General features: G+C 41.0%; 3 protein-coding genes across 3 annotated transcripts; 2 read left to right on the top strand and 1 right to left on the bottom strand.

The window, feature by feature from the left end:
* The first annotated feature begins 1692 nt into the window (after positions 1-1692).
* LOC104116865 (PHD finger protein Alfin1-like) lies at positions 1693-6874 on the top strand. Its single transcript, XM_009627814.4, has 5 exons — positions 1693-2243; positions 2378-2410; positions 4008-4236; positions 6198-6318; positions 6404-6874. Exons 1-5 carry the CDS (start codon positions 2156-2158, stop codon positions 6674-6676), a joined length of 744 nt encoding a protein of 247 aa, XP_009626109.1. The 5' UTR covers positions 1693-2155; the 3' UTR covers positions 6677-6874.
* Positions 6875-7203: 329 nt separating this feature from the next.
* LOC104116866 (pentatricopeptide repeat-containing protein At1g14470) lies at positions 7204-9796 on the bottom strand. Its single transcript, XM_009627816.4, has one exon. It carries the CDS (start codon positions 9651-9653, stop codon positions 7377-7379), a length of 2277 nt encoding a protein of 758 aa, XP_009626111.1. The 5' UTR covers positions 9654-9796; the 3' UTR covers positions 7204-7376.
* A 12657-nt stretch (positions 9797-22453) lies between these two features.
* LOC104116867 (uncharacterized) lies at positions 22454-24081 on the top strand. Its single transcript, XM_070192987.1, has 4 exons — positions 22454-22600; positions 22669-22995; positions 23068-23244; positions 23362-24081. Exons 1-4 carry the CDS (start codon positions 22454-22456, stop codon positions 24079-24081), a joined length of 1371 nt encoding a protein of 456 aa, XP_070049088.1.
* The last annotated feature ends 37400 nt before the right edge of the window (positions 24082-61481 follow it).

The raw sequence follows: 61481 nt of genomic DNA, 5'->3' as shown, positions 1-61481 counted from the left end.
TCATTGTCACTCTTTTATTCTTGTTAATTACCTTATCTCAGTGTTATATTATTATTCTGCTTTTATTGCTGTGAATATTATTTCTGTAGGGGATTTATTCCCAACATTAATTTCTATTGTGGAGAGGTAGCTATGATGTAAAAAGATTCAAGAGTTTATAAATTATGAAAAAATCTCTTACCACGTTCTCTCCCTAGTTTAATAAATTTCTTTATATAGTCTTTATTGAATTTTTTGCTTTTGCCTAAATTATTGTTGGGGGTATTTCAATCCTTTTAGATGAACATCTTCAGCAGCATGTTTTAACCCTTGAACCAAGGTCACAAATTGGCCAGGAAGTTAGGGATTGAGGGGAAGAACAATCCATGAAGGAATTCGGTCGAAGTGGATAGAGGGTAAAGAAGAGGATAAATTAGAGATACAAAGAGAAGGAAGCCTTCCATTCCCAATGCCTTCTCATTACATATGTAGTGAAGCTATTAAGTGGCAACCCAAGTTAAATTCTTACTCTAAAGCCTCTTTCTTCTTTCTCTTAGACTCATCTTTTCATCGATCAATCAATTAACATCAACTACAAGCCAACAATTTTTTTTTTTTTTTACTATATAGTATGACAAAAGTAAAAGGATACAAGACTCACCTTGCCTACTTTGCCAATCACAAGCCCACTTTGCCAATCACAATCACCTTGTCTATTTTTTTTTCTCGTAAGTATATAAATAGAAGACCCTTTTAAGGACTGTCTTGTTTTCAGGCCTTCGCGGGATCATTTTTCGCAAACATATTAAACTGAATCGAGCCGCCCAGGCCTTAAGCGACAAACAAGCAGATTCTCAGATTGAAGAAGCAGTGACTATCATTGATGAAGTCCAGCATTAGGAGCCTAACACATTTAATCTCAAATTAGTTGGAATCATAAGTTAAATGAATATTCCGAAACCACTCAAAGGATTTTATCATAATTATAAAAAAAACTAGTACGTACTTTTCTGTTAGCCATCAACTACAATAACCGACCACCTTGGAATTTACTATACTTGACAAAAAAAAAAAGAAGCTTTCTCTTCCTTTAACTGAAAATGAATATTTTAGAAAAAGAAAAAGACGATCCTACATATGGAATAATGGTGCAATTGCAACCGGGACACAACCCAAAGAATTTCATCCTCCTTACTTTTCACTTTAAAAAAGGTGAAAAATATAAAGTACTTTTGATAACAAAACAAGGACATCCAAATTGGATAACGAAGACAAAAAAGTATAAGCCAAGAAGCCATTTGTGCTATTTCTATCCCAGTTCAACTTTTATTGAAAACAACAACTTCAAAATCAATAACAATATAACATAGAATTTTCACCCGTGACAGTAACAGTAACAAATCAAGTGAATTTTCACAAATAATCTTAGTATATATATATATATATATATATATATATATATATATATATATATATATATAGAGAGAAAGAGACTTACTCTGGAATATTAAAAGACTCTCGGATGAACAATGTCAAAATCAAAACCCACAAATCACAACTATCATTCTCTTTTAACACCTCTTCAGAAAAAGAAGATAGAGAAACCCTTTTCGTTCTCCAAGGCAAAAAGTTCAGCCTAACCAATAAAAAAATTCTCAAGTAGGCTATAATTTTTAACAAGAAAGAAAAGGACATTTCGCATCAGATTTCTGAATTCTGATCTCTCCCAACAAGAAAAGAAACCCCTGTAGATCTAATAAGGTTTTACCCTTAATCAAAGTTCGATTTTGAAAACCCAAAAAAATACTGTATATATTTATTTTACTAAAAACAACGCTGACCCTCATAAAAAAAAACAGCTACTAAAACCCTCTTCCCCCCCCCCCCCCACCCTACACTTTCCCTTTTCTTCCCGCTGTTTCCTCCATCCCTCTCTATCTCTCTCTCAATTTTTCTTATTACTTCTTACAATTTCTCATAAAAATTTAAAATTTTATTTGTCTTCTCCATTTTCACAGCACATAGCAAGCCAATTTTAAATTTTGGGCGAACATGAAGAGGAAACCCTAGCTCTTGGCACAAAACCCTAACTCCCTTCTACCCATTTCTTGGTTTTTCCAAAGACTAGATTTTTCGCTTGTGGGTTTGTTAAAAATTGCGTGAAGAAAAGAATAATATGGAAAATCCGATACCTAGGACTGTAGAAGAAGTATTCAACGATTTCAAAGGTCGTAGAGCTGGTTTAATTAAAGCACTTACCGCAGGTTTGTAAAATTGTTTCCTTTTTCTTCTCATGCACTTTTATGTGTTTTTTAGCCTAAGCACTTTCTCGGTGTTGCTGAATTTTGTTGGTTTTGCTAATTATGATTTTTTGATTTTTTTTAATTAATTATTGCAGATGTTGAGAAGTTTTATCAGCAGTGTGATCCTGGTGAGTTTTCGTTTCTCAGTTTTTGATTGGATTATTGTGGTCCATCTATATGTGTACATTTGGTTCTTTTTGGATAATTGAGCTTGAGTTGTATTTCTGAATGCAGTATATTTCCTGTTGCTTTTAATTTCTGGTTCTTCGTCCATAGAGTGATTAAGCCACTTGATTAGGACTTTGTGACTGTTAATACATCAGATTTTCATAAGTTTGCTTCTTGTCGTGTTACTGTATCAGTTTTGTAATTTTTAATGTTGTTGCCTCGTAGTGTGGACTAAAACACGTGGTTAGAGCTTTCTGTCTGTTTGCGTCATTTTGGCATTTGATGTGTTCTTTGGCTGTTATGCAGGAATGGAAAGATCAAATCTTTAACGAGTAGTTAATTGTCGTCTTCATTTGAAAGAGTAATTCTTCTGCATTTATGACAAAATTGTCATGATCTTAAACTGTATTCTAAAATAAGTTGTAACAATGAGATCATTACTTAGAATTTTATTAGCGAGAGTGTCAATGTCAGAAGTGTTTTCATTGTAATCTTGATGACTGTTATCAACTCTCAAGGAAGAAGAGCTGTAAAACTTCTTTTATGTGGCAGTGATCATCATTTCTCTATCACATTGATTTAAAAGTCTAACAACCGTTAATCTTGTTTACTATGGGTGAATAGGCCTGTTTCGATGTCTGTTGCATTAAAAAAATGTCAGATTTTTCCTGATTGTATCAACTGGTATACTTAAGAGGATAGAAAAATATGATTGCAGTGATGAAAGCACTTTGATGTAGATGCATTTGGTGTATAGTTACTTAAGGTGTCTTGAGGCAGTTTAATTAAAATGGTTGAAGTTTGTGGTTAGTGTGTGATGATAGTATATTCTCGCCCTGTGATTAATAAATGTTCTCGTCTTCTTTTTTTCCATCTCTGGCCAAGTTCTTTTTCCCCCTTTTTTTAGTTTTTTTTTTTGGGGGTTGGGGGGGGGGGGGGGGTTGGGGTTGGGGTTGAGGAGGCGAGAGTTCTGTTATTTGGAAAACCTTATTTTGCATGTTGCCAGGATTAGAGGTGCTCTTTTGTGCCATAATTCATGAATTGATTTTGAAATATTTGATATAATAGTGAAACATAACGTAGCTTTATCCCGAATGTTTGACTTCTTTCTTTGATGCAGTGTCTAACTTGTTTATATCTATTATAGTGTCTGTAAATAACTCTATTTGAAGAACTCATTCAAATTCTTTATTTCGTTGCTGTTATTTTTTTTTTCCCATTAACAGAAATTCTGATTATGACCTTCATGACGAAGTATATCAATTGGCTATTATATCAAACAATTGTGTCAGTCTTTCTGACAGTGTATTTATTTAAGGACTTCGTGGAATTGCGACTTGGGTCAGGAAAATAGATTTTTCTTGTGTTGTCGCATCATTCCTCTCCCCCTCACTTCACAGTGTACCCTCTCTTTTCCCTTGTTTTGAGCTTGTTGGGTGTTTCCCTCATTGGGTGTTGTTCAATTGTTGGTTTATTTAGACTACTCATGCAGATCATTTATGTCTTTATGAAGTGTTTATAACCTTTTCTGAACTTAACACATGTTTTTACTTTCAGAAAAGGAGAACTTGTGTCTCTATGGGCTTCCTAGCGAGACATGGGAAGTAAACCTACCTGTGGAGGAGGTCCCTCCAGAACTTCCGGAGCCAGCATTAGGCATAAATTTTGCACGTGATGGAATGCAAGAGAAAGACTGGTTATCACTTGTTGCTGTTCACAGTGATTCATGGTTGCTTTCTGTTGCGTTCTACTTTGGTGCACGGTTTGGGTTCGGCAAGAGTGAAAGGTATTATAACGTTTGTTACCTTAAGATTTCACCATCTTCTTTTACTGTTTTGCCACCTTGCTCCTATATGTTGTATTTCATTTGCATATTTATGTTTATCCTGTTTGATGAAGACATTGGGGGCTGGGGCTATCTTTTGGCAAATGTAAATAAGTGTTGTGTCATGTGCTGGCGTCCTATTAAATTGTGTGGATTTTCTGCGCTCCCTTCTAAACTGTCATTGCAGTGTCCATCGGGTAGTCTTTGCTTGTCTACCACTCTTTTTATCTTTTCGGGGGTGGCTGTGGTGGAATAAGTTGAGCTACTTCTTTCACATGCTAATTTCCGTCATGCTGCTTAAAACTCACCTCCGTAAGCAATTGGTGCATCCAGAACTTGTGTGCTCCGCTGATTGATTTTAGGGAGAAAAGCTTAAGTGCTTGCTGTCCGTTTTGTTTTTTGTTTCATAGGTGAGACATCATTGTTCCATGAAAAATCACAGAAGAAATTTAATCAAGAATCATGTTATGGAAGTCTCTTTTTTCCCTTTTCTAACCCAGACAGTTGGAGCTCCCTTTTCTACCCTTCAATCGCTGATGAAGAAATTGGTATATGTATTCCTTTTTGTTGTCCTCTCGCTTACCACATAGTGTTTGACCTGTTTGCTGTATATCACTGAGGTTGACCCAACAGTCAACTGATCAATGAACTAGGCCTTATCCCAAATGAATTATGTCTGCTTCATTTTATCCGCTTTGCACTCTCCAAGATTCAGTATTTGGAATTCATCATAGTTAGACGATCTTACGCTTGCCATTTATCTACCACAACCCTTCTCCTTTATTGGCATAGGGCCAGCTATGCTTTGCAAGTCTCACATAGACAGAGTTGTGGTCAATTGATGGTATTGAGTTTAAAAACATTTTTTCATTTTAAATATATTTTCACAAAAGCACCAAGAAGGTGCAAATATATTGAGTTTAAAACAGTAACCCTCTAAAGTATAAGTCTTAGCTGTAATTACTAACCAAGTTAGAAACTCTTGGATGAAGAATTACAATCAGTTAGATTATTTGGCCAATATAGGAGTCCACCTTTAACCAAAGTTGATGGTGTTTTATATTCTCTTTATCATGAAAAGAATTGTTTTTTCTTTGTCTTGGTGGGCACATTGATGACTTGTTGCAATGATATTCTTGGTGTGATGAGATTTCAAACATCTTCCTTTTTTAGGTTATGGTTATAGAATTTCTTTACAATTTCCTTATTTAAAAAAGGGAACGATTATAGGTTTGCAATGCCCTTGGTCCTTTCTCTATTCTGGGGAAGGTTATTAGGTGCTAATTTTTAGATAAAAGCAAATTCATTCACTTAGTTGCATTGGTTTGTGGCATCATTGGATAAGATAGTGTTTGGTTACTGAAACTAAGGATGCCTGACATGTTGAGATGTTTACCTTCTGCTGGTGTTTTTGGATGTTCATCGAATAAAATAGTGCTCAGTGGGGTTAACCGAAGGAGGTCTGACATCTTGAGAGGTTCACCATCAGCTATTAATACTGGCTGTAGCATCATTGGATAAGTTAGTGATTACTTGAATAAGCGAAGGATGTCTAACATGTCAGGATGGCACAAGTGCTGTATAACACTTGGAGCAACTTTTTGTGTTGCATCCCCCTCCCCCCTTCTTCTTTTCTTTTCTACTCTTTATTCGTGTAGGTTAGAGAATCTCTTGGAACACAAAACTATGACAGAAATCCTTATAAGCTGGATTTTATACTGGGAAACTGGTTGCATCGCATGGGGTTCCATAATCATGTGTTCTATGTCCATAAATGTTAACTTGAATTTGGTTTATATTTGTCAAGTGTCATAGTTTGCCTAGCTAGTCCAATCTCATAGATGTGGCTTTCATTGGTTAAATGGTTATCTGATATTAATTTAGAGAGGATAATTGTTTTATTCTGGAAATTATGTATACAGGAAGAGGCTTTTCCAAATGATAAATGATCTGCCAACAGTATTTGAGGTTGTAACCGGAGCTGCTAAGCAGGCACATGATGCTGCTCACAATAATAGCAGCAAAAGCAAATCAAGTGGAAAGGTTCTCATATACATGACCTAACATATATAATTATATTTTTCTTCCCCCTCATAATATGATTTTTGCTATCATCTTTGGTTTACAGTCTCGACAGCCAGACCCCCAGCCCAAGGCAGTAAAGATATCTCCACCTAAAATGGAGGACGAAAGCGGGGAGGAGGAAGAAGAAGAAGATGAACAAGGGGCAACTCTCTGTGGAGCTTGTGGTGATAATTATGCCACTGATGAATTCTGGATTTGCTGTGATATTTGCGAGAGATGGTTCCATGGCAAATGTGTGAAGATTACTCCAGCAAAAGCTGAGCATATCAAGCAGTATAAGTGTCCTAGTTGCAGTAGCAAGAGAGCTAGAGTTTAAATTGTGGTAACTTTAAGAGCAGCATCAATCAAGTGGCGATGTTCGAAGGCTAGAATTTTTAGCTCAGTTATTAAAGTGTCATCTGTATCAAAGTTGAATGTTTGCAGATCGGATGTCCATTTCATAAATGTTTGCTGTCTGTTTATCTTGCTTTTGGATTGCGTTTTAGATAATTAAAATTTGTGCCTGTTACCCTCTTCTGTGCGTCCATTTTCATCTTTTTCTTTTACTTTAATGGCTTATTTTAATACTACGCTGCGGTAGTATGAGAAATTTAGAAACTTTTGCGCATCTTAATTTAAATAGGGGAACAACAACCTGCTTAAACTTGTTATTATGTGAAATTGAAATGAATTCAATTGCTGGTGGAACAAAAACAATCTAACAATCACCGTCCTTTAACTATTCCAACTCATAATAGAATAAGAGCAAGCAATAACCTTTGGCTGAACCATTTCTCTATGGTCGACTGTGATGTCCAAGTGTATTTCTATCCACACTACATAAATATTACTGGTAGAACAAAGTTACCAGCCAAACAGAGCTGTCATCAGCAGTCTTAAAGCCTTAATTCCGACAAGCTGTAAAGATCCAGCAAATGGCATGAAGCCAAAATGGCCTAACTATTTTTCTGTAACTAGTAAATATGCTTATCTGCCCGAACATCAGGTATTGTAGTTTGGTACACAGAATGGCATGACTACCAATAGTCATTACAAGAACACCGCCCTTTATTGAAGCAGTGGAATCGATTATTATCCCTTACAATAATCTCCCTCCCCTCCAACTTTGAAATGATTTTGATTGCTGCGTGGCAATCCCTACATATCCTGAGGTTCTTCACCACCCTTATGACCGAACATGGTTCAGTAACAAGAAGTGCAAAAGCCACAGCCAACTTCTCGCTATGGGTCCCTACCATCTCTTCCATCTCTTCTTCTTCAACATCTCTTAAAACACAGCTCTTATCAGCCATGTATCCAGCTAGCCTTATCTTTTTTTCTGTTTCAGCCAGCACTCTATAAATATTTGTTGATTGCTCGTGTGACCTATCACCCACTATAAACTTGTGCATCTCACCCTCGTGTTCAATCCAGCTCCATCCAGTTGTCTTCATTACTCCTCCAATTTTCATCAACCCTCTCACCCTGTCTACATCTTCCCATCTTCTTGCTGAGGCATATATGTTCGAAAGCAAAACATAATTACCTGAATTTTCAGGTTCTATTTCAAAGAGCTTTTTAGCAGCAAACTCTCCAAGGTCTATCCTTTTGTGAACTCGACTAGCATGTAAAAGGGACCCATATACTCCTGCATGTGGACGAGTTGGCATACTTTCTATCAAACATTTTGCTTCGTCTAGTTTACCATTTCTACCTAATAAATCAACCATGCACGCATAATGATCAGAGTCTGGATCTTTGATAGAATTAAATATACTTCGACCTTCTTCTAGCAGTCCACCATGACTGCAAGCTGTTAATACCCCAATATATGTTATTCGATCTGGTTCAATATTTTCTTTCTTCATCTTGCACAACAGATCAACAGCTTCAATCCCATTGCCATAAGCTGCAAAACCTGTAATCAATGTGTTATAGGAAACTACATCTCTGGTTTCCATTGATTGAAATACTTTCTTTGCATCTTTCCTACTTCCACACTTGGAGTACATGAAAATTAGAGCATTGTACCCTGAAATGCTCAACTTCATTTGATGCTTTTCCAGGAAATTTACTGCCCAATTGCCAAATTCTAAAGCCCCAAGGTGACCACAGGCAGAGATCACACTAACCATGGTGACTTCATCTGGCAGCACACCTTTTGCTATCATATCTTTGAAAAGGTCAATAGCCACTTTTGATTGTCCATTTTGAGCATAACCAGCTATAATTGAATTCCAAGAGATGACATTCTTCTCGGGCATCTTATCAAAGAGTTCTCTTGCAGAAGCCAAATCACCAACTCTTGCATATGCCGAAATCATTGCATTCCATGTAACTAAGTTCTTATAGGTACCTAATTCATCAAAGATCTTTCTAGCCATGGCAAGGTTCCCACACTTGGCATACATGTCAAGTAGCGCAGTCTTTGCAAAACAATTTAAGTGAACACCCTTCTCATTTATCATCTTGACAAGGGCCTCAGCGAGGCTAGCATCGCCAAGCGAAGAACAAGAAGAGATGATAGTAACCCATGTAGTTTCATCAGGGCGAACCCCAGAACTCACCATCTCATCAAACATCCTTATAACCTCTACAAGTGACCCATTTTGAGCATACCCTGACAGCATTGCATTCCACGACACAACATTTCTCTCCGGCATTTGATCAAAGTACCTTCGAGCATTCTCCATATCTTTCCTATTCGAATACCCAGTAACCATTGCAGTCCAAGTAACCACATTCTTCTCAGGCATCAAATCAAACAAACTCCTCGCTTCAGCTTCATTCCCCCAATTCCAATACCCCGAAATCAAAGCATTCCAATCCGCAACAGCTCTCTCATTCATTTCATCAAACAGCTCTCGAGCAACCTCCAAAGGCCCAAATTTTCCGTACATATCCATAATCGCGTTGCGAATGAACCTATCCCAATCATGACCCATTTTAATACAATGAGCATGGAACACAACGCCGCATTTTCCAGCTGCTTTGATGAGAATGGGATATACAAACGCATCAGGGGTTACATTGTATTTCTGCATTTTGTCAAACAGATAGAATACCTCAGTGTGGGCACCCAATTGGGAGTAGAACTTGAGAATGTTGGTGAAAACGAAGACATTGGGTTGGTCGACCGAGTTGAATATTCGGCGAACGTATGTGGGTGGAGCGTGGAGGCGCGTGCAGAGATTGATGAGCTGCGCCACCCAGTAGTTGTCGGAGTAGACGGAGTTTTGAAAGAGCTGTGCATGAAGCTGTTTCAAGTGGTTTAGTTTGGCCGCTTTTAGTGCTGCCGTGTTCAAGTGTGACATTACATTACATTGTTTCAGTGCTAACGATGGACTTTTTATTGTCAACCAACTTAACTGTTCCCTACAATGATTTCGTCTTAGAAGGCGACTACGTCTTTCCTTTCATTCCGGTAGTAATAACGTTATTTTAGTACTTTTCATATTTTTAGAAGTTTATCACTACCTGACTTTGCTTATATTTTGGTTGCTCTACTCTTTTGCTGTTGTTATTTTTTCCCTTGCTTTTACATTACTGAATTTTTTCTCTATACTGTTATTATTTTGTATATGCTTGTTTGGAGCCAAGGGGCTATCGGTATAATTTAATAGTTTATCTTGTAGGTGTATATATATTATATTGTTAATGTAACCATCATCAAACTGGCAAAACATTTTTTATCTTCAATTTTAGCTATCAAAAAGTGTACTGCAAACGAGTAGGAATTGGAATTGTAACATCTTGAATAACTCGACGCAATCACTTATATTTTTAAATTGTTACACTCCGTACTTTTATGTTGTAATGCGTCTTAAGTGAATCAATATAAGCCGGAGAGTTTAAGGACCTTCACAAAGATAATAATGAGTTAGCACAGGTATTACAGATGTATAGTGAGGGTTAGAGGCTAAACGAATAAAAAAATATTATAACCCGTACTTTGGGAGTAAAATTAGGAGTGCTTAATATGCTACGGAGGCCGTGTTCAAGATCTATGCAGAAGTAAAGAAACCCGAGATGGTTCTGATAGGCAATCATGTGATCGCAGATGTTGCAAGAAAGGGAAGTGTTGAGATAAATTTCACTTCTGGGTAGAATTTAACATTGCTAAATGTATACCATGTTTACAACATGAAGAAGAACTTGATGTCCGCTAGTTTGTTGTTTAAGAGAGGCTTGAAGATAGTAATAGAATCCGATCATGTAATAGTACTTAAGAATGGTATCTTTGTTAGAAAAGGATATAATTGTAATGGCATGTTTAAGGTATTAATGAAATAAATTGTGTTTCTACTTATATTGTTAAGTCTGATTCTATTTTATGGCATGCTAGATTAGGACATTTAAATATTGGTTCTTTAAAATATATGTCTAAAAATGGTTATATATCATTGACACGATCCAAAATCCGACTAGTCGTGATGGCACCTAACCCAATCCGCTAGATAAGCCAATTAACCACTAACTAATTTCAATAACAATTAATAAAGCAATTAAGTAAAGAAATATCTGAATCTAATACATTCCCCAAGAACTGGTAGTACAAATCATGAGCTTCTAAGAATAGAGTTTACAAAACAAAAATAAAATAAATACATCGTCTGTTTGAAAAGTACATAAACAGAGTTTTATAGATCTAAGACTACCACGAACAAGAGGCAGCTACAACCGGGACGCAGATACATCTTCAAATCCAGCTCCCATCAAACACAGCAACATTAGCAGCCAACATCTGCATGCAAGGTGCAGAAGTATAGTATGAGTACAACCGACCCCATGTACTCAATAAATAACAAACCTAACCTTAGGTTAAAAGTAGTGACGAGCTAACACAAGGTCGGGTCCGATACCAATATCCCACAACAGTTCATAACAGCATAATACAAGTAATAAAAGATGTATCTCACAAGTAAAATGTTCAGCTCGTTCACAGTTCCAGAAAATAGTCATGCTTTTCAAGTATCTTAGTGAAAACCCAAACTTTTATCGAAGGCCAATTCGGCCCCATGAAGAAGATCCATCTCCAGGTATATAAATGTTTCGGACAAGATCTATGTCTAGGGAAGATCCATCCCTCAATATAATGAACCGCGCTCACTGGGGGTGTGTACAGACTCCGAAGGGGCTCCTACAGCCCAAACACTATCATAAGCTAGATCCAGACATAAATCAATATATCATGTTGCGGCGTGCAGCCCGATCCCATAACTGTCACTCATAATCAGGCTCTCGGCCTCACTCAGTCATCAATCTCTCCAGTCTCACTCACAGGCTCACAATGTCATGAAACTAGCCCGACAACAATGATATGATGTATCAATAAATAACAACTGAGACTGAGATATGATATGAATGCATAAATATAACTGAGTATGAAATATCAATGAAATCATTGAGATGACAATAAGAAACGACCACTATGGGTCCCAACAGTATCGGCATAAAGCCTAAACATGATATCTAGCATGATTGACAGCTCAATTACTTTATCACATGGTAAAAATACGGATATCAATAAAGTAGGACCACTATACAGTGCCATGGAAGCAAAAGAGTCCCAATTCAAATGGTGCACGCCCACACGCCCGTCACCTAGCATGTGTGTCACCTCAATACTAATCACATAACACGTATTTCGGGGTTTTATACCCTCAGTGCTAAGATTAGAAGAGTTACTTACCGCGAACAAGCAAATACCAATGCCGAGCAAGCCAAGCGATGCTCTAAAGATTCCATCCCGCGCATTCCGACCTCCGAACGGATCGAAACTAACCAAAAATAACTCAAGCATATCAAACAATGCTAAAGGAACCAATCTCAATCGAAAAAGATCAAATCTTGAATCAAAAGCTCAAAATCGGTAAAAGCCCAACTCGGGCCCGCACCTCGGGACCCGACAAAATTTACAAAATCCAACAATCCATTCAATTACGAGTCCAACCATACTAGTTTCACTCAAATCCGACTCCAATTCGATGTTCAAAACTCAAAAATTCATATTATGAAACTTTTAGGCCAAACCCCCCAATTTCCTCTTTAAATTCATCAACCGATTGCTAAATATGAAGATAGATTCGTGGAATAGGATCAAAACTAAGTGTAGAATACTTACCCCAATCCAAAAATTGCCTCAATCCGAGTCCCACATCTCAAAATATGATAAAAGAACAAAAACATCGATTTATATCTTCTGCCAGCATTTTCGCACCTGCAGCACATTAGCCGCTTCTGCGGCGTCGCTTCTGTGACATAACCTCCGCTTCTGCGAAATCAATTGAGGACTCGACCCTCGCACCTGCGGACAACATATCCACTTCTACGACACCGCAGGTGCGAGCCACCATCCGCACCTGCGAAATACCTCGCTCCTGCGCTCTATCACCTCGCACCTGCGCATCCGCATATGCGCCCCAATCTCCGCTTCTGCGGTCTTCCTCATCTATCTCTCATATTGCATCTGTGGCACCTTTGTCGCTTTTGCGGCCATTGCACCTGCACAAAACCAGCCGCAGGTGCGATCACACTAGGACCAGCAGCCTTTAGCAATGCACTATGCAACAAAGGTGATCCGAACCTCGTCCGAAACTCATCCGAGCCACTCGGGACCCCGTCCGATCATGCCAACAAGTTCCATAACACAGTACGGACCTACTCGAGGCCTCAAATCACACCTAACAACATTGAAACGACGAATCACACCTAAATTCAAAATCAATGAACTTTGAAACTTCAACTTTCACAACTGATGCTGAAACCCATCATATTACGTTCGATTGACCTTAAATTTTCCACACAAGTCACATTTGACATTACAGACCTACTCCCACTTCGGGAATCGAAATTCGACCCCGATATCAAAAAGTGCACTCCCGGTCAAACTTTCCAAAATTCCATCTTTCTCCATTTCAAACCAAATTCTACTACGGACCTCCAAATCACAATCCAGACGTGCTCCTAAGTCCAAAATCATCCAACAGACCTACCAGAACCATCAAAACTTCGATTCGGGTTCAAATTCACCAAAAGTCAAACTTGGTCTACCCTTTCAAATTTAAAGCTTCTAGCTGAGAATCATTCTTTCAAATCAATTCCGAATAACCTGAAAACCAAAACCGACGATTCATATAAGTCATAATACATCATACAGAGCTACTCATGCCCTCAAACAACCGAGCGAAGTGTAAATTCTCAAAACGACCGTTCGGGTCGTTACATCCCCCCCTCCACTTAAACATACATTCGTCCTCGAACGTGCCAAGATTTGTTCCAAAAGCCATTAAATCGCCGTGTAACCTTACCATGCACATACCCGAGGATGATCTCACGTCACCCTATCTCATATACGCCCGACAACACAGCATAACTATAGTTTCTTAATTCAACTTAGCCCATAAACCTTAGAATCTAATTTTCAATATTCGGAATTTCTATAAGATCAGAATCTCGCATCTACACACTATATAAGTCTGAACATGCTGTATCAAGCCTTCACCATAACCCAAGATGTAATAACGTGATGTACCACATAACTCAAATACTCATAGCGATAATTTCAAATCACAGTAGCTGTTCAAAACGACCCAATACCGGTAATAAATCTCATATCAAACAAAACCTCGTTCTACAACCTTCGTACACTATCGATGATGAAAGAAACATGCACAACTCATAACCATTCATCATATCAACCTGTCATGGAATTCCCTCTCATTCAACAAGAACTATAGCAAATTCTAAGCCAATTTTCGATATTATACTTCCAAACATGTTGTAATCAATTCCGATGGTATCCATTCTAGGTCCAATGATCTCATCTCATCCAACACGACCACTCTGGTGATATGCCACATCAATACAATCTGACGCCATAACCCGTGCAATCCGTGCACCAATAAGCAACCTTCCAAATATACTCAAATCATGGAAAACTGATTCATACAGGAGAACTGTCCCGCAAGCTCAACAAGTACCACCACCACGCAATGCTAAGAACCTATCACACACCGTAGAACAAAAACACATGAATCTAACATGAGGGATCATATCTCAACATAACTCTGCTGCAATGCGCAACCCTATCCAAATACTGGTCCATATGAAATACCTCAATCCACCCTGCTAAAAATTAATAACCACGCGCAATTCGATATCAAGTACTCAAAGTGCATTACCATAACCGCGGAGAATCAAATGACACAATGTCACAAAAAACCCGAAAGAACATAACTAATACTCCATCAACCAAGCAATACCCAATACTCTTCTCGCTCAAATTCTGCTATAAGGCCCCAATATAACCGCACCATATGTGCATATAACCAACGAATCACAATCCTCGTAGCATAGAAGAGTAACTCACAGATCATCTCAGAACACAAACTCGCTCAACAACAACCGAATGGCACATCCCTCAACAATAGCAGTATGGAGCCAACCAATCCGACTCGGTGTAGAATACACATCCTAATTGGGCCTACCAATGGACCCCCAAATCAGCTCTAGTCACCCACCAATAGATAAATAACCCTCCGAAAGTCCACAATGACTGAATCATATGACATACTATCATCTAGCTAGCTTCGGCCATGACTACACATTCCACAACCATGAAAACAACATGCTCTTAAGAACTCCCAGTCTCCAAATCCATAGAACACACGAATCCCAACTTCACCGCCAGAATGTCTAACACCTATCTCACACACGATGATTCCAAGAGGAATACTCCTAAAATTCTTTTGTGCCACATAGCAAAATTTGAATATCAGCAGTCGATCAACCAGAAGAGTACCGTAATACCAATGAAGTGCCCATAAATCAAAACACATTGCCCCTTCTGAAATGTGTACTCTCATCAGGCCATACCGATTAGTAATATCATTTGCCTAGTCATCTGAAACCATCCATGCTGCCTACGAATTTATGTCCTTCCCTTCAAAACTGAACTGTGATCTTGCACAAGCAAATCTCAATCCCACGCAATACACCACGTCTACCATGCCATCCTATGAAGAGTACAAGAATCTCATAATCAACTCTGAGTCACAAGCAGAATACATACCCGATCAGTCAGAAACCTTCCATTTGATCTCATCCCGGAGAAAATTCCAATACGCAATATATTTCTCACGCCGGTAAGAGATATACCCCTTGAACCATGGTAAAACCATTGAGAACCCTTCGAAGTACATTTGCACATAACCAAGCTATCAGAACTGAATCTCTCTAACTCAACCCAGCCACGCAGGTCGCCGAAACCCAAGAGCATTGCCACGAAACACCTGTGGAGACTAGCCACATCATAAGTATCCAAAGAACCGATTATATCCATTATTGTGTTGATCCAACCTACTACCACAATGTCCTATTTATCCAAGTCCCTTCCAAATTGCCTTCAAATTGATACTTCTCCTTGCTGGAACACCACGATCCTAAACCAAAATTCACCACACAAGAGACCCTAGCATAAAACCACAACGCCCTAAGGCCCATAAGCCGCTGACTTCCCTCTTAAGCACCCCAAAGCACCATAACCGCGACACCCACTCTAAGGAGACCTTATGTGAACCTAAAACTATTTCTTTCACCTTCTTGATGCTGAAATGCATAATCCACAATGGTATAAAAATGCCACAAGTCCCAACACCATCCAATGTAATTCTCAGTTTCTAGCCATATGCAAATCTTGAAAATTCCAAATCGCTACATATAAATCTTGAATCCATCAGAACCATTCTCGTGAGTCATCCACTCTACTCAAATCTCAATTAAACCGACCAAACGGACCGAACGACCTGTGCCCCATTAGCACACCAACACCCAAGGGAGTAACCCACACTCCTAAGCAATTGAGCAGATTCCTACTCCATGTACGCTACACCCTTCACGAATAACCACTCAATTATTTTATGATTCCCATATACCCATAGAGTGTAATACAACCTGTATCCCGAATTTTCTTTACCTGAGTCATCCTCGATCTCGACCTCTGCAAGTCATAACTGATTCACCAGTATACCCCGAACCGAAACCAATACAACACATAATCGTGCAATCAACTCGTCGATAGAAGATTCCCCCACTTAGCTCAAAGCCACAGAACAAAATACTCGATAACATCATGATACCCATACTCTATTACTGCCAGAATCCCGTACTGAAATTCAATTAAATCCTTCGTAAGCTTATGTAACACAAACCATATAATACCTCAAATTATCTACAAATCTTGCATTCATCCTCGTGATAGTCAGGTCAACTGTTACAACCGATCCAAACTCAAATCGCACAATTATCATTCACTGGTAAAGGAGAACTCTCTACAAAACATCATAGGAATCACACAACCTCAAGACACATCGCAGGAGATAACCCGTCGGCTTGCCTCAAACTGACATCTCTCTATACTCTCCTACAGTCACGACTACTACACAATCACTTAATCTTCTCAATTCTGAACTCATCAACAAGACATGAGAATCTACTTCACTCCACAACTAAATAACATGAGAGATCCCTTAACACACCAATAACTCGATACCATACGCCAAATCAAGATAGAAATCAGACACCCCATAGTCTTTGCTACATCTCAAGTAAACTCTTCTCGTCATATTCAAACAATCTGAACATATCTCGCAGTTACATCATACACACCACATAGTCATCCAATCACAAATTTCACTAATAGGGACACCAACGAACCTATAAGTCCCAAAAGCACGTGCTCACACAATCGAAATCTCTATGCTCAAGCTACCGTCCAAAACCAGCCTCAAGTCCTCCAGACTGACCCATCATCAGCACGCTAAAATGACATCTCGCACCTCAACCATGGAATCACAAGCCTCTGGCGCACAGCCAATATCGAGCGCTCACATGCGCATACGAATGTGTGAAAGGAATTTAAAGAGTTACGCTTCAAGCTGAATCAATGCTGCACGATAAGGAATGAAAGATGGAAAGTATATGCTAAATGTATTGTAGCCTCTCGAAGATAGGTATGGACATCATCATACCGATCCGCAAGACTCTACTAGACACTTGCTCATGACTTGTAGAACCTATGAACCTAGAGCTCTGATACCACTTTGACAGGACCTAAAATCCAACTAGTCATGATGGAACCTAACCCAACCCGCTAGGTAAGCCAATTAACCACTAACCAATTCCAATAATAATTAATAAAGCAATTAAGTAAAGAAATATCTGAATCTAATATCCCCAAGAACTGGTAGTACAAATCATGACCTTCTAAGAATAAAGTTTACAAAGCAAAAATTAAATAAATACATCGTTTGTTTGAAAAATACATAAACAGAGTTTTATAGATCTAAGGCTACCACGAACAAGAGGCAGCTACAACCGGGATGCAGGTACATCTTCAAATCCAGCTCCCATCGAACATAGCAACATCAGCAGCTAACATCTGCACGCAAGGTACAGAAGTGTAGTATGAGTACAACCGACCCCATGTACTCAATATGTAAAAAACCTAGCCTTAGGTTGAAAATAGTGACGAACTAACACAAGGTCGGGTCCAATACCAATATCCCACAACAGTTCATAACATCATAATACAAGTAATAAAAGATATATCTCAGAAGTAAAATATCCAGCTCGTTCACAGTTCCTTAAAATAGTCATGCTTTTCAAGTATCTTAGTGAAAACCCAAATCTTTTATCGAAACGCCAAAAATACGAGTAAGTTTGAAAACTGTAATTTTTCAAAATATCCTTTCAACAATAAATAAGATGTTCCATTTTCTTTCCAGATAGCAAGTGTGAAATACCTCTCTATGCCCACATATCAATGTGTGTAAAAAGTCATGAATGATGTGATACCGTACATCAAGAGGAAAAATGCATCTCTATGTCTTTATGTCATGTGTGCATGCCAATGCCATGTATATCAGAGATGAATCATGTACTTACACTCTCAGAGTACTCAATCTCATTGTCTCACACTTTCCACTCATCATGCTCAACCACTTGGTACTGTATATGGCCTATACGGCCCAGGGAAGATCCATCCCAAAATATATACATCACTAACCATTAGTCACTCAGTACCGAGGAAGGCCAATCCGGCCACATGGAGAAGATCCATCTCCAGCTATATAAATGCTTCGGACAAGATCCATGTCCAGGGAAGATCCATCCCTCAATATAATCAATCGCGCTCACTGGGGATGTGTACAGACTCCGGAGGGGCTCCTATAGCCCAAGCACTATCATAAGCCAGATCCAGGCATAAATCAATATAGCATGCTGCGACGTGCAGACCGATCCCATAACTATCACTCTTAATCAGGCTCTCGGCCTCACTCAGTCATCAATTTCTCCAGTCTACAGGCTCACAATGTCATGAAATTAGCCCGACAACAATCATATGATGTATCAATAAATAACAACTGAGATTGAGATATGATATGAATGCATGAATATGACTAAGTACAAAATATCAATGAAATCAGTGAGATGACAACAAGAAACGACCAATATGGGTTCCAACAATATCGGCATAAAGCCTAGACATGATATCTAGCATGATTGACAGCTCAATTACTATATCACATGGTGAAAACACGGATATCAACAAAGTAGGACCACTATACAGTGCCATGGAAGCAACCGAGTCCCAATTCACATGGTGCACGCCCACACGTCCGTCACCTGGCATGTGCGTCACCTGAATACCAATCACATAACACGTATTTAAGGGGTTTCATACCCTCAGTACTAAGATTAGAAGAGTTACTTACCTCGAACAAGCCAATACCAATGCCGAGCAAGCCAAGTGATGCTCCAAAAATGCCATCCCGTGCGTTCCAACCTCCAAACGATTCGAAACTAACCAAAAACAACTCAAGTATATCAATAAATTCTAAAGGAACCAATCTCGATCGAAAAAGATCAAATCTTGAATCAAAAGCACAAAATCGGCCAAAAGCCCAACCCAGGCCCGTACCTCGAAACCCGACAAAATTTACAAAATCCAGCAACCCATTCAATTACGAGTCCAACCATACTAGTTTCACTCAAATCCGACTCCAATTTGATGTTCAAAACTCAAAAATTCATATTATGAAACTTTTAGGCCAAACCCCCAAATTTCCTCTTTAAATTCATTAACCGATTGCTAAAAATGCAGATAGATTCGTGGAATAAGATCAAAACCAAGTGTAGAATACTTACCCCAATCCTTGTGATGAAATTTGCTCCAAAAATTGCCTCAATTCGAGTCCCACATCTCAAAATATGATAAAAGAACCAAAACCTCGATTTATAGCTTCTGCCAGCATTTTTGCACCTGCGGCACATTAGCCGCTTCTGCAGCGTCGCTTCTGCGGAATCAGCTGAGGACTCGACCCTCGCACCTGTGGACAACATATCCACTTCTGCGACATCGCAGATGCGAGCCACCATCCGCACCTGCGAAATACCTTGCTCCTGCGCTCTATCACCTCGCACCTGCGCATCCGCATATGCGCCCAAATCTCCGTTTCTGCGGTCTTCCTCATCCAACTCTCATCTCACATCTGCGACGCCTTTGTCGCTTCTGCGGCCATCGCACCTACGCAAAACCAGCCGCAAGTGCGATCACACTAGGACCAGCAGCCTTCAGCAATACACTATGCAACGAAGGTGAACCGAACCTCGTTCGAAACTCATTCGAGCCACTCGGGACCCCGTCCGATCATGCCAACAAATTCCATAACACAGTACGGACCTATTCGAGGCCTCAAATCACACCTAAATTCAAAATCAATAAACTTTGAAACTTCAACTTCCATAACCGATGCCGAAACCCATCATATTACGTCCGATTGACCTCAAATTTTGCACACAAGTCACATTTGACATTACAGACCTACTCCCACTTCCGGAATCAAAATACGACCCCGATATCAAAAAGTTCACTCCCGATCAAACTTTCCAAAAATTCCAACTTTCGCCATTTCAAGCCAAATTCTACTACGGACCTCCAAATCACAATCCGGACGCGCTCTGAAGTCCAAAATCACCCAACAGGCCTACCGGAACCATCAAAACTCCGATCCGGGGGTTCAGATTCACCAAAAGTCAAACTTGGTCAACCCTTTCAAATTTAAAGCTTCTAGCTGAGAATCATTCTTTCAAATCAATTCCGAATAACCTGAAAACCAAAATCGACGATTCTCATAAGTCTTAATACATCATACGAAGCTACTCATGCCCTCAAACAACCGAGCAAAGTGTAAATGCTCAAAACGACTGGTCGGGTCATTACAGTCATGTAAAAGTGAACATGTAGGAAAATGTGAAATTTGCATACAAGCAAAAATGATAAAGAAACTATTTCGTAAAGTTGAAAGATTTTCAGAATTATTAGATTTGGTACACTCTGACATATTGATGGTAGGTTAAAAACCCGTATTTTAGCCGTAGTATTGCACTCTAATTATTGCATTTTACATGTGTTTGAGCTTAAATGATAGTGAATTATACTTATTACGTGTTTTATGCCTTATAGGAAATGATTCTAAGCTATTTAGGTAATTTGAAGCGAAATCGAACAAGTTGGAGCTTTGAAATCTGAGTAGAAGCCCAAGAAATTAGGTCGGGATCACGTTCGGGGGGTCGAGGACCAAGTCCGGATATCAAAAAGTGAACGCATGAATTCACTCTGAGAAAAAGCCACTACCATGCTGCATGGGGCGCGGCAAGGTGCGACGCGGCAGTGCAAAAGTGGCCTGACAAGAGGAGTCTGAGCTCTCTGGATCTCCTTACTAGCGCGCCGTATGGCGCGACTGTGCAAATTTGTCAGTGTGATCTCCAAGTTCGGTTAGGAAATGGTAGTTTCGTCCGTGCTTGTTTCTACACTGTATAAATACACCAAAAACACAATTTGAAGGGACTTTTGACCTACGAAAGATTGGAGAACCAACAAGGGTAAGAAGTCTCAAGAATTCATCAACAATACAACCTGCAATCGGTGCAATACGGGAGTTTGTATCAAAATCAGTAGCTTTGATGTTTTCTTTGATCTTAAACTTATTTGAGATGTATTACTCCATTGTTATGGAGTAATTTTCATTAGGGTGTTGACATATATGGTGTTTTGATAATTTGATTAGGGATTCGATTCTTATTGTGGAGTTATGTTTAGTGTGGAGTTATTTCTTATTTTGCTTAATCGAAAAAGGAGCCTTATTTTGAATTACTTTACATCTTATACTCTAGTTTAAATTCGTGATTCAAATACGTAATCGAAAGAGCCTTTTGAATTGTTAATCGAACTAGAAAATAGGGAAATATTCGTGAGAAGTCACCATTTAGATCATAAACATCATTTTGTTATTGCAATTGTGTACCGTGCTTCAACTGGATTAATTATTGAAATTAACGTTTAATCGAAATACGAACTTTAAAATCAAGTGTAATATGATTATCTGTTGAATTCATGAGAATCAACAGTATTATAGAGTGAATTAACTCAAGAATTGGATCCCGAGTCAATTATCTTGCACGTATCTAGTCAACTACCCTTATTTCTCTCATTGATATTTCTTCGTTGCTCATCTGTTGTCTTTTGTGATCAATTATTACTTAATTTTTAGTAGTTAATCATCGTAATAGTCATCAAATCAAGTGTTAATTTTTCTGGATAGTAATCAACTGAAGATTATTCGAACACTGTTTAAATCTAATCCATGTGGAGACTATAATTAAACTATACTATCTTTGACAAACGAGCAATAATTTTCTGCACCGGTTTTGTGCTTGTCAAATTTTGGCGTTGTTACCGGGGATTGGCGATTAATAGTGTTTAAATTAATTTTCTGTGCTAATTTAGGAACAACTTTATTTTCTTTTCTTTTTTTTACGCTCTTCTCATCTATGTGCAGGCAACAGGTTGAGTTCAACGGTGTATGACTCGATCCTCTTCAAAGGACTTGGTGCCATACGACCCAGAGTTAGACAAGCACCTGAGGCAGTTGAGAAGAGAGAAAAGATCTAGTGGATTGTTGTTGGGTTAGCCTTCAACTTAAAATACAATGGTAAACAATGAAGAGGTGGTGGACCTAGTTGTGAGAGAGGCGGCTCTGCAACAAGAAGCATGATTAGCACAGCTAAAGCAACCAGAATTGCGGATGAAATGGTCGACGAGGAGAGAAGGTTCAATCCCAATCGAAACATGATTGAAGATGAATTTAAAAATGCAGCTCCTAGACCTGGGAGGTCGTTAGGAGATTATGCCAGACCGGTATACAACCAACAACAGTCTAGAGTGAGACCCCGCCCATTGATGCCAATAATTTTGAACTCAAACAGGAAGTCATCCAGAATATTCAGAATGATTGCATATTCATAGGAAAGCCCAATGAAGATCCCAACAACTATCTTATGGACTTCGACGAATTTATGAAAACATTCCGTTACAATGGAGCATCACATAATGCCATCTATCTAAGAGTATTCCCGTTCTCTCTTAAAGATGATGCAAAGCAGTGGTTGAGAAGTCTGTCCACAGGGTCAATCCGTACATGGGAGGAAATGACGACCAAGTTCTTAGAAAAATATTTCTCTGCCGCTAAGACTGGACGAATGAGGAAAGAGATTCACAATTTTAGCCAAGGTGATGGGGAGACAGTGTTTGAGGCATGTGAAATCTTCAATGAGCTATTGCGGAGGTGCCCTCATAACGGAATGGAGCAATGGATACAACTCTAGGACTTTTGGGACGGTTTAAACCCGTCATCAAGGAGATTGCTGAATAGTACAGTTGCAGGCCCTCTGATGAAAAAGACTCCTGAAGAGATTGTCACTCTTCTTAATGAACTATCTGAAGACGCTGAACAATGGTCCACTGATCAAGGGGACCGAAAAAGATCAGCAGGGGTGCACCAAGTAGAATCCTCGGTAGCAATGCAGGCCCAAATTGCAGCTATGGCTAAGGACATCAAGTAACTGATGCTAGCTCAGGTGCAAAATCAACCACATGTGGTATATGACATATGTTCATAGGGACACCTGACACATCAGTGTCAAGCTACAGCTGAGGAAGTCAACGCTGTAGGGAACATCAATAGAGGCAGCTACCAAGGAGGTGGTAATTTCAATTCTATGGGACAGAGACATCCAGGGTTCTCATGGAGTTCTTCAACTGGTAGTTTGAACTCATGGCAGCAACAAAATCTCAGAGCACCAGTGCAAGGACCTCCTGGTTTCCAAACTCAACAGTGGCAACCATACCAACCTCCACAGCCCAACAACTCAAGTTTAGAAGATCTAATAAAGATATTTATAAATAGATCCGACGAGAAACTTGAGACTCAAGGGACTGCTATCAGGGAGCAAGTCACAACCATCCGGAATCTGGAAAGCCAAATAGGGCAGCTTGATACATTGTTATCAGAAAGGGCACCAAGGACATTGCTGGTAGACACTGAAAAAAATTCAAAAGAGGCAATCAAAGTTGCATCTCTCAGGAGTGTGAAAACATTAGCAGAGCCAAAGGCAAAACCAAGGGATGAGAAGGAGATCAACTCAAACAAGATAGATGAAGAACAGAAAATCGGTGAGTCTTTGCCCAAGGAGAATGTAAGCAGCAAGGGTGTTGATAAGCATAAGGTGAACAACGCAGTTGAGGAAAGCAAGCACATGCCATTGTTACCTTTTCCTCAAAAGATGAAGAGGGAGAAATTAGACAAATGCTTTGGGAAATTCTTGGAGATGCTGAAATAGTTGTATGTGAACATCCCGTCCACGGAGGTGCTCACACAGAAGTCAGCCTATGCCAAATTCCTGAAGGAAATCCTCTTAAGTAAAAGGAAGCTCGAGGAAACAAAAGTGGTCAAACTCAATGCCCAGTGCAATGCTATTCTATAGAACGAAATTCCCAAGAAGTGTGGGATCCTGACAGTTTCACTATACCTTCCTCGTTGGGTAGTGAAAATTTTGACAAAGCCTTGTGTGATTCAGTTGCATCCATTAACTTGATGCCATTATCGGTGTTCAAGAAATTGGAAGGAGAGCTAGGAGTGATCAAATCTGTGCCAGTATCCTTGCAACTGGCTGATCAAACCACGATCATACTGGAGGGCATAATCGAGGACATCCTGGTAAGGGTAGAAAAATTTATTTTTCCAGTAGACTTCATCGTGGTAGATATGGAAGAGAATAAGGAAGTGCCTCTAATGCTGGGTACACCATTCCTTTGCACTAGTTGGGCTATTCTTGATATATATGAGGGCAACTCATGCTACGAGTGGGAAACAAAAAAGTGGTGTTTCAAATGAAGAAAATGATGAAATACCAATGTGATGAGGTATCTGACTATGTTTGTCTCAAGATAGATATGGTGGGAGAGTTAGATGAACAACACAAACTGGATAAGTTGGTAGGTGACTCACTGGAGCGATGCATTAGTCAATCGAGCACAATAGAGGATGTAGATTCTGAGATCAAGAAGGAAGTTAAGGCACTGGAAAATTAGAATCAGGTGGTAGATGAAGATGAATTCGAGAAATAAAAGAGCAAGCCGAAGCTGGAATTGAAAGTACTCTCGACACATTTGAAATATGCTTTTTTGGATACTAACAATTTTCCTGTGATTGTTGCTGCTAATTTGACAGTTGAACAGGAACACATGCTTGTAGAGTTACTACAAAAGCATAAAAAGGAAATAGGTTGGAGTATAGCCGATATTCAGGGGATCAGCCCTGCAATCTGCATGCACAAGATCTTGTTAGAAGAAGGGAGTAAACCAGTGGTGCAACCCCAGCGCAAGTTGAATAAAAATCGAGGTGGTTCAAAAGGTGATACTCAAATTGTTGGATGCAGGCATAATATTTTCCATCTCTGACAATCAATGGATCAGTCCTATACAAGTTGTGCCGAAAAAGGGGGCATGACGGTGGTAAAAAATAAGGACAACGAGATAATTCCTACCAGAACAGTTACTGGGTAGAGGATGTGCATTGACTACCGTAGATTAATGATGCAACAAGGAAGGATCACTTTCCTCTTCCTTTCATTGATCAGATGTTGGAGAAGGTGGCGGGCAATGGATGTTACTGCTTCTTAGATGGATATTCAGGGTACAATCAAATACCCATTGCTCCCAAGGATGTTGATAAAACCACCTTTACATGTCCGTTCGGAATCTTTGCATACCGGAGAATGCCTTTCGAACTATACAATGCACCAACTACTTTCCACAGATGCATGATGTCAATATTTTCAGATTTAAATGGGAAGTGTCTGGAGATGTTCATGGATGACTTTACTCTATTTGGAGATGACTTTGAAGATTGCTTAAGGAACCTCGAACTTGTTCTGAAATGATGTGAGGACACTCACCTTGTACTCAACTGGGAAAAGTGTCACTTTATGGTTAAGAAGGGGACCGTCCTAGGCCATAAATCACAACTGAAGGTATTGAAGTTGACAGAGCTAAAGTAGACGTAATAGCCAAGCTCCTGCCACCGACCTCAGTGAAGAGCATCATAAGTTTTTTGGGGCATGCTAGTTTCTATAGAAGGTTCAATAAGAATTTTTCCAATATTGCCAAGCCTTTGACTGTATTACTTTCCAAGGATGTAAAATTTGTATATGATGTGGAGTGTCTCAGAGCATTCGAACTTATTAAGGAGAAGCTAGTAAGTGCCCCCATAATGGTGACTCCTAACTGGAGTGAGCCGTTTGAGATAATGTGCGACGCTAGTGATATGGCAGTAGAAGTAGTGCTGGGGCAGAGGAGAGATAAACTGTTTCGTCCCATTTACTATGCAAGTCGGACCTTAAGTGATCCTCAAGTAAACTATGCTACCACGAAGAAGGAGTTCTTTGAATTAGTTTTTGCTTTCGACAAGTTCAGATCCTATTTGGTGGAAAGCAAGGTAATAGTGGACACTGATCACTCAGCACTAAAATATTTGATGAGTAAGAAAGAGTCCAAACCGCGTCTGACGCGGTGGGTACTGTTGCTCCAAGAGTTTGACTTAGAGATCAAAGATAGGAAGGGCATAGAAAATCAAGTCATAGATCATCTATCTCGACTTGAGAGACCTCCGATTGAAACAGTTGAAATAAGAGAAGAGTTCCCTGATGAGCAGATTTTGTCCATTGCTGAAGTCTCCGAAAGGCTGCCTTGTTACGCTGATGTAGCCAACTTTTTGGCTAGTGGATGGTTGCCTCGTGACCTCTCTCATGATCAAACAAGAAAGCTTCAAGGTGAGGTAAAAAGTTATTTCTAGAATGACCCTTTCTTGTTTAAACTATGTGCATATGGTGTGATTTGAAGATGTGTGCTTGAGGGAGAGATGGCAAGAATTCTGTCTCATTGCCATGATGGAGCAGCTGGAGGACACTATGGTGAAAATCGCACTGCAGTAAAGGTCATGGAAGCCAGTTTCTATTGGCCTATTTTCTACAAATACACACGGGCGTATGTAGCTGCATGTGACAAGTGTCAAAGGGCAGGCAACATTAGCAAGAGAGATGAGATGCCACTAAAATCCATTTTAGTATGTGAAATTTTTGACCTTTGGGGCATTGACTTCATGGGTCTGTTCCTATCATCTTATTTATATGAGTATATCCTAGTAGCCGTTGACTACGTCTCTAAATGGGTCGAAGCAATACCTACTAGGACTAATGATGCTTAGGTGGTGTGTGAGTTCCTACAGAAGAACATCTTTACCCACTTTGGGACACCTCGAGTGATTATCAGTGACAATGGGTCGCACTTTGTGAACAAACAGTTTGCAGCATTGTTATCTAAGTATGGGGTCACACACAAAACAGGAACCCCGTACCATGCTCAAACTAGTGGGCAAGTTGAATTGGCTAACCGTGAACTTAAATGAATTCTTGAAAAGACGGTTAGTGTTTCTCGTAAGTATTGGTCTGCAAAGTTGGATGAAGCTCTATGGGCATATAGAACTGCGTTCAAAACAACCATAGGGACTTTACCATTCAAATAAATATATGGAAAATCATGTCATCTACCTTTTGAGATAGAACATAAAGCTTATTAGGCAATTAAGATGCTTAATCTTGATCATAGTCTTGCAGGTAAACACAGGTTGGCGCAGATGAACGAATTGGAGGAGTTTAGACTGGACGCGTATGGAAATGCATGAATCTTTAAGTAAAAGACAAAGAGGTTGCATGATCGTCTGATTAAGCCAAAAGAGTTTCATGAAGGGGACAGAATCTTGCTATACAATAGTAGACTTAGGTTGTTCCCTGAAAAATTCAAATCAAGATGGACAGGTCCGTATGTGGTGAAACACGTCTTACCGTATAACGCCATTAAAATACAGGACGAAGTAGGGAATGAAAGTTTTAAGGTGAATGGGCACAGGTTGAAACAATACCTTATTGGAGGATATGACAAGCAATCCTCCAGCATCGTGATCAAATGATCCTAAGTGACGGAGTCAAGCCGACGACTATAACTCAGAACTACTTCTAACCCTCTTTATTGCTTTTTAGACTAGTTATATAATTATGATTTAGGATTATTAGAGTTTAGGAGTTTTGGTACTTGTTTTAACATGTATGAGCATGAATCAAACATAAAATAAGTACAAAATATAGTCGGGGTGCGATCTGTAGGCTAATAAAATGAAAAAAAATCGGAACTCTGAGAAAATTGGCCTACCGCACCGCATGAGGCGCCCTATGGGGTGCCACACTTGTTCAAACGAGAAAAATCTGTCAGAGATAGCTCTCTGAAAAACCCCACTACCGCGCCACATGGGGCGCCAAGCCTAGTGACGCGGTAGTGTAAACATTTCGGCAATTATAATTAAAAAACAAATCTGATTTTGAATAAAAACGGGACAGACTACTACTACCCCCCATATCTCTCATTTTCTCTCAAACCTCTCCTCTCTAACTCACCCCCAAATCCCCCATTCTTCTATTCTTCTTCAAAGTTCTTAACCTCCAATTCTCCCACTTACATCACCCATCAAGGTAAGTTCTTCATGTCCTTCTTTTAGTATTTAATTGTAGAGTTTAGTTAACTTTAGTTTAAGTTCTCTAACCCTAGGTATTTTATTTTGGTGCTAATTTGTTTTAGCTATTTTCCTTCTATTTTGGCCGAAATTCTTGCATTAACTTGTGGGGTTTTCATTATTCTAATTATTATGGGTGATTTTTGGTGTGTTTTGATGGTGTTGGGATTAATTTATGTTGAAGCTTGGTGGGGGTTCCCTAGTGGCCGAAAATTGGTAACGTTTTATATAAAATTGTGGACTTTGTGCTATTGGGAAGATATGGTGATGTTGTGGTTGTGAAGAGTGGTGTTTTTGATATGGTTGTATGATGATTCAAACCCACTTTTAATTGAAATAAGAAGGTGAAAGGTATGCCCACAAGGTGTTTGTTGAAATGTCTTAGTGAAATAAAATTGTGTAGTGTTGCTAATGTTGAAGGGAAGTGCTTTGTGGGATGTGATGCTAGATGATAAGTGTGGGGTGATATGTCATGTTCATATATTGTGAAACTTTAATTTGCTAGCCCCGAGTGCTAATTGATTGACCACCTCATACTAATGTGTTGCTAGGTGCCAAATGGGCTGCCCGATTCATGCTCAGTATGTGTGTAGTATTGTATTGTATCGTAAGTTTTGTTAGTAGTGGATTAGTATAATGACCCAACCAATCGTTTTGACTATTAGAATCCCGTTCCCCTAAATAGGACTCCCTGTATGTGCTTTTATTAATTTATGACTTACGGGGATGGTTGGTTCGGAATTTGAAAATAATCGGGTTGAAATCGGAACAATTGGTTCCTTAGTTTGGCTTTAAAAAGGCAAGTTTGACTTCGGTCAATATTTTGAGAAAAGGACCTCGGAATCGAGATTTGACGGTTCCAATAGGTTCGTATGATGATTTTGGACTTGGGTGTATGTTCGAATCGGTTTTTGACAACCCGTGAGCGTTTTGGCGATTAATAGTAAAAATTAACTATTTGAAGGTTTAATGTTCTTTAAATTTGGTTTGGAGTAGGTTTTGGAGTAATCGAGGTCTGTTTGAAATTCCGAGTTTGGAAATAGTTCAGTATGGTGATTTAAGACTTGCACGCAAAATTTGGTGTCATTCCGAATAGTATAAGTATATTTCGGCACGTTTGGAGGTATTTAATTCAAACGGTCTTGTTGTGTAAATGGATTCCAGAAAAGTCATGGCAGTTTAGATCGCGACTTGAGGTTGGTATATCTCTGCGGTCTGGGAATTCGGTTGCGTATTGCATCGGTTCTTCGGAAATGAGCTAAGTGAAAGGTTTCTAGCCAATGGGGTGATTTATTCCACTAGTAGTTCAAGGGTTATAGTGAATACGTGTATTATTGCGTAGCGGCATGATAGGTGCAGTGAGTGACACGAAAATTGGAAGTTGAAGATTGAGGTTGCGGTTCGGTGTCGACAAGAATGTCACAAGCTCGGACGAGCAGAAAAGGATTTAGAGGTTTAAAGCAAGCTGGTATTTTCTTCAGCGTCACCTGAGATCGATGTCATATGCAAGAGGCTTTGTGTATTGATTTGTGGATCTTGATTCGCTTTACAACATTAGTATTGCTGGTGGTATGGATGTGCAGACTTGTTATCTGTTGCGGAAGGTCGTGGAAGCGTATTCCACGGGAAGATTGTATAAGTATGACTGGTAGTCACTTAATTGGTCAAAGATTCATACCAAGTATGGAGATTAAGGTACTATCGCTAATTTGAAAAATTATTCCTGAAGGGCGCTCTATTCAGTTGGTTGAGAATTGTGAAAGTTTGTTTCGAATTCGACGGTTGTTCTTGCGTGTCATAGGAAAAGGGTCATTGTGGATCCTTGGGAGATTATTTACCCAAGCATGGTATGATCAGAATCGGTTTGAGGCATGTTGATGAGTCCAAGTGTGGATGTGTACCCTACACCAGCCTGGGTGTGTTCATTCAGTATAGCATTCCTTATGGAAGAATATTCGGGCATGGGATGTTAATTTCGTCGCCAGCTATTCCATGTAATACTTTATTGTGCCATGTGGGCTATGAGACGGTTTGATTATTTGTACAATGTGTTGACGTCCCACACAACGGTGGAATTATGTGAGCAGGATGGCTCTCGAGATGCAGATCATATATCGCACCTTAGTTGTGCTTGAGTTTTATAGCATATGACGCTACCAATCTCCCCAGGATTTATCTTATGCACTTGGCGTGCTTGTGGTTGATATTCGGGCATTGTGTGAGTTTGAGCGTTACGGCATGATGGGTGCTTTCTTTAGATTATTAGGTATGGATCGGGTGGCATGCCGCCACGGGTATGTTGTTTGGATCGGGTTGCACGCTGCAACGGTATCATGTGTGGATTGGAGTGCACACCGAAACAGTGTGATGTTGAGTACAATTCCCTATATCTATTCTTATGTGCTTTGTTTCTCATTTCTAGGGAAGGTTCATAACATCCTTTCGGTCGTTTAATTAGTTGCGTGGGAGTTTGTTTTCTTTATGTATCACATTTGAGTTTGTAGTTGTTGGGTACATTGTGGCATCATATGAGATTTTTGGCAGTATCTGAGGTGGCTTATTGCCTGAGTAGCTTATACTTGGGGAGACGAGATTATTGGACCTGGGATCAGTGGGAGCAGATTTATATGAAACATATTAAAGAGCAAATATCATTATTTGGTTCATAATGAGGCAATGGTTCTTGTCAGAAGAAGAAACTCAATAATTTGTTGTCTCGACAGTTGGTTATGAATTTCTACACATTTCTTCCATCGTGGAACCATTTCAAGAGTTGGAACAGGACTTATATGTATCATGAGGTGTGTTGTGGACATCAGATTCGTGAAATTTCGGCTATTGTTATCGGAGGACGTTAATATGGTTATGTGAATGGTGCGGTGCATGGTCTAAATTCAATAAAGGTATGCAATCTTGTATTAGTGCATTGTGTAGTGATTGATACGGTGTTCGTAGGTTGGAAATAGGCATGGTGGAAAATTCGGTATGTTAGAATTGGGCTCTAAGGCTTAATTGCCTAAATAAAGGGGAGAATCTTCAGATTGGCTCGAGCTAATGTGCTCAACTGGGTGTGGTAGCACGGGTAGGTGCATTGTCTCGACCCGGAATTCCCACCGTCAGGACCGTGATGTCGCCTAACATTTCACTTGCTAGGCAAACCAACGTTAGAGAATTATTAAACCCAATCCTTATTTCCATTCAGTAAATGACAATGATTATCTAAGATGAAATATAATAAGTGCGGAATAATATAAAAAATGTATTAATTACTACCACCCGGATCTGGAGTCACAATTCACGAGCATTCTAGAATTCACTACAAGTAATAGTCTAAAAGAAATACAATTGTTTGGATAAAAGAAACAGTAAAACTGAAAAGATAGACGGTGACTTCAAGGTCTGTGAACGTCGATAGATCTACCTTGAGTCTCCCTCCGTATAGCGGGTCCAACAGCTAAAATCTCGATCAACCCGAGCCAGTACCAAAATTTGCACAGAAAGTGCAGAGTACAGTATCAGTACAACCGACCCCATGTACTGGTAAGTGTCGAGCCTAACCTCGACGAAGTAGTGACAAGGCTAAGGCAAGGCACCTACAAATCAACCTGTACAATTTAACAGTATATATACAAATAACAATAATGAAGAGCTAGACAAGAATTATCGGGAGGGGGAAACATGCTGGGGGAAAATACGAAACAAAGAGCTACAACAGAATGAGAACTAGAAGAACCAATATAATATGAATCAACAGGAGCACGAATACAGTAAAGCAAAAATGCACAGCATCATCCTTCGTGCTTTTACTCTCAATCTCACCATAAAATCAATAGAAATGGCACGGCATCACCCTTCGTGCATTAACTCTCAAATCATGGCACGACATCACCCTTCATGCATTAACACTCACAATATGGCACGACATCACCCTTCATGCTTTTACACTCACAATATGGCACGTCATCACCCTTCGTGCATTAACACTCTCCCTTACCATAATGCAATGAATAAATAACAATAGGGTGATAGAATAACAAGTACATTCCTTACTTCAACATTTGGTTCCACAATATCAATCTCAACATTGAAATAAATACTCAATTATCACCAGAAAATCCGTAAACATGATAAGAACGATCAATTAACAACATTAATATAAACACGTAGTAATTAGGCATAGGAAAGAGACAATATAAGAAAAACGGGAGAAACATGGAAAACTGGTAAATTGGCGGCACATAAGTACTCATCACCTCACATATACGCCGCTCATATGAATTTCACATAACAAATAGTCTGAGGTTCCTAATTCTCTCAAGCCAAAGTTAGACACAACACTTACCTCGCTCCAAAGGCCACTCAACACTCAATCACAGCTTTTCATTTAGAATCCACCTCCAAACGACTCGTATCTATTCAAAAATGACTCGATAATATCAAATATTGCTAAAGGAATTAATTACATTGCATAAATTTAGATTTCCCAAATTTTCCTTCAAAAAGTCAAAAATCGACCCCGGGCCTGCTGGTTCAAAATCCGAGGTTCGAACCAAAATCCGTTTACCCATTCAACCTCGAGCCCGGATATATAATTGGTTTTGGAATCCGACCTCAAATTGAGGTCTATATCCCCAAATTTTTGAAATCCTAGTTTCTACCCAAACCCCTAATTCTACCATGTAAACTCTAGATTTTAGGTTGATAATTCATAAAATGTAATGGGTAATTGAAAGAAAATGGTTTAGAATCACTTACCAATACTTTGGGGAAGAAAACACCTCTTGAAAATCGCCTCTTGCCCGTTTGGGTTTTTGAGAAAATGAGTTAATGGCCAATTCCCGTTTTTGGATTCTGTTAAGTGCTGGGCGACAACGTTAATCGCGTTCTCGAAGAGTATAGGCTGCAAGCCTTCGCGTTCGCATAGGTTACCCCTTCTGGCCTTCGTTTTCGCGAGACATTGCTCGCATTCGCGATGAAGGAAACACTGACTCCTCCTCCCCTAGTGCCTAACACTACGTGCTCGCGATGAACTGGTCGCGTTCGCGAAGGGTAACGCCCCCATCGCCAAACCTTCGCGTTCGCGAAGAAGAAAATTCTAGTCTGACCATCTTACCCTTCACGTTCGCGAGAGAGCCTTCGCGAACGCGAAGAAGGACTTACCAGAACACCTGCTGCAGCAAAATACCAGATTTGCTAAGTCGAAAACATCCCGTAGCCTATCTGAAACTCACCCGAGCCCTAGGAGCTCCAAAACAAACATGCACACAAGTCTAAAAACATCATTCGAACTTGGTCACGCGATCAAATCGCCAAAATAACACCTAGAACTACGGACCCGGTATCAACAAGGCCAAACATCAACCAATTCTTAAAAATAATTAATTTTCAGACTTTTAATCTTCATCAAAAATTCATAACTCGAGCTAGGGACCTCCGAATTCGATTCCGGGCATACGCCCAGGTCCCATAATTCGATACAGACCCACTGGGACCGTCAAAATACATATCCGAGCCCGTTTACCAAAAATGTTGACCGAAGTCAACTAAAATTGACTTTAAATGCATAAAGTTTTATTTTCATCAATTTTCAACATAAAAGCTTTCCGGAAACATGCCCGAACTGCACACGTAAATCGAGGAGGGTAAAAATGAGATTTTTAAGGAATAAGAGCGCAGAATTGAGTTCTTAAACATAAGATGACCTTTTGGGTCATCACATTCTCCACCTCTAAATGAACCGTTCTTCATCGAACGGACATAGAAAAGTACCTGAGCTGGTGAAAAGGTGGGGATATCTACTCCGCATATCAGACTCGGACTCCCAAGTGGCTGCCTCAACAGGTTGATCCCTCAACTGCAGTCGAACTGATAGGTAACTCTTTGATCTCAACTGGCGAACTTGCCGGTCTAGAATAGCCACCGACTCCTCCTCGTAAGTTAAATCCTTGTCCAACTGGATAGAGCTGAAATCTAACACATGGGACGGATCGCCGTGATACTTTCGAAGCATGGACACATGGAATACCGGATGAACAGATGCTAAAGTAGGTGGCAACGCAAGCCTGTAAGCCACCTCTCCTACCCTCTCTAAAATCTCAAAAGGTCCGATATACCTAGGGCTCAACTTGCCCTTCTTTACGAACCTCATCACACCCTTCATGGGTGATACCCGAAGCAACACTCTCTCCCTGACCATAAATGCAACATCACGAACTCGGCGGTCAGCATAACTCTTCTGCCTGGACTGAGCTGTGCGAAGTCAATCCTAAATAATCTTGACCTTATCCAAAACATCCTGTACTAAGTCTGTGCCCAACAACCGAGCCTCCACCGGCTCGAACCACCCAGCTGGCGATCGGCACTGCCTACCATATATGCCTCATATGGAGCTATCTGAATGGTCTACCGGTAGCTGTTGGTTTAGGCGAACTCTGTAAGGTGCAAGGACTGACCCTACGATCCTCCGAAGTCTATAACACATGCGCGGAGCATATCCTCCAAGATCAGAATAGTGCGCTCGGACTGCCCGTCCGTCTGAGGATGAAATGTTGTGCTCAACTCAACCCGCGTACCCAACTCACATTGTACTACCCTCCAGAAGTGAGAGGTGAACTGCGTACCTCGATCAGAAATGATAGGCACAGGCACACCGTGAAGACGAGCAATCTCACGAATGTAAATCTCTGCTAATCGTTTCGAAGAATAAGTAACTGCCACAGGAATGAAGTGCGCTGACTTAGTCAGCATGTCCACAATGACCCAAACCGCATCGAACTTCCTCTGAGTTTGTGGGAGTCCAACAATAAAATCCATAGTGATACGCTCCCACTTCCACTCAGGAATCTCTATCTTCTGAAGCAAACCACCAGGTCTTTGATGCTCGTACTTTACTTGCTGACAATTTAGACACCGAGCTACATATGCAACTATGTATTTCTTCATCCTCCTCCACCAAAAATGTTGTCGCAAGTCCTGATACATCTTGGCGGCGCCCGGATAAATAGAATACCGGGAACTGTGGGCCTCCTCAAGAATTAACTCACGAAGTCCATCCACATTAGGCACACAAATACGACCCTGCATCCTCAAAACTTCGTCATCTCCATCAGTAACTTGCTTGGCACCACCGTGCCGCACTGTGTCTCTAAGGACAAGTAAATGAGGATCGTCATCCTGTCGATTTCTGATGCACTCAAACAAAGAAGGCCGAGCAACTGTACAAGCTAGAACACGGTTGGGCTCAGAAACATCCAACCTCACAAATTGGTTAGCCAGGTCCTGAACATCCATTGTAAGCGGTCTCTCTCCAAGTAGAATATAAGCAAGGCTACCCATACTAGTTGACTTTTTACTTAAAGCATCGACCATCACATTGGCCTTCCCGGGATGATACAATATGGTCATATCATAGTCTTTCAATAGCTCTAACCACCTTCTCTGCCTCAAATTGAGTTCCTTCTTCTTGAATAAATACTGCAAGCTCCTATGATCTGTGAATACCTCACATGGCACGCCATAAATATAGTGCCTCCAAATCTTCAGCGCATGAACAATGGCTGCTAGCTCTAGATCATGAACATGGTAATTCTTCTCGTGAACCTTCAGCTGCCGTGAAGCATATGCAATAACCTTGCCACCCTGCATCAATACTGCACTTATACCATACGAGATGCATCACAATATACTGTATACGATCCTGAACCTGTGGGTAACACCAATACCGGTGTCGTAGTCAAATCTGTCTTGAGCTTCTGGAAGCTCGCCTCACACTCATCTGACCACCTGAACGGGGCACCCTTCTGGGTCAACCTAGTCAACGGGGCTGCTATGGATGAAAAACCCTCAACAAATCGACGGTAATAACCCACAAACCCCAAGAAACTACGGACCTCTGTAGCTGATGTGGGTCTAGGCTGGTTCTGAACTGCCTCAATCTTCTATGGATCCACCTGAATACCCTCTGATGATATAACGTGACCCAAGAAAGCAACTGAACTCAACCAAAATTCATATTTTGAGAACTTAGCATATAACCGGTTGTCTCTCAGAGTCTGAAGAACGATCGGAAGGTACTGCTCATGCTCCTCTCGGCTGTGGGAGTAGATCAAGATATCATCAATAAACACAATCATGAAGGAATACAAGTAGGGCTTGAACACCCGGTTCATCAAATCCATGAATGTTGCTGGGGCATTCGTCAGCCCAAATGACATCACTAGAAACTCATAATGCCCATACCAAGTCCGAAAAGCTATCTTAGGGACATCGGATGCCCTAATCCTCAACTGATGGTAGCCATATCTCAAATCAATCTTCGAAAACACCTTGGCACCCTGAAGCTGATCAAATAAATAATCAATCCTCGGCAATGGATACTTGTTCTTGATGGTGACTTTGTTCAACTGCCGATAATCTATGCACATCCTCATCGATCCATCTTTCTTCTTTACAAACAACACAGGTGCACCCAGGGCGAGACACTAGGTCTAATGAAGCCCTTATCAAGCAAATCTTGCAGTTTTTCCTTCAATTCTTTCAACTCTGGCGGGGCCATGCGGTATGGCGGAATGGAAATGGGCTGAGTGCCCGGAGCCAAATCAATACAGAAATCAATGTACTTATCGGGTGGCATCCCCGGCAGGTCTACAGGAAACACCTCTGGAAAATCACGAACAACCGGCACTGAATCTATGAAAGGAACCTCTACACTAGAATCGCGGACATATGCCAAATAAGCTAAGCACCCCTTCTCGACCATATGTCACGCCTTCACATAAGAGATAACCATGCTGGCAGAATGACCAAAATTCCCTCTCCACTCTAATCGAGGCAACCCATGCAAGGCTAAGGTCATCGTCTTGGCGTGACAATCTAATATAGCATGATAAGGTGACAGCCAATCCATACCCAATATGACATCAAAATCAACCATGTCAAGAAGTAGGAGATCTACACGAGTCTCAAGACTCCCAATGGTGACCACACACGAACGATAAACATGATCTACAACAATAGCATCTCCCACTAGTGTGGACACATATACAGGAGCACATAAAGAATCACGGGGCACAACTAAATAGGAAAAAAAATAGGATGACACATAGGAGTAAGTAGACCCCAGATCAAATAGAACTGAAGCATCTCTACTGTAAACTGAAATAGTACTTGTGATAACAGCGTTAGAAGACTCAGCCTCAGGCCTGGTTGGGAAAGAATAACATCGAGGCTGGGCCCCACCACTCTGAACTACGTCCCTGGGATGACCTCTAGCTGGCTGGTCTCCACCTTTAATGGCCTAACCTCCACCTGTAATAGTCTAGCCTCTACCTCTAGCTGCCTGACCCCTGCCTCTGGCTGGCTGAGCAGGTGGTGCAGCAACTGGTGCCGGAACCATGGCACAAGAACTCTGATGATGTGAGATGCCCGTTACCCGAGGGCAAAATCTAGCAATGTGCCTCGGATCACCATAAGTATAACATAACCTCGGTTGCTGTGACTACTGACCCTGAAATAGACCCCGTCAACCTGAGTAACCACCTTGATAACTCCGCAGTGGAGGTGAACTAATAGGAGCTGGTGGTGCATTGTAGGCTAGCTGGTAGGAATAATGCATCTGAGGGCCACGACCACCTGAGGCACCGTGGGATGCTTGGAGTGCTGAATGAAAAGTCCTGGGAGGATGGCCTCTACCAAAAGTACCCCTAAATATAGATGAGGCATCGCTAAACTCACCAGAATAATGAGGTCTTTTGTCAGACCCCTGACCTCCCTGAGCAAGAACCATCTCAACTCGTCTGGCGACAATAGCAACCGCCTGGAAAGAAATCTCACTCCCAATCTCCTTAGCCATCTGCAATCTGATAGGCTGAGCAAGTCCGTCAATAAACCTCCTCACCCTCTCTCTCTCTCTCTCTCTCTCTCTCTCTCTCTCTCTCTCGGTGGGAAGCAGAAGAATAGCATAACGGGCCAAATGCACAAAATCTCATACTTAGTAACAGTCATACTTCCCTGCTGGAGACGCTCAAACTAACGACGACGCTCCTCTTTCAATGTGATAGGCAGAAATTTCTCTAGGAAAAGCTGGGAGAACTGGTCCCAAGTAAGAGCAGGCGACCCAGCTGGTCTTGTCAACAAATAAGCTCTCCACCATTTCTTGGCTGAACCAGTCATTTGAAATGCAGCAAAATCAACCCCATTGGTCTCTACTATACCCATGTTCCGTAGAACCTCGTGACAGCTGTCAAGATATTCCTGGAGATCTTCTGAAGTAGCACCACTGAAATGAACTGGGAAGAGCTTGGTAAACCTGTCCAATCTCCACAAAGCCTTAGAAGACATGGATAACCCATCACCGGTCTGTGGCGCAACAACCGGCTGAACTACTCCGACTGGATGAGCTGCTGGAGCTTGATATTGGGAAGCTATTTTCTCCGGAGCGGGATTAGTGGGAGTCCGGGCTCCTCCTCCAGCCTGAGAGACTGCTGGTACCATGGGAAATGCGCTAGTCTGGGCCATACTCTCCATAAGGCCCACCAAACGGACCAAAGCGCCCTGAAGTACTGGATGGCAATGAACCCCTCCGGAACCTAAGCTGGTATAGCTGGAACAGTTTGGGCTGGAACCTCCTCGTCAAGCTCTATTTGAGGCTCCACTGCTGGGGCTGCTGCTCGGACTCTAGGTTGAGCCCTGCCCCTACCTCGGCCTCTGGCACGTCCTCGACCTCCACCTCTGCCCCTCATATGAGCTGCCACTGGAGGCTCTAGCTGCTGCTCAGCTGAGGAAGTGGTACGTGTTCTCTCCATCTGCGAGAGAATAAGAGTAGAAAAGTTCAATCAGTATTGAGAAAACAAAATCTCACGACAGAGAAGAACAGAAGCGAAATTTGTTCCTAAACTTCATAGCCTCTGGAAGATAAGCACAGACGTCTCCGTACCGATCCTCCAGACTCTACTAAGCTTGCTCGTGAATCGTGAGACCTATGGAAACCTAGTGCTCTGATACCAACCTGTCACGACCCAAAATTTCCACCGTCGGAACCGTGATGGCGCCTAACATTTCACTTTCTAGGCAAGCCAACGTTAGAGAATTATTAAACCCAATCCTTATTTCAATTCAGTAAATGACAATGATTAGCTAAGATGAAATATAATAAGTGTGGAATAATATAAAAACTATATTAATTACTGTCACCCGGATCTGGAGTCACAATTCACGAGCATTCTAGAATTCACTACAAGTAATAGTCTAAAAGAAATACAGTTATTTGGATGAAAGAAACAGTAAAACTGAAAAGATAGACGGTGACTTCAAGGTCTGTGAACGTCGACAGATCTACCTTGAGTCTCCCTCCGTATAGCGGGTCCAACAGCTAAAATCTCGATCAACCCGAGCCAGTACCAAAATTTGCACAGAAAGTGCAGAGTACAGTATCAGTACAACCGACCCATGTACTGGTAAGTGTCGAGCCTAACCTCGACGAAGTAGTGACAAGGCTAAGGCAAGGCACCTACAAATCAACCTGTACAATTTAACAGTATATATACAAATAACAATAATGAAGAGCTAGACAAGAATTATCGGGAGGGGGAAACATGCTGGGGGAAAATACGAAACAAAGAGCTACAACAGAATGAGAACTAGAAGAACCAATATAATATGAATCAACAGGAGCACGAATACAGTAAAGGAAAAATGCACGACATCACCCTTTTGTGCTTTTACTCTCAATCTCACCATAAAATCAATAGAAACAGAACGACATCACCCTTCGTGCATTAACTCTCAAATCATGGCACGACATCACCCTTCATGCTTTTACACTCACAATATGGCAAGGCATCACCCTTCATGCTTTTACACTCACAATATGGCACGGCATCATCCTTCGTGCATTAACACTCTCCCTTACCATAATGCAATGAATAAATAAAAACAGGGAGTTAGAATAATAAGTACAAACCTTACTTCAACATTTGGTTCCACAATATCAATCTCAACTTTGAAATAAATACTCAATTATCACCAGAAAATCCGTAAACATGATAAGAACGATCAATTTAACAACACTAGTATAAACACGTAGCAATTAGGCACGGGAAAGAGACAATATAAGAAAAATGGGAGAAACAGGGAAAACAGGTAAATTGGAGACGCATAATTACTCGTCACCTCACATATACGATGCTCACATAAATTTCACATAACAAACAGTCTGAGGTTCCTAATTCCCTCAAGTCAAAGTTAGACACAACACTTACCTCGCTCCAAAGGCCACTCAATACTCAATCATAGCTTTTCCTTTAGAATCCACCTCCAAACCACTCGTATCTATTCAAAAATGACTCGATAATATCAAATATTGCTAAAGGAATTAATTACATTGCATAAATTTAGATTTCCCAAATTTTCCTCTAAAACGTTTAAAATTGACCCCGGGCCTGCAGGGTCAAAACCGAGGTTTAGACCAAAATCCATTTACCCATTCACCCCCGAGCCCGGATATATAATTAGTTTTGGAATCCAACCTCAAATTGAGGTCTAAATCCTCAAATTTCCGAAATCCTTAGTTTCTACCCAAACCCCTAATTCTACCATGAAAACTCTAGATTTTAGGTTGATAATTCATAAAATGTAATGGGTAATTAAAAGAAAATGGTTTAGAATCACTTACCAACATTTTGGGGAAGAAAACACCTCTTGAAAATCGCCTCTTGCCCGTATGTGTTTTTGAGAAAATGAGTTAATGGCCAATTCCCGTTTTTGGATTCTGTTAAGTTCTGGGCGACAATGTTCATTGCGTTCGCGAGAACACTGTCGCGTTCGCGAAGAGTATAGGATGCCAAGCCTTCGCATTTGTGAGACCTTGTTCGCGTTCGTGTAGGCTACCCCTCTGGCCTTCGCGTTTGCGATGAAGGAAATACTGACTCCTCCCCCCCACCCCACCCCAGTGCCTAACACTACGCGTTCGTAATGAGCTGGTCGCGTTCGCAAAGGGTAACGCCCCCATCGCTTCACGTTCGCGACCAAGCCTTCACGTTCGCGAAGAAGTAAATTTTAGCCTGACCAGCTTACCCGTCGCATTTGCGAGAGAGCCTTCGCTAACGCGAAGAAGGACATACCAGAACACCTGCTGCAGCAAAATACCAGATTTTCTAAGTCGAAAACATCCCGTAGCCTATCTGAAACTCACCCAATCCCTAGGGGCTCCAAAACAAACATGCACACAAGTCTAAAAACATCAATACGAACTTGTTCGCGCGATCAAATCGCCAAAATAACACCTAGAACTAACAATTTAGTACCAAATCAAATGAAATTCTCAAGAACACTTTAAAATTTCTAACTTCACAACTGGGCGTCCGAATCACGTCTAATCAACTCCGTTTCTCACCAAATTTCACAGACAAGTGTTAAATATTATATTGGACCTATACCAGGATCCGGAATCAAAATACGGACCCGGTATCAACAAGGCCAAACATCAATCAATTCTTAAAAATAATTAATTTTAAGACTTTTAATCTTCATAAAAAATTCATAACTCGAGCTAGGGACCTCCGAATTCGATTCGGGGCATACGCCCAGGTCCCATAATTCAATACGGACCCACTGGGACCATCAAAATACAGATCCCATCCCGTTTACCGAAAATGTTGACCGAAGTCAACTAAAATCAACTTTTAAGGTATAAATTCTTATTTTCATGCCCGGACTTTGCACGCAAATTGAGGAGGGTAAAAATGAGATTTTAAAGACTTAAGAGCGTAGAATCGAGTTCTAAAATATAAGATGACCTTTTGGGTCATCACATGCATGAAGTGTAAAACAGTGATTTTGGACAACTCTGGAACAGTCCTTAGCACGTTCGAGGATGAACGTATATTTAAGTGGGAGAGAATGTAACGACTCAACCGGTCATTTTAACTGTTAGAACCATTATCCCCTAAATAAGACTCCCCGTATATTCTTTTATTAATTTATGACTTGCGGGGATGGTTGGTTCGGAATTTGGAAGTGATCGGGTTGAAGTCGGAATAATTGGTTCCTTAGTTTGGCTTTAAAAGGGATAGTTTGACTTCGGTCAATATTTTGAGAAAACGACCCCGGAATCGGAATTTGACGGTTCCAATAGGTTTGTATGATGATTTTGGACTTGAGCGTATGTTTGAATCGGATTTTTGACAATCCGGGAGCGTTTTGGCGATTAATAGTAAAAATTAACTATTTGAAGGTTTAATGTTCTTTAAATTTGGTTTGGAGTAAATTTTGGAGTAATCGAGGTCCGTTTGAAATTTCGAGATTGGTAATAGTTCCGTATGGTGATTTAAGACTTGCACGCAAAATTTGGTATCATTCCAAGTAGTATAAGTATATTTCGGCACGTTCGGAGAAAGTTTGAAGAATTTAAAATTTCTAAGTTGAATCCAATTTGGTTTGGGGTATGATTCTTAGATTTGATGTTGTTTTACACATTTCGAGAGTTCGAGCGAGTCCGTTTTACGATTTCAAACTTGTTGATATGTTCAGGCGTGGCCCCGGTGGCCCCGAGTGTCCGACGAGGCTCAGACCAATTTTTGGAATTTGGAGGAAGAACTTAAGCTTTCTGCTTCTGGTACGATCGCACATGCGCTTGGACAGCCGCATATGCGACCCTCGCAGATGCGAGTTTTGTTCGCATAAGTGGAAAAGGGAAGGGGAGGCCATCGCCGCAAATGCGGAATTTTAGCGCACCCGCGAACGCACAGGTGCGAAGTAGTATGCGCAGATGTGCCCTTGGTCCAGGCGAGTGAAACTCGCACCTGCGAGGAATTTATGCAGGTGCGAAGCCGTAGGTACGGTCAATCCCTTCGCAGGTGCAAAATACATGCTTGGGCAGAACCTTAAAAATGGACGAGGCTCAGTTCATTTTAGTCCGTTTTTCTTCCATGTTTGGGCGATTTCAGAGCTTTTTGAGAGGGGATTTCAACTAGCAATTGGAAGGTAAGTTAATTTTAAACACCTTGAGTTAAGTACATAAATTATGGGTAGAATATAATCGGTAAATCTTAGAAATCAAGGGTTTAGATGAAAACTCTAGATTTGTATAAAAAATGAGATTTTAACCACGAAAATGGTTATGGAATTTTATAGAAATTATATATTTGAGTTCTTGAGATTATGGGTAATGTTTTCCTCCGAAATTTTTTGAAATCCGGGCACGTGGGCTCGGGGTGAATCTTAAAAATTTTACCATTTTGGATAGGGTAATTTATTTAATAGATGAATTTTGAATTATTGAACATGAATTAATTATTTTATATAAATTTTGGATAGTTTCGAATTTTTCGGCATCAAATTGAGGTTTTTACGCGACATTTGATCGGAAAAGTGGACTTTGAGATAAGGTAAGTCTCTTGTCTAATCTTGTGAGGGAGAATTTACCCCATAGGTGATTAAATTAATAATTTTTGCTAATTGCGGGGGCTACGTACGCACGAGGTGATGAGAGTCCGTGCATAGCTACTATTTATGCTAAAGTCCGGGTAGTTTAGGACTCAAATCATGAATTACGTTTGTAAATTGTATTCCTTATTTAATTAAATTATTAGAAATATATTGTTAATTGTTAGGGAAATATATTAAAAGATGCAAATCTTATATACTTAATTTTCTGTTTAAATTAATTAATTGTTAAAAGAAATTGCTCATCCTCTCGAATTAATCTTATAATAAATACACTCTCATTCCGGAGGTACATAAGAAAATATCTTCCTTTCTTGTGGAGCGGGCCGAACGCCTCGGCAGTATAGATGTATCTATGGATCGCGCTGCACGTCCCTCGGCAGTGTACACGACACTCTGGATCGGGTCGTACGACCTCGGCAGAAATCGTGCCTAATAATAATAATTACACGATACTTTGCTATTTTAATTGCAGCTTGTGAATTTAATTAATAGATTGGGAGTTGTTGCATTTGAAGGAATTTAATTATTTCTATTGGTTAAATAAAATTATTGTTAACTCTGTGAATCATGTTGATTTAAATATTTCTATTTTTATGTTATTTATTATTATTGATCCTTAGTGAGTGTCAAAGTAGACCATCTCATCTCTACCTCTTCGAGATTAGGCTTGATTTACTGGGTACACGTTGTTTATGTACTCATACTACACTTCTTGAATATTTTTGTGCAGGTACGTATATGTCTAGCGGCCTTGTGGGCACAGAGGTGTGGTTAATGCAGAGACTTAAGTGAGCTGCATTCTACATTACGATCCGCAGCTAGTAGAGTCTCCTTCAGATTTATTTACATTTTTCCTGTCTAATTTGTATTTCGGACAGATGATGTATTTTATTTTAGCTCCCTAGAAAATACTCATGCACTTGTGACACCGGGTTTTGGGAGTGGTTCTGGGTTGTTTAGAAAATTTAGTTGCTAAAATATTTATCACTTACTTTATGAGTTCTATCTTTACTATCTAATTGAATAATATTTTATTTCAAAAATACTAAAATAGGTAATTAAGTTAATTAATTATGGTTGGCTTCCCTGACAGCGGTGTTAGGTGCCATCACAACTTTTAATGGATTTTGGGTCGTGACAACATGGTATCAGAGCACTAGGTTCACTTAGGTCTCACGAGTCATGAGCAAGTCTAGTAGAGTATTGCGGATCGGTACAGAAACATCTACTTATCTTCAAGAGGCTACATGGCTGTTAGGAGTACTTCCCTTCTTGATTCTTCATCGTGCGATTTAATTCCTTTGAGGCTTATGCCTTTGTTTCTTTCTTATTCAATCTTATGCGACGTATAACACTTGTTATAGATCGAGAATTGAGGAATTGTAATGGTACTACAGATGTGGTGCAGGATGTTTCTCCATGTGTAATTGATTGGGCTATTACCGTCGCCTTGTAGAATGATGTTCTGTCATTTCAGCTCAGTGGCTATATTTCGGATGGTTTTGACGCTATGCACAGGTTGCTACGATGTTCATGAGTTATTATCTCGCAGAATTGATGTAATGGCGGGGTGATCATTTATGTGCCGACGCAGTGAACGACTCGAAAGAAAGTTATTCTCAGTACATGATGTAGAGGTTCGACATTTAATCCCAGCAAAGAAAAGGTAATCGCACTATGAATGTTCAAGTTTGGGGTTGATGGAGTAATAAGGCTTGATATTTTCGAGTGTGGTAGAGTTTTTAATTGTGATGTGGTGCCATCGCCTTATTAAACGCGTTAAGGTTTGCTGGTGTTATGGTTTTCTTTAACTCGCCTTCACGGCGGGGTGTTTGGAATTGGTATCGGGGAAGCAATTGTCAGAAATAGCGGTGTGCATTGGTTCAGGATCGAATCAGTATTCCTGGTGTTGATGGCTCGAGAAGGACGATCTTTGAAAAGGTTTAAAGCTGGTAGCAATCTATTGGTTCAAGTGCTACACAGACGTAGTTTGAACTTAAGGCAACAACTGGGCAGCGAAGGATGAGGAAGGACATGTGGAAGGTGTCTTGTGGTGGTTAAGTTCCTAGAGGGCTAAGTGTGAGAAACAAAAGTCAAGTTGTTGCTTAGAGGAGAGGGTTTGACCAAAGTGGGAGAGTGGAAAGGTAGCATATGGGTTACGGGGTAGGATAACTACACGTCTTGAGGAAAGTATAGGGAGATTTGGGGTTCATGGTAGATAGTGACTAGGTCTATAAACTTAATTTGGAATGTTGGTTATTATACTGGGGGAAGATTGGATGCGACAGAAATGAGTTTGCCTGATATGAAGAGGAATGCAACATGACTTCGGGTTGGGACGTATCATTTCACCTTTAGTTGATGTCAACGGGGAGTGAACGGACTTGTACAGCTGGTGAACGAGCACGGGCTCAGGCAGGTTTATTGGTTTTGTGGTAATAGTACTCGGTGCAGCTTTGTTGGAGGATGTCAGCATGGAATTTCCACAGGTGGTATATATCCTGTGAGTAGGTTAGTTGTTGCGTGGTGTTGATGGAGCTTCTACGAAGAATTTTACTGACTATCCAGTAAGAGGCCAAGTATGTGAATGTGGCTAGTGATTCAGAATGTTCATGAAGTGTTTAACATAAGGATTCCGAGGAATTTTGTGGGTCGATTATGTGAGATTGTGTCAATGGGGGATAAGGAGTCTTGGTGAGTTCCAGAGTTATGTAATTATAGCTTCAAGCTAAGTGGGAGAGCCCCACCGTCTACGATTGGATTGCATGGTTGTCTACTTGTGAGGTTTCCGATTATCGGTGTATTGGCGGGTCATTTCAACTAAGGAAAGAAAATATCAGTGGTAATTTGAGCAAAAGATTTGGAGAATGTGTGTCATATTTGGCCTTATCGATTCATGTTCAGGCTCTGGGAAGACTCAGAGTCTGTGCTTCGTGTTGATGTAATGTATAAGGAAGGTGATTCGGCCGGGTGCTTCTTTGAGAGAGTGTTCAATTGCTAGGAGAGCCTTGAAGTTGATTATATTCGGGACCAGGTCGGAATGGGTGACTCTCAACAATGGTCCTAGTGGATTCAAAATGTTAAAGTGAGGTGCCTAAGGATTTCGAGCCTGTAGTATGGTTAGGTATCAAGCTTTTGCAACAGATTCTGAAAAGGGTTTAGGGTATTCTATGTTATCTTCGGTCTGTGGTGTAGCATTAGAGGAATGGGAGAAAATGACTTGGGAGTCATAAATAAAATATCAGAATGAGCGTATCAATTGAAGATGTGAATGTTCGCACAAGGAGGGTATGAGATAGTTTGTGGGTTTTAAGACAATGTGGTCCCATGAAATTGGGTCACTCAGGACGAGTGCGGATTTGGTTCATTACGTTGGAATGGAGCTATTTTTACTATTTCTAAGACAAGTAGAGAATAAATTGGAAAAAGCGAGGTCGGTTAGTAATGGTTGAATCAGCATGGCTGTGGCAGTGATCAATTTCTTTAGCATGAAGTTATACATATGGTTTGTGGTTGTACTCGTGGGTTTGACAACCACCATAACTTGATTGATTCGGGAGATATTTAATTCAAACGGTCTTGTTGTGTAAATGGATTCCAGAAAAGTCATGGCAGTTTAGATCGCGACTTGAGGTTGGTATATCTCTGCGGTCTGGGAATTCGGTTGTGTATTACATCGTTTCTTCGTAAATGAGCTAAGTGAAAGGTTTCTAGCCAATGGGGTGACTTATTCCACTAGTAGTTCAAGGGTTATAGTGAATATATTATAGTGTAGTGGCATGATAGGTGCAGTGAGCGACACGAAAATTGGAAGTTGAAGATCGAGGTTGCGGTTCGGTGTCGACAAGAATGTCACAAGCTCGGACGAGCAGAAAAGGATTTAGAGGTTTAAAGCAAGCTGGTATTGTCTTCAACGTCACCTAAGATTGGTGTCATGTGTAAGAGGCTTTGTGTATTGATTTGTAGATCTTGATTCACTTTACAACATTAGTATGGCCGGTGGATGTGCAGACTTGTTATCTGGTGTGAAAGGTCGTTGGAGCGTATTCCACGAGAAGATTGTATAAGTATGACTGGTGGTCACTTAATTGATCAAAGATTCAGACCAAGTATGGAGATTGTGGTACTATCGCTAATTTGAGAAATTATGCCTGAAGGGCGCTCTATTCAGTTGGTTGAGAATTGTGAAAGTTTGTTTCGAATTCGACGGTTGTTCTTGCGCTTCATAGGAAAAGAGTCATTGTGGATCCTTGGGAAATTATTTACCCAAGCATGGTATGATCAGAATCGGTTTGAGGTTCGTTGATGGGTCCAAGTGTGGATGTGTACCCTACACCAGCCTGGGTGTATTCATTCAGCATAGCATTCCTTATGGAAGAATATTCGGGCATGGGATGTTAATTTCGTCGCCAGCTATTCCATGTAATACTTTATTGTGCCATGTGGGCTATGAGACGGTTTGATTATTTGTACAATGTGTTGAGGCCCTGCACAGCAGTGGTATTATGTGAGCAGGATGGCTCTTGAGATGCAGATCATATATCGCACCTTAGTTGTGCTTGAGTTTTATAGCATATGACGCTACCCATCTCCCCAGGATTTATATTATGCACTTGGCGTGCTTGTGGTTGATATTCGGGCATTGCGTGAGTTTGAGCGTTATGGCACGATGGGTATTTTTCTTTAGATTATTAGGTGTGGATCGGGTGGCACGCCGCCACGGGTATGTTGTTTGGATCGGGTTGCACGCCGCAACGGTATCATGTGTGGACATGGGTGCACACCGAAACAGTGTGATGTTGAGTACAATTCCCTATATCTATTCTTATGTGTTTTCTTTCGCATTTCTGGGGAAGGTTCATAACATCCTTTCGGTCGTTTAATTAGTTGTGTGGGAGTTTGTTTTCTTTATGTATCACATTCGAGTTTGTAGTTGTTGGGCACATTGTGGCATTATATGAGATTTTTAGCAGTATCTGAGGTGGCTTATTTCCTGAGTAGCTTATGCTGGGGGAGACAAGATTATGGTACTTGGGATCAGTGCGAGCAGATTTATATGAAACATATTAAAGAGAAAATATCATTATTTGGTTCATAATGAGGCAATGGTTCTTGTCAGAAGGAGAAACTCAATAATTTGTTGACTCGACAGTTGGTTATGAATTTCTACATATTTCTTCCATCGTGGAAGCATTTCAAGAGTTGGAACAGGACTTATATGTATCATGAGGTGTGTTGTGGACAACAAATTCGTGAAATTTCGGCTATTGTTATCGGAGGAAGTTATTATGGTTATGTGAATGGTGCGGTGCATGGTCTAAATTCAACAAAGGTATGCAATCTTGTATTGGTGCATTGTGTAGTGATTGATACGGTGTTCGTAGGTTGGAAACAGGCATGGTGGAAAATTCGGGATATTAGAATTGGGCTCTAAGGCTTAATTGCCTAAATAAAGGAGAATCTTCAGATTGGCTCGAGCTAATGTGCTCAACTGGGTGTGGTAGCATGGGTAGGTGCACGAAGTGTTAAACAGTGATTTTGGACAACTCTGGAACAGTCCTTAGCACGTTTGAGGACTAACGTATATTTAAGTGGGAGAGAATGTAACGACCCAACCGGTCGTTTTGATTGTTAGAACCTTGTTTTCCTAAATAAGACTCCTCGTATGTGCTTTTATTAATTTATGACTTGGGGGATGGTTGGTTCGGAATTTTAAAGTGATCAGGTTGAAATCGGAACAATTGGTTCCTTAGTTTAGCTTTAAAAGGGCAAGTTTGACTTCGGTCAACATTTTGAGAAAATGACCCCGGAATCGGATTTGACGGTTCCAATAGGTTTGTATGATGATTTTGGACTTGGGCGTATGTTCGAATCGGATTTTTGACAACCCGGGAGAGTTTTTGGCGATTAATAGTAAAAATCAACTATTTGAAGGTTTAATGTTCTTTAAATTTGGTTTGGAGTAGGTTTTGGAGTAATCGAGGTCCGTTTGAAATTCCTAGTTCGGGAATAGTTCCGTATGGTGATTTAAAACTTGCATGCAAAATTTGGTGTCATTCCGAGTAGTATAAGTATATTTCGGCGTGTTCGGAGAAAGTTTGAAGAATTTGAAATTTCTAAGTTGAATCAATTTGGTTTGGGGTATGATTCTTAGATTTGATGTTGTTTTACACGTTCCGAGAGTTTGAGTGAGTCCGTTTCATGATTTCAAACTTGTTGGTATGTTCGGGCGGGGCCCCGGGAGCCCCGAGTATTAATCGGACAAGGCTCAGACCAATTTTTGGAATTTGGAGGAAGAACTCAAGCTTTCTGCTTCTGGTACGATCGTACCTGCGCTTGGACAGCCGCAGGTGCGACCCTCGCAGATGCGAGTTTTGTTCGTAGAAGCAGAATAGGGAAGAGGAGGCCATCGCCGCAGATGCGGAATTTTAGCGCACCTGCGAACGCGCAGGTGCGAAGCAGTATGCGCAGATGCGCCCTTGGTATAGGCGAGTGAAACTCACACCTGCGAGGAGTTTATGCAGGTGTGGTCAATCCCTTCGCAGGTGCGAAAAACCTGCTTGGGCAGAACCTTAAAAACGGACGAGGCTCAGTTCATTTTAGTCCGTTTTTCTTCCATGTTTGGGCAATTTCAGAGCGTTTTGAGAGGAGATTTCAACTAGCAATTGGAAGGTAAGTTAATTCTACACACCTTGACTTAAATACATAGATTATGGGTAGATTATAACCGGTAATCTTAGAAATCAAGAGTTTAGATGAAAAACCTAGATTTGTATAAAAACGAGATTTTAACCACGAAAATGGTTATGAAATTTGATATAAATTATATATTTGAGTTCTTGAGATTATGGGTAACGTTTTCCTCCGAAAATTTTCGGAATCCGGGCACGTGGGCCGGAGGTGAATCTTAAGAATTTTACCATTTTGGATAGGGTAATTTATTTAATAGGTAAATTTTGAATTATTGAACATGTATTAATTATTTTATATAACTTTTGGATAGTTTCGGATTTTTCGGCATCGAATTGAGGTTTTTACGCGACATTTGTCACGACCCAAAATTTCCCACCGACGGGACCATGATGGCGCCTAACATTTCACTTGCTAGGCAAGCCAACGTTAAAGAACTATTAAACCAATTCCTTATTTCCATTCAGTAATTAACAATACTTAACTAAGATGAAATATAATAAGAGCGGAATATCATAAAAACTGTATTAATTACCACCACCCGGATCTGGAGTCACAATTCACGAGCATTCTAGAATTTACTACAAGTAATAGTCTAAAAGAAATACAACTATCTAAATGAAAGAAAAAGTATAACAGAAAAAGATAGACGGGGACTTCAAGGTCTGTGAATGTCGACAGATCTACCTTGAGTCTCCGCATAGCGGACCAATAGCAAAATCTCGATCAACCCGAGCTGGTATCAAAATCTACACAGAAAGTGCAGAGTGCTTTATCAATACAACCGACCCCATGTACTAGTAAGTGTCGAGCCTAACCTCGACTAAGTAGTGACGAGGCTAAGGCAAGGCACCTACAAATCAACATGTACAATTTAATAGTGTATATACACATAACAGAAATGAAGAACTAAACAGGAAATGTCGGGAGGGGAACATACTGAGGGAAATACAAGATAAAGGACTACAACAGAATGATCACCAGAGCAGTCAATATACCATGAATCAATATGAATAGTGAATACAGTAAGAAAAAATGCACGGCATCACCCTTCGTGCTTTTACTCTCAATCTCACCATAAAATTAATAGAAACGGCACGGCATCACCCTTTGTACATTAACTCTCATATCATGGCACGACATCACCCTGCGTGCATTAACACTCACAATATGGCACGGCATCACCCTTTGTGCATTAACACTCACAATATGGCACGACATCACCCTTCGTGCATTAACACTCACAATATGGCACGACATCACCCTTCGTGCATTAACACTCACAATATGGCACGCCATCACCCTTCGTGCATTAACACTCACAATATGGAACGACATCACCCTTCGTGCATTAACACTCTCCCTTACCATAATGCAATGCATAAATATCAACAGGGAGATAGAATAGCAAGTACAAATCTTACCTCAACATTTGGTTCCATAACATCAATCTCAACTTTGAAATAAAAACTCAATTATCACCAGAAGATCCGTAAACATGATAAGAACGATAAATTGAACAACACCAGTATAACACAACGCAATTAGGCATAGGAATGAGACAATATAAGAAAAACTGAGAAACATGGAAAACAGGTAAATTGGCGGCGCATAAGTACTCGTCACCTCACATATACGCCGCTCACATGAATTTCACTTAGCAAGTAATCTAAGGTTCCTAATTCTCTCAAGTCAGGGTTAGACACAACACTTACCTTGCTCCAAAGGCCACTTAGTTCTCAATCACAGCTTTTCCTTTGGAAGTCACCTCCAAACCACTCGTATCTATTCAAAAATGACTCAATAATATCAAATTTTGCTAAAGGAATCAATTACATTGCATAAATTTAGATTTCCTAAATTTCCCTCCAAAAAGTCAAAAATCGACCCCGGGCCCACTTGGTCAAAACCCGAGGTTCGAACCAAAATCCATTTACCCATTTAACCCCGAGCCCGAATATATGATTGGTTTTGGAATCCGACCTCACATTGAGGTCTAAATCCCCAAATTTCCGAAATCCCTAGTTTCTACCCAAAACCCCTAATTCTACCATGAAAACCTTAGATTTTAGGTTGAAATCTTGTAAAATGTAGTGAAAGATTGAAAGAAACCAGTTTAGAATCACTTACCTACGATTTGGGGAAGAGATGGTCTTTGGAAAATCACCTCTTGTGTTTTAGGTCTTGAAAATTTGGGAAATGAATGAAAATTCCTGTCCAAAAGTCATTTTGTTCAGCTGCAGACGTCGCATTTGCGACCTGAGCTTCGCAAATGCAAAGCTCGCAATTGCGAAGGGGCTATCGCAATTACGAAGCCTTCACAATCCTGCTGCCCTTCGCAAATGCGAGGAAAGTATCGCAATTGGGATCACTGACCTAGCAAATGCGGACAAAAAATCGCATTTGTGATCCATACCCCTCCCAGACTCCCTTCGCAAATGGGAAGAAAAGTTCGAAATTGCGAACACAGGATGGCCCAGCTTCTCTTCGCATTTGCGATGAGAAGTTCGCAAATGCGACCTCAAAAGTGATCGTAAATTCCAACCCTGATCTCGCATTTGCGAGGTCTGAGGCCTGCAACACAGCTGAAGCACACCAGCTATTTTTCTAAATCCAAATCACTCTGTAGCCTATTCAAAACTCACTCGAGCCCTCGAGGCTACTAACCAAACATGCACGCAAGTCTAAAAATATCATACAAACTTGCTCGCGCGATCAAATTGCCAAAATAACACCTAGAACTACAAATTTAGTACCAAATCAAATGAAATTCTCAAGAACACTTTAAAATTTTCTATTTTCTCAACTGGACATCTGAATCACGTCAAATCAACTCCGTTTCTCACCAAAATTCACAGAAAAGTCTTAAATATCATTATGAACTTGTACCGGACTCCGAAACCAAAATACTGACCCGATACTTACAATGCCAAATATCAATCAATTCTTAAAAACAAATAATTTCCAGACTTTTAATTTTCATCAAAACTTCATAACTCAAGCTAGGGACTTCCGAATTCAATTCCGGACATACGCCCAGGTCCCATAATTCGATACGGACCTACCGAGACCGTCAAAGCATGGATCCGGGCCCGTTTACCAAAAATGTTGACCAAAGTCAACTAAAATTAACTTTTAAGGCAGAAATTCTTATTTTCATCAATTTACAACATAAAACCTTTCCGAAAACCTGCCTGGACTGTGCACGCAAATTGAGGAGGGAAAAAATGAGATTTTTAAGTCTTAAGAGCGCAAATTTGAGTTCTAAAACATAAGATGACCTTTTGGGTCACCACATTCTCCACCTCTAAAACAACCGTTCATCCTCGAACGGACATAGAAAAGTACCTAGGCTAGTGAAAAGGTGTGGATATCTACTCCGCATATCGGATTAGGACTCCCAAGAAGCTGCCTCAATAGGCTGACCTCTCCACTGCACTCGAATTGAAGGGTAACTCTTTGATCTCAACTGGAAAACTTGTCGGGCTAGAATTGCCACCGGCTCCTCCTCGTAAGTCAAATCCTTGTCCAACTGGACAGAGTTGAAATCTAACACATGGGACAGATCGTCGTGATACTTTCGAAGCATAGACACATGGAATACCGGATGAACAACTGCTAAACTAGGTGTTAACGTAAGCCTGTAAGCCACATCTCCCGCTCTCTCCAGAATATCAAAAGGTCCGATATACCTAGGGCTCAACTTGCCCTTCTTTCCAAACCTCATTACACCCTTCATGGGTGATACTCGAAGTAACACTCTCTCTTTGACCATGAATGCAACATCACGAACTCTACGGTCAGCATAACTCTTCTGCCTGGACTGAGCTGTGCGAAGTAGATCCTGAATAATCTTGACCTTATCCAAGGCATCCTGTACTAAGTCTGTGCCCAACAACCGAGCCTCTCCCGGCTCGAACCACCCAACTGGCGACCGACATCGCCTATAATATAATGCCTCATAGGGAGCCATCTGAATGCTCGACTAGTAGCTGTTGTTGTAGGAGAACTCTGCAAGGGGCAAGAACTGATCCCACGATCCTCTGAAGTCTATATCACAAGCACGAAGCATATCCTCCAAGATCTAAATAGTACGCTCAGACTGCCCGTCCGACTGAGGATGGAATGTTGTTCTAAACTCAACCCACGTACCCAACTCACGCTGTACTACCCTCCAAAAGTGCGAGGTAAACTGCGTACCTCGATCATAAATGATAGACATGGGCACACCGTGAAGACGGACGATCTCACGAATATAAATCTCTACTAACCGCTCTGAGGAATAGGTTACTGCCACAGGAATAAAGTGCGCTGACTTAGTCAGCCTGTCTACAATAACCCAAACTACATCAAACTTCCTCTGAGTCCATGGGAGCCCAACAACAAAATCCATAGTGATACGCTCCCACTTCCACTCAGGAATATCTAACCTCTGAAGTAAACCACCAGGTCTCTGATGCTCACACTTTACCTACTGGCAATTTAAGCACCGAGCTAGATAGGCAACTATATCCTTTTTCATTCTCCTCCACCAATAATGTTGCCGCAAATTTTGATACATTTTGGTGGTACCTGGATGAATAGAATACCTGGAATTGTGTGCTTTTTCAAGAATTAATTCACGAAGTCCATCAACATTAGGCACACAAATACGACCTTGCATCCTCAAAACTTTGTCATCTCCAACAGTAACCTGCTTGGCACCACCGTGCCGCACTGTGTCTCTAAGGACAAGTAAATGAAGATCGTCATCCTGCCGATCTCTGATGCGCTCAAACAAAGAAGACCGAGCAACTGTACAAGCTAGAACACGGCTGGGCTCAAAAACATCCAACCTCACGAACTGGTTGGCTAAGGCCTGAACATCCAATGCAAGTGGTCTCTCACCAACTGGAGTATTTGCAAGGCTACCCATACTGACTGACTTTCTACTAAAAGCATCGGCCACCACATTGGCCTTCCCGGGATGATACAGTATGGTGATATCATAGTCTTTCAATAGCTCCAGCCATCTTCATTGCCTCAAATTGATTTCCTTCTGTTTGAACAAATACTGCAAGCTCCGATGATCAGTGAATACCTCACATGGCATGCCATAAAGATAGTGCCTCCAAATATTCAGCGCGTGAATAATGGCTGCCAGCTCTAGATCATGAACAGGGTAATTCTTCTCGTGAACCTTCAACTGCCGCGATGCATATGCAATTACCTTGCCATCTTGCATTAATACTGCACCAAGACCAATACTAGATGCGTCACAATATACTGTATAAGATCCTGAACCTGTGGGTAATACCAATACCGATGCTGTGGTCAAAGCTTTCTTGAGCTTCTGAAAGCTCGTTTCATACTCGTCTGACTACCAAAACGGGGCACCCTTCTGGGTCAATCTGTTCAACGGGGTTGCTATGGATGAAAACCCCTCCACAAATCGACAGTAATAGCCCGCCAAACCCAGAAAACTACGAATCTCTGTAGCTGATATGGGTCTAGGCCAGTTTTGAACTACCTCAATCTTCTTAGGATCTACCTGAATACCCTCTGTTGGTACAACGTGACCCAAGAAAGCAACTGAACTCAACCAAAACTCGCATTTTGAGAACTTAGCATATAACTGGCTATCTTTTAGAGTCTGAAGAATGATCCGAAGGTGCTGCTCATGCTCCTCTCGACTGTGGGAGTAGATCAAGATATCATCAATAAACACAACCACAAAGGAATACAAGTAGGGTTTGAACACCCGGTTTATCAAATCCATGAATGCTGCTGGGGCATTTGTCAGCCCAAATGACATCACTAGGAACTCATAATGCCCATACCGAGTCCAAAAAGCTGTCTTAGGAACATGGATGCCCAAATCCTCAACTGATGGTAGCCAGATCTCAAATCAATCTTTGAAAACACCTTGGCACCCTGAAGATGATCAAATAAATCACCAATCCTCAGTAATGGATATTTGTTCTTGATGGTGAATTTGTTCAACTGCCGATAATCTATACACATCCTCATCTATCCATCTTTCTTCTTCACAAACAACACGGGTGCACCCCAGGGAGAGACACTAGGTCTAATGAAACCCTTTATCAAGCAAATCTTGCAACTGCTCCTTTAATTCTTTCAACTCTGGCGGGGCCTTGAGATATGGCTGAATGGAAATAGGTTGAGTGCCCGGAGCCAAATCAATGCAGAAATCAATATCCCTGTCGGGTGGCATCCCCGGCAGATCTGCAGGAAACACCTTTGGAAAATCACGAACAACCGGCACTAAATCTATGAAAGGAACCTCCGTACTAGAATCGCGAACATAAGCCAAATAAGCTAGGCACCCCTTCTCGACCATATGCCGAGCCTTCACATAAGAGATAACCATGCTGGCAGAATGGCCAAAATTCCCTCTCCACTCTAATCGAGGCAACCCCTGCAAGGCTAAGGTCACCGTCTTGGCGTGACAATCTAATATAGCATAATAAGGTGACAGCCAATCCATACCCAGTATGACATCAAAATCAACCATGTCAAGAAGTAGGAGATCTAAACGAGTCTCAAGACTCCCAATGGTGACCACACACGAACGATAAACAGGATCTACAACAATAGCATCTCTCACTGGTGTGGACACATACACAGGAGCACTCAAAGAATCATGGAGCACAACCAAATAGGAAGCAAAATAGGATGAGACATAAGAGTAAGTAGATCTCGGATCAAATAGAACTGAAGCATCTCTACTACAAACTAAAATAGTACCTGTGATAACAGCGTCAGATGACTCAGCCTCAGGCCTGACTGGGAAAGTATAACACCGGGTTTGGGCCCCACCACCCTGAACTACATCCCTGAGAAGGCCTCTAGCTGGCTGGTCTCCACCTCTAACGACCTGACCTCCACCTCTAACAATCTGGCCTCTACCTCTGGCCGCCTGACCCCTGCCTCTGGCTGGCTAAGCAGGTGATGCAGCAACTGGTGCTGGAACTATGGCACGAGAACTCTGATGCTATGAGTTGCCCGTTGCACGAGGGAAAAATCTAGTAATATGTCTCGGATCACCACAAGTATAACATAACCTCGGTTGCGGTGACTGCTGACCCTGAAACTGACCCTTTCGACCCGAATAACCACCCTGATAACTCTGGAGTGGAGGTGCACTAATAGGAGCTGGTGGTGCATTGTAGGCTAGCTGGTCGGAATAATGCATCTGAGGGCCACGACCACCTGAGGCACCGTGGGATGCCTGAAGCGCTGAATGAAATGGCCTGGGAGGATGGCCTCTACCAAAAGTACTCCTGCCTCTAGAAGAGGCACCACTGAACTCACCGGAATGATGAGGTCTCTTGTCAGACCCCTGACCTCCATGAATAAGAACCATTTTGACCCGTCTGGCAACATTAGCAGAAGCCTAAAAAGAAATCTCACTACCAGTCTCCTTAGTCATCTGCAATCTGATAGGCTGAGCAAGTCCATCAATAAACCTCCTCACCATCTCGCTCTCGGTGGGAAGAAGAATAATGGCATGACGGGACAAATCCACAAAACGGGTCTCACACTGAGTAACAGTCATACTGCCCTGCTGGAGATGCTCAAACTGACGGTGACGCTCCTCTCTCAATATGATAGGCAGAAACTTCTCTATGAAGAGCTGAGAGAACTGGTCCCAAGTAAGAGCAGGCGACCTAGCTGGTCTAGTCAACAAGTAATCTCTTCACCATTTCTTGGCGGAACCAGTCATCTGAAATGCAACAAAATTGACCCCATTGGTCTCCACTATACCCATGTTTCACAGAACCTCGTGACAGCTGTCAAGATATTTCTGGGGTCATCTAAAGGAGCACCACTGAAGTGAACAGGAAAGAGCTTGGTAAACTTTTCCAATCTCCATAAAGCCTCAGAAGACATAGCTGGCCCATCTCCGACCTGTGCCGCAATAACCGGCTAATCTATTCCGACTGGCTGAGCTGTTGGAGCCTGATACTGGGGAGCTATCTGCTCCAGAGCGGGAGTGGTAGGAGTCTGGGATCCTCCTCCAGCCTGAGAGACTGTTGGTGCCATGGGAAATCCGCCAGTCTAGGCCACACTCTCCATTAGGCCCACCAAACAGACCAAAGCGTCCTGAATTACTGGGGTAGCAATGAATCCCTCCAAACCTGAGCTGGTCCGGGAGGAATAGTCTGGGCTGGAACCTCCTCGTCAAGCTCTATCTGAGGCTCCACTGTTCGGGCTGCTGCTCGGGCTCTAGGCTGAGCCCTGCCCCTGCCTCGGCCTCGACCTCTGCCCCGCGTGGGAGCTGCCACTGGAGGCTCTGGCTGCTGCTCAACTGAGGAAGTGGTACGTGTTCTCTCCATCTACGAGAGGATAAGAGTAGAAGAGTTCAATAAGTATTGAGAAAGCAAAATCGCACGACAGAGAAGAATAGAAGTGAAACTTGTTCCTAAACTTCATAGCCTCTAGAAGATAAGCACAGATGTCTCTGTACCGATCCTCCAAACTCTACTAAGCTCGCTCGGAAATCGTGAGACCTAGGCAACCTAGTACTCTGATACCAACTGTCACGACCCAAAATTTCTCACCGACGGGACCGTGATGACGCCTAAAATTTCACTTGCTAGGCAAGCCAACGTTAAAGAATTATTAAACCAATTCCTTATTTCCATTTAGTAATTAACAATACTTAACTAAGATAAAATATAATAAGTGCGAAATATCATAAAAACTATATTAATTACTACCACCCGGATCTGGAGTCACAATTCACGAGCATTCTAGAATTTACTACAAGTAATAGTCTAAAAGAAATACAATTGTCTAAATGAAAGAAATAGTATAACAGAAAAATATAGACGGGGACTTCAAGGTCTGTGAATGCCGACAGATCTACCTTGAGTCTCCGGACAACGAACCAATAGCAAAATCTTGATCAACCCGAGCCGGTATCAAAATCTGCACAGGAAGTGCAGAGTGCAGTATCAGTACAACTGACCCCATGTACTGGTAAGTGTCGAGTTTAACCTCGACAAAGTAGTGATGAGGCTAAGGCAAGGTACCTACAAATCAACCTGTACAATTTAACAATGTATATACACATAACAGAAATGAAGAACTAAACAGGAAATGTCGAGAGGGGAACATACTGAGGGGAACACAAGATAAAGGACTACAACAGAATGATCACTGGAGCAGTCAATATACCATGAATCAACAGGAATTGTGAATACAGTAAGGAAAAATGCACGGCATCACCCTTCGTGCTTTTACTCTCAATCTCACCATAAAATTAATAGAAACAGCATGGCATCACCCTTTGTACATTAACTCTCATATCATGGCACGACATCACCCTTCATGCATTAACACTCACAATATGGCACGGCATCACCCTTTGTGCATTAACACTCATAATATGGCACGGCATCACCCTTCGTGCATTAACACTCACAATATGGCACGACATCACCCTTCTTGCATTAACACTCTCCCTTACCAAAATGCAATGCATAAATATCAACAGGGAGATAGAATAGAAAGTACAAACCTTACCTCAACATTTGGTTCCATAACATCAATCTCAACTTTGAAATAAAAACTTAGTTATCACCAGAAGATCCGTAAACATGATAAGAACGATAAATTGAACAACACTAGTATAACACAACGCAATTAGGCATAGGAATGAGACAATATAAGAAAACCTGAGAAACATGAAAAACAGGTAAATTGGCGGCGCATAAGCACTTGTCACCTCACATATATGCCGCTCATATGAATTTCACTTAGCAAGTAATCTAAGGTTCCTAATTCCCTCAAGTCATGGTTATACACACAACTTACCTTGCTCCGAAGGCCACTTAATTCTCAATCGCAATTTTTCCTTTGGAATTCACCTCCAAACCACTCGTATCTATTCAAAAATGACTCAATAATATCAAATTTTGCTAAAGAAATCAATTACATTGCATAAATTTAGATTTCCTAAATTTCCCTCCAAAAAGTCAAAAATCGACCCCGGGCCTGCTTGGTCAAAACCCGAGGTTCAGACCAAAATCCATTTACCCATTCACACCCGAGTGCAAATATATGATTGGTTTTGGAATCCGACCCCAAATTGTGGTCTAAATCTCCAAATTTCCGAAATCCCTAGTTTCTACCCAAAACCCCTAATTCTACCATGTAAACCATAGATTTTAGGTTGAAATCTTGTAAAATATAGTGAAAGATTGAAAGAAAGCAGTTTAGAATCACTTACCTATGATTTAGGGAAGAGAGGGTCTTTGGAAAATCGCCTCTTGTGTTTTAGGTCTTGAAAATTTGGGAAATGAATGAAAATTCCCGTCCAAAAGTCATTTTGTTCAGCTGCAGACGTCGCATTTGTGACCTGAGCTTCGCAAATGCGAAGGGGATATCGCAATTGCGAAGCCTTCACAATACTGCTACCCTTCTCAAATGCGAGGAACGTGTCGCAATTGCATTCACTGACCTCGCAAATGCGGACAAAAGATCGCATTTGCGATCCATACCCCTCCTAGACTCCCTTCGCAAATGCGAAGAAAAGTTCGAAATTGCGAACACATGCTGGCCCAGCTTCTCTTCGCATTTGCGATGAGAAGTTCGCAAATGCGACTCAACATTGATCGCAAATGCCAACCCTGACCTCGCATTTGCGAGGCCTGAGGCCAGCAACACAGCTGAAGCACACCAACTATTTTTCTAAGTCCAAATCACTTTGTAGCCTATCCAAAACTCACCCGAGCCCTCGTGGCTCCAAACCAAACATGCACGCAAGTCTAAAAATATCATACGAACTTGCTCGCATGATCAAATCACCAAAATAATACCTAGAACTACAAATTTAGTACCAAATCAAATGAAATTCTCAAGAACACTTTAAAATTTTCTATTTTCTCAACTGGACGTCTGAATCACGTCAAATCAACTCTGTTTCTCACCAAATTTCACAGACAAGTCTTAAATATCATAATGAACTTGTACCGG

Source organism: Nicotiana tomentosiformis, chromosome 1 (assembly GCF_000390325.3).
Source record: "Nicotiana tomentosiformis chromosome 1, ASM39032v3, whole genome shotgun sequence".
In the NCBI taxonomy this organism is placed as follows: Eukaryota; Viridiplantae; Streptophyta; class Magnoliopsida; order Solanales; family Solanaceae; genus Nicotiana; species Nicotiana tomentosiformis.
Note: the sequence above shows the minus strand (reverse complement) of the source record. Positions and strands in the feature narration are given on the sequence as shown.

Coding starts and splice junctions, on each gene's coding strand:
- LOC104116865 (XM_009627814.4), top strand. CDS start 2,156: ATGGAAAATCCGATACCTAGGACTGTAGAAGAAGTATTCAACGATTTC. Junction 2,244..2,377: donor AATTAAAGCACTTACCGCAG/GTTTGTAAAATT, acceptor TAATTATTGCAG/ATGTTGAGAAGTTTTATCAG. Junction 2,411..4,007: donor TTATCAGCAGTGTGATCCTG/GTGAGTTTTCGT, acceptor TTTTACTTTCAG/AAAAGGAGAACTTGTGTCTC.
- LOC104116867 (XM_070192987.1), top strand. CDS start 22,454: ATGATTAGCACAGCTAAAGCAACCAGAATTGCGGATGAAATGGTCGAC. Junction 22,601..22,668: donor TAGGAGATTATGCCAGACCG/GTATACAACCAA, acceptor GAACTCAAACAG/GAAGTCATCCAGAATATTCA. Junction 23,245..23,361: donor GATCAGCAGGGGTGCACCAA/GTAGAATCCTCG, acceptor ATATGTTCATAG/GGACACCTGACACATCAGTG.
- LOC104116866 (XM_009627816.4), bottom strand. CDS start 9,653: ATGTCACACTTGAACACGGCAGCACTAAAAGCGGCCAAACTAAACCAC.